This window comes from Myotis daubentonii, chromosome 3 (genome assembly GCF_963259705.1).
Source record: "Myotis daubentonii chromosome 3, mMyoDau2.1, whole genome shotgun sequence".
NCBI lineage: Eukaryota > Metazoa > Chordata > Mammalia > Chiroptera > Vespertilionidae > Myotis > Myotis daubentonii.
The window spans coordinates 84,064,780-84,136,868 of record NC_081842.1 but is presented as its reverse complement, the minus strand read 5'-3'; the positions used below and the strand labels follow the sequence as shown (position 1 = coordinate 84,136,868).

At 38.2% G+C, this 72,089-nt stretch overlaps 1 protein-coding gene across 1 annotated transcript; it reads left to right on the top strand.

Moving 5' to 3' along the window:
* The first annotated feature begins 48,378 nt into the window (after positions 1-48,378).
* On the top strand, positions 48,379-60,017 carry LOC132229647 (protein FAM170A-like). Its single transcript, XM_059686191.1, has 4 exons — positions 48,379-48,448; positions 53,945-54,088; positions 57,722-57,871; positions 59,359-60,017. The coding sequence occupies exons 1-4, from the start codon at positions 48,379-48,381 to the stop codon at positions 60,015-60,017; spliced, it is 1,023 nt and encodes a 340-aa protein (XP_059542174.1).
* The last annotated feature ends 12,072 nt before the right edge of the window (positions 60,018-72,089 follow it).

The window sequence follows — 72,089 nt, the reverse complement described above, 5'->3', positions numbered from 1 at the left end:
GTTTTTTTGCAGTACTTAAGCTAACATATTAAATAGAAAAACTAACATCTCTGTAGTTATTATGATATAGTGAGTGTGAAGCTTTAAAATGTTAGGCAAGTATTATAATTTATTTATTTCTATGTATATAGATACACCTTAAATCTTGGGGGTTTTTTTTGCAATGTTATTTTTTTATGTTCAATAAATAAGCATAATGATTATTAAAATTAATAATAATAATAATAGTTAAAAACTACTGTTACACTGTCTGTCTAGCTAAACAAAGTCTTCCAAATTTAAAGAAATTAATTCATACAAAAACATGACAATACGATGCCATCAAATATAGTTTTGTTGATTCATTAAGTGTTCTTATCAATTAAACTAATCATTTATTGTCTAATCTGTCATTGTTGAATGGCAGAAATCACCATTTAATTTTAATTGATGTTTAAGTCAAGAAGGTCATACTCACTTTAAATGAATTTGAAACACATCCACTGTCCAAATAATAGAAAATCTACATGATTATAATTATACATAAAATGTTTGAATGAATACTGTAATGTATTTATGTATTTTCTAGCCCTATAAATACATAACTATAAAATATATTTTTAAACAAATTAGAAATGTTAAAGTAACATCTGAGACTCAAAGAAAAATGTTACCAAAATCTGTGCTACATGTCTTCCCAAGATAGCATCAAAATCCAAAGACTTTTTTTCCCCCATAGCCCCTAAACACCATTATTCTACATATTTATTTTATTTACACTTATATAAAAATATAAATATCCCTTGACCTTGTCAACACAGTATGTCCATTCTGGACCAAATTCATTTTTAAACTGTAATTCAAAAACAAAAAAAAAACTGAAACAAAAACATCAACAACAAAACACAGTGAATGTAAGTATCAACTTCCAAAATCTAGAATGCATTCATTATATTATAGGGGTAGGGGAATAAAAATTTGTTTCTAGCCGAAACCAGTTTGGCTCAGTGGATAGAGCGTCGGCCTGCGGACTCAGGGGTCCCAGGTTCAATTCCGGTCAAGGGCATGTACCTGGGTTGCGGGCACATCCCCAATGGGAGGTGTGCAGGAGGCAGCTGATCGATGTTTCTCTCTCATCGATGTTTCTAACTCTCTCTCTCTCTCTCCCTTCCTCTCTGTAAAAAATCAATAAAATATATTTTTAAAAAAATTTGTTTCTAATTGTTCTACGTATTTAATATTTTGTTTTGCTAAGTAGTTTTTATTGGCTCAATATAAATTAATTCAAGCCAAATTATAAGCATTTAATTTTGACTTCTAAATAAAAAATGCAAATCAGTGTTATTAAAATTTTCTGTAAATCAATAAAAATGTCCAAACATGCAAAAAAATTAGCAATATGAAAACATATTTGACCATTCTTATTTATTAAAATGAAAATAATCCATATATACAATGCTAATGTCTGTAATATATGTATACATGTACATATATACACACAGACATAAAGAACACATAATTGTACATACATTATTAACTCATAGCATTTATGCAAATTATTTTTATATTTCATAATTTAAATTATAAAGCAAAATACTGGTAATTTAACTATTTAGTTCTTATTGTGATTTTCTTTTTTAACAGTTTTCTTCCCCTCAAATCTTAAATGCTTGACTATTTCTGCAACTATATCTAACAACACAGCAATAGGCTCTTAAGTGTTGTCTTCTTTAAAATTAATAAAGAAAAATTAAGTGAAAAATGTTCATGGTGTTAAAGTGTAAAGCAGTAAGAAACACTTCTTATTCATAGTATCCATTTTAATAAAAGCATAATATGCAAATTGTCCCCTGGATGGGGAGTTCGTCCAGGAGTTTGACCAGGCAGTGGGCCCAGCCAGGGGGAGGGAGAGAGGCCCAGGCTGGCAGCTGGCAGCCACTAGAGACCCTACCACTGCTGGAATTTCATGCACGGAGCCTGCAGTCATTGATATTTGTTAAACTCCACGCCAAAGTTGAGGCACATGTAAAGTTTGAGTCTTCCTTTTGGCTAAGCAAAAACATACTGATTGCAAAAAGACTACTGTTCCTCACAGTAATTTTTAACAATAGTATCTATCTTTTGGATGGTAAGATATACAGATCTGAGAAGATTTCCATCAGAAATGTTTTTCACATTTAATGCCCATAGTCTGACAATTTAATTAACTGTTAAAGACTTTTTGGTTAAAACCTGAATAAAATATAAGATAAAACATACCCAATTATGCTCCTTTTGAAATCATTTAAATTCCCATGTCATGAATTAAAAGTTCCTTTTAACCTCATGAATATATGTCGGCTTCTCAGAGAAAATTTCAGAATACTTATGATTTAATTCACACTACAATCTAGTGGTATATTGAAGTTAAAATTCTGACATGATATATTTCTTGTCACATGTTTCTTTTGGTTTGGAAGAGCATTTGTCTTATCAGAAAGGTAGGGAAAAGAACATGAGAAAATTCCATTTTTTCTAAACATGCCATTTCATGTTATGTTTAAAGTACTTAAAGACTATATTTAGCAAAATAAACAAGAAACAATTTGCTATTTATATAGAAGTCAAACTTAAAATTTAGGAAAATATCCTATATTAGAATGTATAGGAATGCCAGATCTCATGCTAGTCTATTGTGTCAAAAAGGACACATTATTTGTTTTATTGAGAAATGTATTTACTATTCAAAGTATATTTATTAGGTTGCTATATATGGTTAGTAAAAATGTTTGTCAATATTCAAAATTAGTATTTCCATAAATTTTCTCTTTGATCTTAAAATATGTACTTTTCAAGGAATGGTTTTAATTCAGTGTTGATCAGACATAAATATTAAGACAACTCAAATATGTGCACTCATCATTTGAGGTATAGATGTCTTTCCTTTTAAATAGTAATAAGAATACCATTTTATTATTTCACACTTTCTTTGTTGCTTAGGTTTTATAGACTTGTTTGTGAAATGATGAACATAAACACATGCTCATATATTTCATCTCATTCTCTAATGAAGACACAGAAAGAGCTGCAATGTCTTGTATTGACATTTATGTACAGATCTCTGGATAATTACTAACAAGATACTATGGCATCATCATAATTGTAAATTTCTGAAATATCTCAAATTATTTTGAATACAGTTAAGTAAAATCTTTGGTAATTAGCATAGCCTCATATAGAACTATATGGGGAGTGGTGGGTACTAGTGGGTTCCAAGATATGAAGTCTTATTAAATTAAGAATTCTTGCAAATAAAATATCACTAAATGTTCTTCTGATTATAGCCCATGGTGTACATTGCAGCAGAACACTAGAGAACAGAATCTATCTTTGAGACAAAACAAGTGCCCTTCCATAGGGATGGAGAGAATACAGTAGGACTAAAAGTCCTTTTGCAGACATGATGTCTCCATCATTTGGTCTTTTCCTCTAGGTGCAGAATAGCATGTTTGAATTATCAGTCTGCTCCTTTCAGCGTGTCAATGTGGTCACTGTGAAAGCTCTGTATAAAGAGACTAGAGGTCCAGTGCATGAAAATTCATTCACTGGAGTGGGGTCCCTCAGCCTGGCCTGCCCCCTCTCACAGTCCAGGAGCCCTCAGGGTGGGAGGCAACCCAGAGATCAGGAGAAGGTGATGCCCCATCACACCTCAGCTGCTGCAACTGCTGGCAGCACAAGCCTCGGCTGGCCCTGGTTACCTGAGCCTCAGGTGGCCCTGGGTGGCTAGGCAGCTGCCATCCAAGGCTTGCCTGCATCTCGGGCTGGCCCTGGGTGGCTGGTGGACTGGGGGATTCTGAAGGCAGGCACGTGGCAAGGCTGAAGGGACTGGGCGCTGCCATCTTGTGGCTGTGGGCACTGCCATCTTTGAGGGTGGGGCAGTCAATTAGCATATTCTGTCCTTATTGGCTGTGGGCAGCACCATCTTTGTGATGGCATGAGGGTCAATTAGCACATTCCCTCTTTATTAGATAGGATACCTATCAAAAAGATCCCCAACAATATCTGTTAATAAAGAAAAAATGTGTATTAATGATTTTTTAGCCCATTTCCTTAAGATAATTTTAGAAGCATAATTGAAATGAGCATTATCAAAGCAATATTCATCTATCTATCATCTATCTATCTATCTATCTATCTATCTGTCTATCTATCTATCATCTATCTATCTATCTATTTACCTGGATAAATATATAACCAGCTTTATTTGATACTAGAGACCCAGTGCACAAAATTCGTGCATGGGGGTGGGGGTTGTTCCTCATCCCAGCCTGCACCCTCTCCAATCTGGGACCCCTCAAGAGATGTCTGACTGCTCATTTAGGTCCGCTAAACACAATCCAGGACTGCTGGCTCCCAATTGCTCTCCTGCCTGACTGCCTGATTACCCCTAATCACTTCTGCCTGCCAGCCTGATCACCCCCTAACCCTTCCCCTGCCAACCTGATCGACACCTAACTGCTCCCCTGCTGGCCCGATTGCCCCTAACTGCCCTCCCCTGCTGGCCTGGTCACCCCTATCTTCCCTCCTTTACCAGACTGGTCACCCCTAACTGCCCTCCCCTTCAGGCCTGGTCCCCCCAACTGCCTTCCCCTCCAGGCCTGGTCCCGCTCAACTGCCCTCCTCTGCTGGCCATCTTGTGTCCACATGGGGGTGGCTATCTTGTGTGTTGGAGTGATGGTCAATTTGTATATTACCTCTTTATTATATAGGATTCTTCATTGATTTTAAATGAAAACATTTATTTAGAGCCACACATTTGCCCCTGAAATTTTACTAGCTTGGTTAAGTACTGGATAATTTTAATGGTCAAACTTTTTGAAAAGTTGATTTTTATTTTCAGGGGATAGGGAAAGGATCCTAAAATTTTCAACACATGTCATCAGACAGCTTTTTGTGATATGACCTTTATGGAAGCATTATTTGAAAATAAGGACCAGACTAAAAAACTTCTATATAAGAAAAGAAACAGTCAAAAATGAAAAGGCAACCTACAGAATGGGAGAACACATTTGTCACACATATATTGGGTAAGGGTTTAGTATCCACAGTATATGAATAATGCATAAAACTATGTAAAAAATATATATAATGAAAATTAGACAAAGGGACTAAATAAACATGTTTCCAAAGAAGACATCCTAATGGCCAACAGGTACATGAAAAGATATTCAGTATCACTAATCATCAACAAAGTACCAAACAAAACCACTATCAGATGTTACCTCACACCCGTTAGAATGGCTGCACTAAGAAGACAAGAAATAACAAGTATTGACAAGAATGTGGAGGTAAGGGGATCTTTGTACACTGTTGGTGAGAATGTAAATCGATTCAGCTACAATGGAAAACAGTATGGAAGTTCCTCAAAAAATTAAAAATACAACTAATAACCATATAATCCAGCAATTCTCATTGCTCTTTATCCTCAAATGCTATGTCAGAAAAGCCCTAAAGTAATACCAACTTCTGGCACTCATTCCTTTTCGGCTCTTCCCCTTGGATGTGGGTGGAATCTGTGGTTATTTCTAACTAGGTGATATGGCAACGATGATGGAAGGGCAATCCCATGATGATGCTAAATATGTACATTTTAATATTGGTAGTAGATTAACTTCTATTATAGACTTTCTCCCTTGCCAGTTTTGTAGAAACAATATGCTTTGCCATGAGAGTGCCTAGGGAGAGGCTATGAGGCAAAACGCATACATACACACACACACACACACACACACACACACACACAACAAAACACACACACACACAACAAAACACACACACACAAAACACACACACACAGAACAAAACAAAAAACAACAACAACAACCTGGCGGTTTCTGATTGCTGAAGATGCTTTCTAGGTCCAGAGAGCAGTGTGCAACCAAAATTCAGCAGGAACTAGTACCCTCAGGCATGTAGCTACAATTAACGTAATTCTCTCAGCAATTCAAGTGAGCTTGGAGGTAGATCCTATGCTAGTCAAGCATCTAAAGTCTGACATCTTGGTTGCAGGCTTATGAGATGCTAAACAGAAGACTGAAGCAAATCATGCCCAGACTCCTCACTCACAGAAACTGTGAGATCATAGCTATGTCTTAAGGCACCATTTGTAGTCATTTGTAGGACGGATATAGAAAACTAATACAAATACTGTTTCTCACACATTTGTATTATTCAATATCTCTCCTAGTATTTTTATTCTGTGTATTTTACTTTTTTTCTACCTGCTTGTCTAAGCAAATTTACATTTTCTTGGATTTGAATCAATTATTTCAATGAAATATTTTCTTTGCATTAAATTTATTTCCTAAAGATATTGATGAATGATTTTTAAACTTTTACTTCTCAAATAATTTTACCAACATGGTAACACAGCATGACTTCTCATTTCAATGCAGCATCCAGTCGCCTATATATGTAGCTTACTTTCTGCTCTGCTGATCAGACTTCTAGAGTAATCTAATTTTCTGCTTTGGTGAAAAAGCGAACTAAACAAAATCTCTCCTTCCCAGACAAGCTTTAAAAAAGCACCATTCCTTATGGAATGCAATCAAAAGTTCAACTATTACCCAAGGGGGTGGGAAAGTAACTACATTTTTAGATTTATTCATTCTACGTATGTCACCTTACATAACAATTTATTACAAAAAGTGACAATGGAAGTAATGGTGCTTGAACATATGCCTTCTTTATAACTTGTATTAAAATCTACCTGAAATAATTGGGACCACAAAAGTCTGTCACTTTTTAAGCCAAACACTGATTATAGTCAAAGTTTTCTCTTTAATTTTGTGATCTAAAAAATATAGCACAAAATACAAATATGAATTCATTATGTGAGTACATGAAATGATCTAGAAAACATATAGGACATAGTAATCACCCTAAGCAAGTTTACAGATTAAGAGAAAAACCATGACACAATGATGGCAAAATATACAGCAAAAGTGGAAGCCTCAAAGAAGCTATGAACAAAATTTTCCAAGAAAAAAAAATCTAATTTATAGATAAAACCATACTATAAAAACATAATAGCAATAAAAATTGTTAGAGAAACAGGAATACACTCTAAGTAAATTTAAAAATTTTTTCAGTCTAAGAACCATCTTATCTTTGTGCAAAAATAATGTTAAGATCTATATGGTAATGGCACTGTGTGTATCATAAAACTTTAATTGTGGGTGTGTGTGCATGTTTTAATTTCAGGTTTTAATATACAACTCTTTATTTCAAAAATAATCAAATTTTGGTTGAAAATAACAATTTAAATTATTTTTAGTAAATTGCCAAAATATGATTTAAAACATTATATTCAGGTCATAAAGAGGCATACATAGTTGATGTACAGTAATTATCAGTAATATCTACCACTATTATCTATCAATATCCAAGGTCTATTTTAACTGATAAAATTGTCCCTATTACTAATTAACAAGTATTTCATCCAACTTTATATATGCTTATTAATTAAAATTAAGTTGTTTGCTGGTGATATTTATTTATTTTCTAAAAGGTTTATTAGAATCATGGTTTGTTTTTATTTTAAATAACATTACACAGACTATTTTAAAAGTTATTTAAAACTAGAGGCCTGGTGCATGGAATTCATGCATGAGGGGGGTGGTCCTTCAGCCCTGCTTGCACCCTCTCACAAACCAGGACCTCTGGTTCCTAACCGCTTGCCTGCTGGCCGGCTTGATTACCCCTAACCACTCAACTTCCCTGCCTGCCTCATCGCCCCTAACCACTCTGCCTGCCTGCCTGATCACCCCTAACTGCTTGCCTACCATATCGCCCCTAAATGCCTCTGCCTGCCTGTCTGATTGCCCCTCATATTACACTTTTTTTATTATAGACTAGAAGCTGGTGCACAAAAATTTGTGCACTGGCAGTGGGGGGAGTCTCTCAGCCCAACCTGTGCCCTCTCACAGTCTGGGACTCCTCAGGAGATAACCACCTGCTGGCTTAGGCCCACTCCCCTGGTGGCAGATGGCACCCCCAATCCCTCGGTGCCTGCCCTGTGGCCCCTGGGCCGGACACAGCAGGCCTGGATCCCACGCTGGGGCAGGCGGCGGCTGGGGATTGCACTGCCACCTGTGCAGGGCAGCACAGCGGGATCTGCCTGCAGTATGCAAATTTAACGGCCATCTTTGTTGGGTTAATTTGCACACTCTTCTGATTGGCTGATGAGTGTAGTGAAGGTACAGTCAATTAGCATCTTTGTCTTTTATTAGTGTAGATAGTTGCCTTTTTTCCAATCTGTAAGGACCTGCTTGTCATAGAGATAGAAAAGATTTAATTTTTACTCTTGATTATGGCAATTAACTAACACAGATGGCCACCGAAAAGGTGACTTACCAAAGGGCGTATAGCAAATGGTGCTGTTAAACCTCTTTTGTGAAAACATGCATGTTGTGCATTGCATCTGTCTGGATACATGAAAGAGTGAAGTTTCTGTCTGTCTTTTCAATCATATGAACAAATTGTGTGAGACTCCAGCCCAATCTGGTTTGGTGCTCACAGAATAATAGAGCTTTTTTTTTTTTTTTTTCTTTGCTCCATTGGTGGAGATTTCCTAGAAGTTGCAGGATATCTTCCTTTTAATTTTTCCTCGACACTCTGACTTTACCTACGTCTCTCACCTTTGCTTTCCTTCCATCCCCCACCGGCAACAGTAACTTGCTCCAGGCCCACTTTGCTCTAGTGTCTAGGAGATCCCGTAACGCATCCGCCTCCAGAACCATGATTCCCAGCATTCTTGGTGCTCCCCGCACTCTCGGCTTCCACTTCCGGTCCAGGGGCTGCAGAAACTGAAAGGGCTCAGGATTCCAGCTGCCCCCCTCTCCCCCTAGCTGACAGGACCAGGGACTCTGGTGGGGCTGAGGGGACTGGGCACTGCCATCTTGTGGCTGTGGGTGCCACCATCTTTGTGATGGAGTGATGGCTAATTTGCATATTACCCTTTTATTAGATAGGATCATTTGTATGTGAGGAAAGATTTCTATCCCTTTAGGCTTTCCAAGTTTTAGGACCATAATACAGTTGTTATTAAATTGGGAAAGCTTCCTTAATTCAAAATTATTGTATTATATAGTACTTATGTTCTGAAATAGAGTTGTCTTCCACCCCTTTCCAACACACATGCATATACTGCACATATGCCTTTTAATATTGATGGTTTTTTCAACTTATTTTTCAAGTACCTGGATGCTTGTGTTTGTGTGCAGGTAGACAATGAAATTTGGATCATGAGACGTTAACATATTCAAATCAAAACCTAAATGTTTTTATCCCTATTACTTTTAATACCAATGAGAGGGACTATTTTTTTTGGCAGGTTCATAAAACATTTATTCTTTAATAATTATCATATATACTAGTAGTAAGTGAAAACAAGGAAATTCAAAATAATCCATATTTTTAAACTCTATTTAAATAAAACATATATGTGCATGTTTCAATAAAACATACACAGGGAAAATTTTTGGCTAGTTGAACATCAAAATATTATTAGTGGTTACCTATTAGTGAGTGATAAAATTTTAGATTTTTTTATTGTTTACACTATTACAGATGTTCCCCATTCCTCCCCCCCCCACCCCCCGCTTCCCCCTGTCCCTTGCCCATCTCCACTCAGTCTTTGCCCCACTCCCTTGGGCTTAACCACACTATTGTCTGTGTCCCTGGGCTATGCATATATGTTCTTTGGCTAATCTCTTCACCTTTTTTTTACCCAGTCCCTACACTCCACTCTCCTCTGAGATCTGTCAGTCTGTTCCCTGTACTTCTGCCTCTGGTTCTATTTTGTTTGTCAGTTTATTTTGTTCTTGATTCCACATATAAGTGAGATATACAGTATTTGTCTTTCTCTGACTGACTTATTTCACTTAGCTGGGGATGCTAGTTTTTAACCTATGTGTTGTTGTTACTGTTTTTTATTACAGCCATTCCAGTGGGTATTAAATAGTATCTCACTGTTATGATTTGTATTTCTCTTATATTGACACTCTTCTATCAAAAGAGGTTATGCAGGTGCCCTCACCTTGAACTTTGATGGACTTTTGCAATGCCCTTGAGATATAAAATGTGGCAGGTAAGACACTGAGTGATTTACAAATATAGGTCACTTGATTATCTCTCCACTTGATTTTCTCTCTTGGGACACATGTCGTGGGTGCTCTGAAATGACGTATAAGAAATATCAGTATTTAGAAGATACCATGCTGGAGATAACACTTTGAGACACCACATAGTGATTGAAAGAGTTGCCTAAGGAGCAACAGCTGTGTCAGGCCTCAGATTTTTTTTCAACTTTTTTACATCAATGTCAGATATGTGAGGCAAGTAGTCTTCAAGTATTTCAACCCCGCACTTTGAGACGTCCAATTGAGTCACTAGGCATTAAAAGTAGGGTGGAGCCATCCTTACTGTGTCCAGTAAAAATTTCTAATTCATAAATTCATGATATAATGTGTTGTATTATATAATTACAATTTGGACTAAGATGTTACACAGAATACAAACTATTTTCATCATAAATCTAAAATAAATATAGCAAAACTATTTGTTCAATTTAAATCAAATATGGGGGGGGAATATTGGTACTAAATTAGCAATTAACTATAACACACTAGTAGTTAGAATGTGGTTACGATCACTGAGTAACTTGTGAACTTGTACAAATCATTTAATTTGGAAGAATAGCTATATTCTCTGTAAAAGGGAAAAAATAAACTAAACAATAGTACAGCTAATTCCTAGAACCCTTTGTATAATGAAACATTCAAAAGCTTTTCCAAGGTTAACATTGTACATAGCCAAATATGGAACAGGACACTGCAAAACATGAATATTATTTGATAGGAACATGTGATTGCCAAAAGGAGAAGTAATTGATTTATAATTATGGCAACTGGCAGCTGTATTAAAAAACCCTACTTAGGTTAATTGATTTTAAATGAAGTCATAATTATATAACTAAAGAATGTGTTTCAGTTACAGAGAACCCAAAGACCATGCCTATGTCCATATCACTAGTGAGAAGAGGTATTTTAATACTAAGAGTCTTCAGAAGATCCAGATTAATGCTAGATTACATCCTTTATATAATTCGTGCAAAGAAGGAAGATCAGGGTTGGCCTCGATGGAGGTGTTTGTGTAAAATGGTAGAAAAGAATCAGGGGTGGGCTGGAGGAACCAAGATGGCGGCATAGGTTAACGCCAGAGTTTGCTGCTTTGAACAACTACTTCAAAAGTAAAACTAAAAGACGGAACGGACATCACGCAGAACCACAGGAACGCTGGCTGAGTGGAAGTCCTACAACTAGGAGGAAGGAGAAACGCATACGGACACTCAGAGGAGGCGCAGTGCTGAAGTGAAATACTCAGGTGCGGAGTGTGCGGAGCGGGCTGGCGGCAGAGGGCGCGGTTGGCATTTTCAATCGGGAGGGAGTCGCAGACTCTGAGCTCCAGATACAGGCGAGTCTTTAGGGACCCAGACTCAAACGGGAGAAGCGGGACTGTCTGGCTTCGGTAAGAGCGAGTGCAGCTTTCTCTCCGAGCTTTGCAGCGGGTGCTGGAACTCAGAGAGGCAGAGCCCCTGGGGACAGGACTGAGAGCCGCCATAACTGCTCTCTCTGGCCCACGCTGTTGATCCTGTTTGACCCGCCCTGCCCAAGCCCTGCACAGAGGCATTTGCCGGATAGCTTCAGGCAAAGGCTAGATTAGCACCTCCCTAGAGGACAGAAGTTCTCTCACTGCTGACACAGCTGATTCTCATAGCCACTTGGCCTGGAGGTCAAACCCTCCCTGGTATTAGCTACATCAATCAAGGTTTAACTATAAGACTGCGAACAAAGACCACTAGGGGGTGCACCAAGGAAGCATAACAAAATGCGGAGACAAAGAAACAGGACAAAATTGTCAATGGAAGAAATAGAGTTCAGAACCACACTTTTAAGGTCTCTCAAGAACTGTTTAGAAGCTGCCGATAAACTTAATGAGATCTACAAGAAAACTAATGAGACCCTCGATGTTATGTTGGGGAACCAACTAGAAATTAAGCATACACGGACTGAAATAACAAATATTATACAGACTCCCGACAGCAGACCAGAGGAGCGCAAGAATCAAGTCAATGATTTGAAATGCGAGGAAGCAAAAAACACCCAACCAGAAAAGCAAAATGAAAAAAGAATCCAAAAATGCGAGGATAGTGTAAGGAGCCTCCGGGACAGCTTCAAGCGTACCAACATCAGAATTATAGGGGTGCCAGAAGATGAGAGAGAGCAAGATATTGAAAACCTATTCAAAGAAATAATGACAGAAAACTTCCCCCACCTGGTGAAAGAAATGGACTTACAGGTCCAAGAAGCGCGGAGAACCCCAAACAAAAGGAATCCAAAGAGGACCACACCAAGACACATCATAATTAAAATGCCAAGAGCAAAAGATAAAGAGAGAATCTTAAAAACAGCAAGAGAAAGAAACTCAGTTACCTACAAGGGAATACCCATACGACTGTCAGCTGATTTCTCAACAGAAACTTTGCAGGCCAGAAGGGAGTGGCAAGAAATATTCAAAGTGATGAATACCAAGAACCTACAACCAAGATTACTTTATCCAGCAAAGCTATCATTCAGAATTGAAGGTCAGATAAAGAGCTTCACAGATAAGGAAAAGCTAAAGGAGTTCATCACCACCAAACCAGGATTATATGAAATGCTGAAAGGTATCCTTTAAGAAGAGGAAGAGGAAGAAAAAGGTAAAGATACAAATTATGAACAACAAATATGCATCTATCAACAAGTGAATCTAAGAATCAAGTGAATAAATAATCTGATGAACAGAATGAACTGTTGATTATAATAGAATCAGGGACATAGAAAGGGAATGGACTGACTATTCTTGGGGGGGAAAGGGGTGTGGGAGATGTGGGAAGAGACTGGACAAAAATGGTGGACCTATGTATGAGGACAGTGGGTGGGGAGTGAGGGCGGAGGGTGGGGCGGGAACTGGGAGGAGGGGAGATATGGGGAGGAAAAAAGAGGAACAAATGTAATAATCTGAACAATAAAGATTTAATTTAAAAAATGGTAGAAAAAAACACTCCAGAAAATAATTTATTCTACAGAACAAGTCTAGGTGGTTCTATTAGTGGCAGAAAAATGGCATGAGGTGTTAACCTTGGTTTGGCAGCCTCAGTTCTTGAGTTCTGGCTAAGGGAAGAATTCAGAGCCAAGACTCCAATGATAAGAGAACATTTATTTAGAAAGTCACAGTGATAGAAATGAGTCATAGTAAAAATGGGCTTAGGAAACAAGTTATAGCAAAATAGGGTCTTTGGAACTTAGGAGGGAGAGGAGAGACAGAAGGAGGGATGGAGGGAGGAAGGGATGGAGGGAGTGAGGGAGGGAGGGAGAGAGAGAGAGACCTTGAAAGATGAAAGAGGGAGGGGAGGTTTGGGCATGCTTCAGGAGAGATTGTGAGACAGAGACAAAGGGATGGAGAGCCCTTGGAAAAGAAGGAAAGGGGGGTGGAGAAAGGGTCAGGCATGAGAGAGAGAGAGAGAGAGAGAGAGAGAGAGAGAGAGAGAGAGAGTGTCAGGCTGGGTCTTTCATACTGAGGCTTTTATCTGAGCTTTCAGGAGAGGATTTCAAAAGAATATTCATCAATTTCCCCCATGTGTCTCCTCAGGGTAGTGGTCTCCATTGATTGGTCAGCACCAAAGGAGAGGGTCATTAGTCATTAGCAGCTGGTCCTGATGTCAGTCATGGTGTGGCTCCTTTGGTTTTGCTGCTATTCTGGGCCTGGATGTCATCTCCAGGGACTAAAGCTTAAGGGAGTGGCCATGCAAGGGCTTATAGTTTTGCTAGTAGTTCTGCCCTCATGACCCTCTGCACCTGGTCCCTGGTCCCTGCACTGCTCATGCCTATCTAACTCCCTGCTACAGTTCAAACTGAGTGTCCCATTGTTAGGAAAAGGATTTTCAATGCAACTTACAGTATTTTACTTAAACATCTACAAATTTAGCCTTCCTGGGATAGTAGCACCTCTCACTTATGGGACTTCAAACCTTGCCACGTAGTAGTGAAAGGGATGCAATTATTCAATTATTGATAGGAGTTCCTTTATAGAATCTTTTGGGGAAAGCACATAGGGATCAACAAAAAGAGGAGTACAAAATGTTGGGGGGAAGAAGGAATAAAGCCAAGAAAGTTCATTTAATTTTCAACATAATCTTTTGTTTTCAGTTCAAAATTGTTCTCTTGGGAAATTTTTTCTAGATAGGCTTGATTACATGTGATTATTAGAAGCATTTGCAACTGACATCAAGTAATTTATTATTAAATTCAACTCATGATTATTGAATCCCATATAGATAAACATTCTCTGATCCTCAAGTCAAAGCTTGTGATTTAACAAATATAATGTATGCATGTGTAGGAAATTGAATATAACATTTGAAATTAGTACTTTACTGTCATTATGACAGTATTTTTTTCCCCTTGTCCATGAGATAGGAGCCATTTTATCCTTGAGATATCTATAATCAACATACATTTTATAAAACTATTCTAAGTACTTGACATGATATTTTATTTAAAACACTTCCGTTATCCTAGAACTAATGCATGCCTGTTCACATTTATGCTCAGAGCTCTAGAGAGTAGATTGATTAAACTGCCTATTTCAGATGTCTACTATAGTTTTGCTTATCTGAAGCATACTAATCAGTCATGGCAACCTTCTCAACACACCACCCTGGGCAATTGCCATCAACCTGTCCAACTAATACTGGAAATGAAATGTATTTCTCCATCCCTAGGCTAGAGCTACAAAATCTCAGTAATAGCTAATCTCCTGATTTAACAATACAGATGCAGGATATGTCCCAAAAAGGCATTAAGTAGCTAATTTGGTAGCCCGTTTACTTCCTAACATGAATGATTCAATACACCGATTGTTCAAATTTGGGGAATGTAATTCCATTATCTTTTGTTATAAGTTCTCTTTTTCTCAGGGTCACATGGTAGTATTGCAAAGTCCTGTCTCTGTGGAATCTGGTCATACACATATGATTTGATTTGCCAATGAAATGTAAGCATACGTAGTATGTATCTCTGAGCAAGTAATCCCCCAGCCACACACACACACACACACACACACACACACCCTGGTCAGTCTTCAATTACTTGTTGCGATGAAGCTTCCATCAGCTTGAGTCTAGGTGATTACCATGAGAACTCTTCCTGTCATCATCCTTTGGGAGGAGTAGAAGAGAAACAAAACTTACTGTTTTATGCCATTGAGACTGGAGAACATTTGTCGAGGATAATAAGTTAACAAGAAGTCTATCATAACTACCTCAGGAACTGGTGACTGGAAATTCGTTGCTGCCATTAAAAACAATAACATTTATAACTAAGGCATGACATAGGTGGCTTGTAAGAGAACGGAAAGATGGCAATTCAGAGCACCCAGTGGAAAAATGCTTCAAGTGTCACCCACAGTAACGTTGGAAGTAGAATGTATGATTAATGAATTAACATTTTTAGGGAAAGAGATTAGAAAACAGAATTTTTAAGCATATTTCTTGTTTATGTCAACTATATTTGCAATCTATTAGAAAAGAGATTACCAAAGTAGGGTGAGTGTTTCATAAGTTAAAGTGATGCTATCTGTGAATTCACTCTCTTGCATAAAAAATAAGATACAAATACTGCCAAATTATGATTATCAAACACTTTAAAACTTTTGAAATTAACAAAAGGCACAAAATAAAACTGAAAAGCATATATTTAAGAAAAAAAAAACGACTAAAACCTGGGAAGAGCAGTGTGCATTTGGCATTTTTCAAGGAGTTATTCCCATCTCCCATCCCCAACTCCATGAGGGCTGGCTGACTTACAGACAACAGAAGGAACTTGCCTTTTTTGGAGCTTGGTTAAAAGCCCCATCCTCAGAAACAGGTAATACTTTGATCTTTGAAAAGTCCCACTCCCAACCTTGATGCTATTTGATCTTATTCCAAGCTCAACTCTCAGGAAAAAAATCCCAGGGGCTTATTGAAAACAACTCTGATGAGCTAGAATAGTTAACATCACAGCTGAAAACTCTTTGTTAACCTTTACTGTAATTGGTTATTACAGTGAGGGTTTCCAGGTGGCAGAGATTGGTGAAAGGTGTTTTTCTCATATCATTTTAGGAAGATGACAAGTTTCCTTTATGATTGTCAGAGGCATTTACAAGAAAAAAAAAAACCACATAGGTTAAGCTTCATTTACATTCATGAAATAACCTAAATTTAGTTTTACTTACATATCTTAAATGGTTTTTGTCTGCCTAGGAAATTCTCAAGTCCAGTGTTTATTTGCTATTTCATTTTAACAGTGCTTATAAAAAATTATTTCCTAAATGTTAGTTTATGTAGTAATTTTATCTTCACTTGATGCTTGTTTTGGTAAGTTGTATTTCTCAAGAAATTTGTTCATATCAAATATCCAATCACTGCCCTGGTCCAGTGGCTCAGTTGATTGAAGAGTCTATCAGAGGTAATGGCTTTGATTCCCAGTCAGGTACATACCCAGGTTTTGATCTCTAATTGGCATATGTGGGGGAGGCAACCTGTAAATCTCTCTCTCTCTCTCTCTCTCTCTCTCTCTCTCTCTCTCTCTCTCTCTCTCTCTCTCCTTCTTCTCTCTAAAATTAAAAAAAATATTTAGTCTTTTTAAAAATACATTTTTATTGATTTCAGAAAGATGAAGGGAGAGGGAGAGAAAGATAGAACATCAATGATGAGAGAGAATCATTGATCAGCTGCCCTCTACATCCCTCCAACTGGGGATCAAGCCTACAACCCAGGCATGTGCCCTGACCAGGAATCAAACTATGACCTCCTGGTTCATGGATTGATGCTCAATCACTGAGCCACACCAGCCAGGCTATTTAGACAGTCTTGATCCAAAGGTGGATTCTATTTAGAAAAAACGGAAATAATGACTAATTTGTGATTTTTGATAACCAAGTCATTTGGTTAAATGTGTAAATGTGGACTATGTAGTGCTCATTTACGTTACACACCAAAGTTGAAAGAAAGGTAATTTATAGTCAAGAGCATAATTTATTTATCAACAGCATTTTAACTCCATTAAGCTAAATTTAAAAGAACTCACTCTTTAAAAAGATTTTATAATTTAAAAACTTGTTGTAAACAATCATATAACAATGAGGAAGGACTTTCTTGGAAAATGTCCAAAGAATTTGTTCTCATAGCTTGTTGACATAAACACCAATGAGAGGAATATCCTATACTGAATAAGTACATTCCAGTGGATACCTGATTGTCATAGATGACAAACATTCCTGCCAAGTTTCAATATTTCAGGCTTCAAGGATGCTAATTATTTGTATTTGTTATTTTTGTATAATAGAAGCTATAATTTTATATTCAGTTGAATAGCTAGGAAATAAGAAGACTCATACCAACCTCCATAATTATGATTCACACACACAAAATCTTTTATCCAAAAGTACTAATGATATCTTTTTGAGGACAGACTCACAACTTAAAATGTCGTTTTGAATTTTTAGAACTACTTATTTGTTATAAATTATCAAAACTGAGGCTTTAGCTGATTTAATATTGCAGAAGTGATGCCAGGAAAAGAGTATAGGCCTTTAAAATGGCATTTCCCAAGAGTGTGCTAAAAATATAACAGGTATAGTAGATAAAGCTAATGATCCATCCAATGCAGTATTCTCTATTTTATAGTCACTAAAGGTATTTTAATTGTTTTATGAGCTCTAAGCTAAATGCTCTTCCATGAGTATCTGCAATGGTAACAATCTCTCATCTCAAAAGGCAGGACTAATGTGCATTAATGACAATCATATGTCCAGAAGAGATGACAAATTCATTTAATCAACCTGAATCTTCTAGTTCAGAGTCTTTCTCTGCCTAATAAGATTTAATTTTGTAAGTACTCATTTCTAGCCAGCAACATTATGTTTAAAATAATGGGTTTTCTTTAAATATTTCCTTCAAGTTACTACTATTTATTAGACATGTATAACTTTCATTGTTTTTAATTTTATTTACAATAATTATATTTGTTAAAGACTCCTACCTTAGTTTATTGAATGTCTCTTTTAGAAGGGCTTCATAACAATTTTTTTCTGGCAGTTTCATTCCAATGAAATGTACAATTTCCTCTACTGTGAACATGATTGACTGTAAAATGAACTATTACTCAAACTTTAAAACAATGCATTTTTTGAGAAGTAAGTTTAAAGTAACAAGGTCCAAAAACATAGGAATGGTTAGATAAATAGATGCTTTGATGATAGATAGATGGTAGATGATAGATAGATGATAGATAGATAGATAGATGATAGATAGATAGATGATAGATTAGATTAGATAGATAATAGATAGACGATAGAAAAAAAGGGGAAAAGGAGGGAGGAAAGAAGGAAGGAGGAAGGGAGGGAGGGAGGGAGGGAAAATAAATGAAGGAAGCAAGGATGAAAGGAAGGAAAGAAAGCAATAAAATTGACCATGAAATAAATTTTAATTGTGTTCAGGTAATAGGTAATAAAATATCATAATTCTGCTTTTATTTTTACCTTGATATGTTCTCAAATTGGATATCATCAGCATTTTTATAATTTGTAATTTAAAATTAATGCTACAAAAAGCACTTTTAGATATTAGTGCAAAAATTTAACAGTACATGGCATATAAGTATGATTCATATAGTTAAATTTTATTTAAAATGACTTTAAAAATAACTAATGTTCAACATTGGAAGGTTAAAAGTAAACTGAAACACCTTTATGTTGGAGTGTAGAATTAAATAAGCTAAAACCATTAACTTATCTTACAAAAACAATTACTGTTCATATTAGGTTCTATTTCTGTAAAGGGAATAACCAAAGAAATTTTTAGAGATTCTTAAAAAGAAATCTGATGAATCTAGGGTTCAGACATCCGGATGCTAAGATAAATCCATTAGGAAGTATTATTTGACCATAACTACAAATAAACTCCTCCTACCCTCAGCTTTCTAATTTAAAAAATGAAGAAATTGGAGCATATGACTAATGTTCTTATCAGAACCACTGTCTCATCAGCAGCCACTCTATGCTTTTAGTCTGGTGGTGATGGGCCAATATCATCGTGAAAATATCTCAAAGTAAAATTTTATAAAGAATAAAAAAGTCTACTCAGTACTGTGAAAACCGATCTACTCTAAAGACAACTTCTATATTCAACCTTGAAGAAACTGTGTATTTTGACTAAAACAAACCTTAAACTTAATGAGAGAATGTCAGTATTCATGCTGTGGTAAAACCTGATGATGCTACACCAGCTGGGAGAATGATGGACAGTACACATTATTATAATATTTGTTTTGATGTTAAATATTCAATTTAACTCTTTAAATTAGGTCAGAGACAACAATTTATGCACACCCACGTTTCTCTGTTCCGTCACTCATTATCTCTCCATTTTAATGTTTGGCATCCAGCATTTAACTGAATTTCTAAAAGGGACTAATTAATCATGAGATAGACTTTAACCAGGTTTTCAGGTTTAAACTCATTTATGCCATATCTACTTGAAAGTAAAAGATTATACCTGACTGGAAAATGAGCTATGCTATTATCTCATTAGAGTATTATGCAGTTAAGTGTCATTCTCTTGAAACAGCAGGGATTCCTTCAAACATATGTTCATGCTTAATATAAAGTTCTGTTTAGCATGGAAACTGTGAATAACACATTAGTACTCCTTTCCTCATAAAATGTTTCAATTTTAATATTTAGGATTAAAGAATATTTTATTTCAGGAGATTGTATTTTTATTAAAGTACATTGTTTGATATAATTAAGAATTTTTAGTGGAAGGGAGAGGAACTTTTGCCCTGGTTTCTAAATATAGAGATAAAAGTATAAATAGAATTGATTGGGCCGATTCTAATCTAGCTGTATTTACCTAGCATGTGGGTATGTGGAGCATGGAGGGAAGGTTTAGCTGCCCTTATGCCTTTTCAAATTAACTGTGGAGAGGAGTGAACCCCAAGGTGATGAAATTACATATAAATTATATACAAAATGTTAAATTTTGAAACATATTCTATCCCTCTTCTTACGCTTACTTATCAAAAAGAAGCACAGAGGGAATTTTGTTTGAATGTGAAAAGTTTAAAATTGCAATTTTTGCTTCAGACTTTTTTCTAATTAATGATTCATATCCAATATAGTAAACTTAGCAAATACACAAAATAAAAATAGGGAGCCCGTCCAGCATGGCTCAGTAATTATGTGTCGACCTAAGAACTGGGAGGTCACAGTTCAATTCCTGGTCAAGGCCATGCCCAGGTTGTGGGCTTGATCCCCAGTGTGGGGTGTGCAGGAGGCAGCTGATCCATGATTCTCTCTCATCATTGATGTTTCCCTCTGTAATCAGTAAAAAAACATATATTTTTTTAAAATTGAGGAAAAAAGTAACAATATGACCAATAGCCAAACTTGGTTATTAACATTTTGTTAAATGCCTGATCACTATATTTTATGACTTACCTTGGAAATTTATTTTTTCATTTATAAAAATATTGTTATTTAATTGATGACATTTTACAGTTTGTTATAATTTACCATAAACATGCTCACTTCTTAAAACATTTTCTGTAAGAGGTCTGCAAAATATCCCATGAAAGTGATATTAAAAATTTTACTTAAAGATTTATGACATATTTTTAAATATTTAGAAATTTCTATTTACTCACTACTAAAAATGACATATCTTTAATATCTCTGATTAATACTCTAGATTAATTTGTAAGTAGTATGACTGTGTCAAAGAACAAACAGATACATGATGATTTTAATATGCATTTGCATTAAATTTTAGAACATACTTTAGTCTCAGATTGACACTTGATTTTATGCTTTCAATTGGTAGGAGACATCTATGTAATGGCCTGTGTAAGAGCTTCAATCTCTCCTGCCTGCCAATCAAATGAATGTCCAGAGGCCACATATTCTCAAGAATTAACTTAAATTTAATCAATCAGATCTGATATAAATCATAATCACCAGTTCTCATTTTAGCGTTAGCTCTGAAAGAAAATAGCTAATTAAAATGATTTCATTAGACAGATTCTGGAACAGTTAAAAAGTCTGAACAAAGTAGTTATTCCATGGCCAGGGAAATAAATTCATGAGCATGTCCTGGGTACAATCACTGTTCAAAAAGCTACTGTACTAATTTAGTATGATTGTCCAAAGAAAAATGTGCAAGATGAAAGAAAAAAATTTTAGATGATTAAATGAGTAAATTTATATTAAAATGTAATGAAGCATTAATAATTAGGTGGGGGTTTTTTGAAGGTAGGGGCAATGTGGAACTAAAAGACAAAACAATAATAGAGGTAAAGTACTCTGCAAACATTTCCCCAAGTAGGATAGTGGTATTGGCTGAATTTGGAGATTGTTAAGTGAACATTTAAAATTTGTTTCAGCTACTGAAAAATAGCAGGAATAGAATATAGTGCTTGCTTCCCTCAGGCCTTAACATGACTCTTCTCTCTCTTTCAGGAAGTTTTCCTTGAAGTATTCCCTCACCGCCTTAACATTAAATTTTCACCACTTTCCATATGGTCTTCTTTCGCTACTTTATTTCTTTTCATAGCACTTGCAACCACCTGAACATCTATCTCATATTCAATGATTTTCTCCACCACGAGGATGCTCTTGATTTTTCACGTTGACCCTTATTTTCACTACTTACAATGCTTCAGGGCAAACAAAATGCTCAGCGTTAGTTTGCTGATTGAGGCAAAGGATGCATGCATGATTAAACAATCAATTTTCTCTTTAATACTATTAATTATTTGCTTTTTATCTCTGGTTTCTGGATTCTTCCCCTCAAATGTGCATTTTATAATTCAGAATCAGGATTCGGCAGTGTTAATTTGGTTGAAGTCCTTTTTTTCTTTTATTTGCAATATCAAGATTTATTTTTCTTGCTTTGTATTATAAAGTCTCTCAGCTGACTATTTTAAATCTAACTTTGATTTTTAACCATATCCAGTATCACAACATTAATTATCTCTATTAAATACTAGGAATAAATCTTGCAAATACTTCATTTCCACATATTTTGAATTATTTCTTAATACTTTAAACTTAGATTTTCATAAAATCAATAATGTTTGGTGGGCTGATTTTTTTGTTTCTTTTTTGGGGGAGGGGGAGCTGATGTTTTGTTTAATAATTTTTCCCCTTTCGAAAAGTAATGCACAAATAATTTATACATTAAAGATTAAAAAATTATCAACATCACTAATTATCACAGAGTTGCTAATTAAAACCACAATGGGATATCACATACACCTATCAAAATGGCTATCCTATCTAATAAGAGAAACATGGTAATTAGCCATACGTCCGCTACCCTTCCAATTGGCTAATCAAGGCAATATGCAAATTAACTGCCAGCCAAGATGGCGGCCGGCAGCCAGGCAGCTTGAAGCTAACATGAGGCTTGCTTGCTTCAGTGACGGAGGATTCCAATGTTCCCCGCCTGCTGCTGGTGGCCTCTGAGCTTGCAGTTTGAAACATTGTTACAAATATAGAAGCTAAACAAAACCCCAGAAACCTGCTTTCAGCCAGCCAGGATCTCAGAGTTGGAGTTGATACAGTGTTTCAATTATAGAACCGAAACAAACCAGATACCTTCTTTCAGCAGCAGAGGCCTCAGAGCTGGAGCCAGAGCTAAAGCTGGCCCAGAATAAAAAAAAATGGGAAAAAAAGGAGCAGTTGGGAGCTTCAGTCACCCGTCAGCCTAAAAACAGCCCTCAGCCCCTCACCCAGACTGGCCAGGCACCCCAGTGGGGACTCCCACCCTGACGGGTGTGTGACCAGCTGCAAACCTGCAAACAGCCATCATCTCCTCACCCAGGCTGGCCAGGAACCCCAGTGGGGACCCCCACCCTCATCCAGGACACCCTTTAGGGCAAACCAGCTGGCCCCCACCCATGCACCAGGACTCTATCCTATATATTAAAAGGGTAATATGCCTCCCAGCACCGGGATCAGAGGAGCCACAAGGCCTCCAAGCACCGGGATCAGTGTGACAGGGGGCAGCGCCCAAACCCCCTGATCGCCCTGCAGCTCTGTGTGTGACAGGGGGCGGGGCCACAACCTCCCTATCAGCCCTGCTCTGTTCGTGACAGCGGAAGGCGTCCCAACCCCCTGATCAGCCCTGCTCAGTGCCTGATAGAGGGGAGCTCCCTAACCCCCTGATCGCCCTGCGGCTCTGTGTGTGACAGGGTGAGGCTACCCAACACCCCCCCCCCACGGGCCCTGCTCTGTGTGTGACGGGGTAGAGCCATAACCTCCCCATCGGCCCTGCCCTTAGTGTGACAGTGGCAGTGCCCCAACCCCCTGATTGGCCCTGCTCTGTGAGTGACAGGGGGGAGCTCCTCAACCCCGATCGGCCCTGCTCTGTGCATGACAGGGGGCAGCTCCCCAACCCCCTGATTGACCCTGCTCTGTGCCTGACAGGGTTCGGAGCCCCAAACCCCCTGATGGGCCCTGCTCTGTGTGTGACAGGGAGCAGCATCCCAACCCCCTGATTGGCCCTGCTCTGTGCGTGACAGGGGGCGACGCTGCAACCTCCCCATCGACCCTGCCTTGAGTGTGACAGGGGGTGGTGCCCCAACCCCCCAATCGGCCCTACCCTGAGCGTGACTGAGGGTGGCATCGCAACCTCCCAATCCGCCCTGCTCTGTGCATGACAGGGGGTGGTGCCCCAACCCCCCAATCGGCCCTACCCTGAGCATGACTGAGGGTGGCATATCAACCTCCCGATCCGCCCTGCTCTGTGCATGACAGGGGGCGGCACCCCAACTCCCCAATCAGCCCTGCTCTGAGCCCGACCAGGGGCTGCACCTTGGGATTGGGCCTGCCCTTTGCCACCCAGGAGCAGGCCTAAGCCAGTAGGTCGTTATCTCCTGAGGGGTCCAAGACTGTGAGAGGGCACAGGCCGGGCTGAGGGACCCCCCCCTCCCCCGAGTGCACAAATTTTTGTGCACCGGGCCTCTAGTCTATATATAAAAGGCCAATATGCTAGGTGTCTGTCCAACCAGTAGCTATGATGCACACTGACCTCCAGGGAACAGATGCTCAACACAGGAGCTGTTGAGCTGCAGTGACTTGGCAGCAGTGGTTCTTGGGTGACACACCCCGAAACCAGAGAGGAGCTAACCCAATTTCTCGCAGGGCCACACAATTCCACCTTCAAGCCATTGGTTATGTTGTTGCTGGGGCACTGTCGGCCGCCCTGAATCTGGTTTACTGAAAAATTGCATTTGTGTTCCACACCCTGTACGACAGCAACTTTGCAGAATGCCCTCTCACACTCCAGGACCCCTCAGGGGATATCGTAGAGCCAGTTTTGGCCTGATCCCCACAGGCCAGGCCGAGGGACCCCACCTGCTGGAAGGACCCCACTCACTCTGCAGATGCCCTTTGAGCCACAGCGCCATCCCAGGTGCCGGTCGGGAAGGGACTGGCTCCAAGGTATGTCTGGCCCATTTCACCCAGTCCTGCCCTGGCAGTCACCTTCTAATTAATTTCCTTTCAATGTGCACAAATTTGTGCACCAGGTCACTAGTCATAAATATATCAATAAACAACAAGTGTTGGGGAGGACTTAGAGAAAGGGAACCCTCATGCACTGTTGGTGGAATTGGAGACTGGTGCAGCCACTGTGGAAAACAGTTTAGAGTTTCCTCAAAAAATTAAAAATGAAACTGCCTTTTGACCCAGTGATCCCACTTAAGAGAATATATCCTAAGAACCCTGAAGCACTAATTCAAAAAAATATATGCACCTGTGGTGTCATAGGTCCTTCTCTCCCAGGAACTGGACCTTCTTGGACGCTGGGTATTCGAGAAGATATGAGAAGTCATAGGCATAGAAGAGTCTTTATTGTAAGAGCCAGTGGCCATGTAGCCAGTGCTCCTAAGGAGCCATTAGACAAAACAGTTCTTTAAAGTAGCCTCACGAAGGCAGGCACTGCTAACGTAGCAGCCCTTGCTAATATCGTAGCAAACACAGGAGTCATACCAAGCCGCCACGCACCGGCTGGTCAGTAACATACTGTATACCCACTTAGCCAAAAGAGACTTCTGGCCAAATGTGACATCAGTGTTTTGGTTACAGAAAAGTACTCCTGCGTAATGTATACAGTGCTATCACTGTGTCCTTATTTTAGCACCTGCATATAACAAATTGGTGTTGAGCATCTGGCATACTCTGGACAGGGCCCCAACACTCAAATTGGCCTCAAACATCCGGTGTACTCTGATTAGGGTTCCCACAGCACCCCTATGTTCAAAGCAGCCTTATTTTTTTTCAAAGCAGCCTTATTTACAATAGTCAAGATCTGGAAAGAGCCCAAGTGCCCATCAGTAGATAAAAAACCTTTGGTGCATTTACACAGTGAAATACTACTTGACTGTTAAAGAAAGGAAATTATGCTAAGCGAAATAAGCCAGCCAGAAAAAGACAAATCCTACTTTATCTCACTTAAATGTGGAATCTAATGAACAAAATAATCTAATATCAAGCTATATTACAAAGCCACTGTTCTCAAAACTGCCTGGTACTGGCACAAAAACATACATATAGACCAATGGGACAGAACAGAGAACTGAGAAATTGACCCAAGACATTATGCTCAATTAATATTTGACAAAGGAAGCAAAAAGCATACAATAGAGTCAAGACAGTCTCTTCAATAAATGGTGTTGGGAAAACTGGATAGATACATGCAAAAAAAATGCAACTAGATCACCAACTTACACCATACATAGAGATAAACTTAAAATGGATAAAGGACTTAAAATTAAGACAGGAACCCATAAAAATCTTAGAAGAAGCCAAAGGCAGCAAAATATCAGACACATATTGGAGAAGTATGTTTACTGGTACATCTCCTAGGACAATGGAAACTAAGGAGAAAATAAACAAATGGAACTACATCAAAATAAAAAACTTATACACAGCAAAAGAAACCATCAATAAAACAACAAAAGCCTACTGCATGGGAGAACATATTTGCCAATGTTATTTCTGATAAGTATTTAATCTCCAACATTTATAGGGAACTCATACAACTTAACAAAAGGAAGATACACAATCTAATCAGAAAATGGGCAAAGGACCTAAATACACACTTTCCAAAGAGGATATACAGAAGACCAAGAGACATTTGAAAACATGCTCAGAGTCACTAATCATCAGAGAGATGTAAATCAAAACAAGAATGAAGTAACGTCTCATACATGTCAGAATGGCTATCATCAAGAGATCAACAAATGACAAGTGCTGGAGAGGATGTGGAGAAAAAGGAACCCTCATGCACTGCTGGTGGGAATACAGACTGGTGCAGCCACTGTGGAGAACAGTATGGAGTGTCCTCAAAAAACTAAAAATGGAACTCCCATTTGACCCAGTGATCCCACTGTCAGGAATATATCTCAAGAAATCAGAAATCTCAATCAGAAAGGATAAATGCACCCCTATGTCTATAGCAGCACAATTCACCATAGCTAAGATTTGGAAACAGCCTAAGTGCTCATCAGCAGTTGAATGGATTAAAAAACAGTTGTACAGCCCTAGCTGATTTGGCTCAGTGGCTAGAGCATCAGGCTATGGACTGAAGGGCCCCAGGTTTGATTCCAGTCAAGGGCAGATCCCCAGGTAGTGGGCTCAGTCCCCAGTAGGGGGCATGCAGGAAGCAGCCAATCAATATTCTCTCTCATCACTGATGTTTTGATCTCTCTCCCCCTCTCCCTTTCTCGCTGAAATTAATAAAAATATATTTTTAAAAAGGTGGTACATCTACACGATGGAATACTGTGCTGCTGTAAAAAAGAGGGAACACACCATTTGCAAAAGCATGGATGGACCTGGAGAGCATTATGCTAAGTGAAGTAAGCCAGTCAGAGAAAGATAAATATCACAGGATCTCACTTATTTGTGGAATATAATGAACAACATAAACTAATTATAAAAAATAAATCCAGAGACATAGAACCATGGAACACACTGTTTAACCTCAGAGGGAAGGTGGGGGGAGGTAAGAAAGAAATCAAAGGACTTGTATGCATGCAGATAAGCATAAACCATAGACAAAGACAGTAGTGGGGGTGAGGGCATGTTCTGGAGGGTGGGAATGGCTGGGGAGAGGTTAATGAGGGAAAAAGGAGACATATGTAATACTTTAAACAATAAAAATTTAAAAATAAATAAAACAGAAACAGAGGCATGGATACAGGGAACAGACTGGTAGCTATCAGAGGGGAGGAGAGTTGAGGAAATGGATGAAAGAAGGTGAAGGGATTAAGCAAAAAATAAAAATAAATATATATATAGACACAGACACAGACAACAGTGTGGTGATAGCCAAAGGTAGTGTCTAGGTCAGTGATGGCGAACCTTTTGAGCTCGGCATGTCAGCATTTTGAAAAACCCTAACTTAACTCTGGTGCCACGTCACATATAGAAATTTTTTGATATTTGCAACCATAGTAAAACAAAGACATATTTCTGATATTTATTTTATATATTTAACTGCCATTTAACAAAGAAAAATCAACCAAAAAAATGAGTTCGCGTGTCACCTCTGACACGCATGTCATAGGTTCGCCATCACTGGTAGGTGGAGGTGGGCAAAAGGGGGTAAAAATGGGAACAGAAAAAAACTTTGCTTGATGCAATGGCACATGATGGATTGTGCAGTTGATGTTTTATTGCGTTTTACACTAGAAACCTATATGGTTTTGTGAACAATGTCACCTCAATAAACTCAATAAAAAGATAACTATAACATATCAGTAATTAAAAATATTTCAATTATCTTAATTTCTTAATTGCATAGTTGTATCTAAAATTGTCTTTTGATATGAAATAAACACACTATTATCCTACTTTAGGGCAGGAAAAGTTTATTGATATTAATAGACTTATTCACACTTAGAAAACACTGAATAGTACTTTTATTTCATATCATTTAAACAAAATTTCACCTATTGTAAAATTAACAACGCATTATACATTTTGAGAGGTAGTCATAATTGATAACAAAAAGTACCATTGAATATTACAGATTTTATTTTTTAAATATTGTCCAGTAATATTTTATAAATGGTTTTAGAGGATAAATTTGATTATTTTAATTTAAACAAAATCAAATAATATCATAATAGACCAATTTTCTAGCTATTCTGCAACCTTTGAACACTCTAGTCATACATGTAAATTTTAAGTTTTATAAATCTTCACTCTAAAGATAGAAACCAGAATTTTAAAAAAATCATATTTCCTACTGTTTTCTATTAGAATGCTATGTATTATGTAGGCTCCACTAATATGATGCATTCATGAAAGGCATCCATGAGAAACAAAGGCTGACATTAAACTAATTTTCCTTATAAAGTTGACAACAAAGTTATCTGATGTTAGGGAGATGCTGTTTTTGCAAAATCATGTTCTCACTGTAAGAGTGCAAATAGTGAACAGCAAATTATTATTTCTGATGTTTGCTGAGCCTGAAGCAGTAATTTAAATTTCCTAAGGTCATTATTGTGTAAGATTTTGGACATTTTTCTAAGAAATTGAACCTTGATCTTGGTTCTATTGCCTTCATAATTCTCTGAAATACACAATGAGATGTTTCTCCTTAATTAGTGTTATCTTCTTTTACTTGTATCTATAAACAAAATCCTAAAAAAATATGTTCCCTCATTTTTCATATACTTCTCTATTTTGGAATATGTTTTCTGACACTTATGTCTGATGAGTACCTAATTTTATTAATGATTACTATTATTATTTCAAAAATACTGGTGGGGATATGAAATTCAGAGTTTTTTTTACTTTATTTTTATTACTAGGGGCCTGGTGCACGAAATTCGTGCACTGGGTGTGTGTGTGTGTGTGTGTGTGAGGGGAGTGTCCCTCAGCCCAGCCTGCCCCCTCTCACATACTGGGAGCCCTCAGGCATTGACCCCCATCACCCTCCAATCGCAGGATCGGCCCCTTGCCCAGGCCTGATGCCTCTGACAGAGGCGTCAGGCCTGGGCAGGGGACCCTCATTTCCCCCCATCAATGGTTCTGCCCCCAGCCCAGGTCTGATGCCTCGGCCAGAGGTGTAGACCCCCATCACCCTCTGATCACCTGATCGGCCCCTTGCCCAGGCCTGATGCCTCAGCCAGAGGTGTCAGGCTTGGACAGGGGACCCCCATCTCCCCCTGATCACTGGCTCTGGCCCCCGCCAAGGCCTGAGGTCTCTGGCCCAGGAATCATGCCTGGGCAGGGGACCCCCATCTCCCTCTGATCGCTTGCTCCACCCCCCGCCCAAGCCTGACGCCTCTGACCCAGGCTTCAGGCCTGGGCAAGGGGACCATCATATCCCCCCAATCCCCGGCTCAGCCCCCCACCCAGGCCTGATGCCTCAGCCAGAGGAGTTGACCCTCCTCACCCTCTGATCACCAATCACTGGATCGGCCCCTTGACCAGGCCTGAGGCCTCCGGCAGAGGTGTCAGGCCTGGGCAGGGGACCCCCAGCTCCCCACGTTGCAGGCTCCGCCCCTGCTCAGGCCTAATGCCTCTGGCTGAGGCGTCTGGCCCGGGCAGCGGGGACCCGCAGCTGCAGCGGCCCCGCGATCGTGGGTTTCGCTTTAGGCCCAGGCAAGGGACCCCAAGCTCCCGGGACTGCCAGCTTCGACTGTGCCCAGCTCCCATCGCTGGCTCCACCCCTACTTCCTGCTATCACTGGCCAGGGCAGCAAAGGCACCTGATTCTCTGATCATGGCTGGGGGGCAGGGCCAAGGCGGCCCCAGGGCCGCCTTGGCCCTGCCCCCCAGCTCTTAGCTCCCCCCTGGGTTTCCGATCACTGTCAGTGGCAGGGGGCTTCTTCCTGCTTTCCCTTTCGCCTCCCTGCATTGTGCCTACATATGCAAATTAGCCGCCATCTTGTTGGCAGTTAATTGCCAATCTTAGTTGGCAGTTAATTTGCATATAGCCCTGATTAGCCAATGAAAAGGGTATCGTCGTACGCCAATTACCATTTTTCTCTTTTATTAGATAGGATTGCCACTATTACAAATGGCCTCATTTCCCCCCACCCTCTTTGCCCAGCCCCCACCACCCCTTTACACTCTGGATTGCTTGTGGTATTACTCAACAGTGACAAAGTGAAAGTATCATAACTATGCTCCTAATTAAAAATGACAATGGAGATTAATGTGAATATAATTATTGGAAAATATTTTCAGGAGTATCATCTATAAATGGCTAATCAGAGAGAAAATGGAGGACATAGCAAGTTGGAAGAGTTGCTCAGAGTCATTATTAATATCACGTTTCTGTTTATATGTTCCTCTGTTACCAAGTCAAATATAAATCCATGAAGACATTATATATGTATACACACACACACATGAACTTTGTATCACATTAGTATAGCATTATGCTGGGTACATTGCAATCACTTCAATGTTTGTTACATGAATGAAAACAAATATGTTCTAGACTCTTATCCAGAGTGCTTAATTGTAGGCACTTCTGTAGTCCCAAATGAATAACTTATTTAATGTGCCAGGTGTTTCCATATCTGAAACCTTTGGTATACAACAGTTTACAGCAGAATAGACAGATAAATGCTTTCAAGGCCAGCTCTGAGCAACTGTTAGCCACAGTCATTGCTTTGTGAAATAGTTCAGAACCAGTTTATTCTAGATGTGCATCGGACAGCACTTTACTCTTCTCCTGGAGTCTTGCAAGATAACAAAGAGATTTTTGAAGACCTGAGAAAAATAAAAAATAACAGCAATACAACAGAGCGGGAAAACATTTTTAAAGAAACTTTTCAAATAAAATAAAAAAGGTGGTCAAAACATTTTCCTATTATAACCAGATCAAATTAAGCAAAGTTACATTAATAAAGAAAAACATGAAATATTTATACTTATTTGTAAAGTACAAATTGATATCTAATGCATGAGCAGTGGAATTCAGTCCCATAGACAGAGAGCACTGGAATGTTATTCCCTGATTCTGAGCAAGAACAACAACTTTTTTTTTATTGCAGTACAATTGACATACAATATAATATTAGTTTAGTTTTGTGGTTTTAACTTTTAAATCAACCACATGAGTGGGCAGGAAGTTTAGATGACTAGGAAATAAAATGAAAAACATTACCTGTGTTGCCCAAAGGTTGTTTTTGTCTGTTTATTTTTAATGTTATTATTAATCTAATCAAAGAAATTTCCTTGCAAAATGATACAAGTTTTTGTATGTTATATATGATGAGAAGGAATAATCAATATATTATGTTTCATATTTAATATAAACACTATTTCTTGCATACATAAAGTCACAAGGTAGGCTAATTTTGGTGAAATAATTACAAAAGTAAAATAATTAATTACTTAAATGTATGTTTATTTTGCTCAATTTCATGACTTATTGGTTCTAAATTAGTTGTCTTTAATCCAGAATTACAAGACCCTAATGTTGGTTGAATTTTAAAATTTATGTACAATTTTCTTTTACATGAGACACCCTAGCATTAACCAAATCTGTTATGGACTGATTATCATAGTGGGACAAAATTCATGAGTGATTTGTATGTATACTATTATGACAAGAAAGAAAATGTTCTTTGCCTGGACGGTACCTCAGTGGTTACAGCACTGGCCTCAGACTGAAGGGTCATGGGTTGATCCTGGTCAAGGGCAAGTACCTTGGTTACAGGCTCCATCCCTGGGCCCCTGGCGGAGCATGTGTGGGACATAACCAATCCATGTCTCTCTCTTGTCTAACATCGATGTTTCTCTCTCTGTCTCTCCCCCTGCCTTCCACTCTCTAAAAATCAATGGAAAAAATATCCTTGGGTGAGAATTCACACAAAAAAAGAAAAGAAAATGCACTTTAATAAGATTGCTAATAATTTTGACTAATTATGAACTTTTGTAAGAGGTATATTTTAGATTATTATTTAAGAGCTAAAACCAATTTAGTTACCAAGGTGTGCTGTTATGGCCTGCCCTATTATTTAATGTATCGTGTTGCCTGAGACAATGAGTCCTGCTGTATTTTACATGGACAAGGGTTTGCATGTTGTCTGCATATTTCACAGGAAACTCATGCAATTGTATTCCTAGGCTTCATTTATGCACTAGGAGACTGGGACAGTGAGGGGCGCTGGTTGATAGAACTCAAGGGCTTCAAAATCTATTAAGTTTATGTGCAAATTTAAAGTGACAATTTTGAAGACTAGGTAAGACAGACCATTTCACAACAGGAGTGCAAAGTGCATCTTTGGCTTCTGGCCATCCACAGTATGAGCTCAGTCCCACATGTGTGCCTCGACTCTTTGTTCTTGTGCAGACACAGGAACCCCTCCGCTGTGTCCTCCCAACTCTGCTTTCCCTGCTGCTCCAACCCAACCACCGGCCAATGTGTGTCAGCCAAGGCTCTTGTAATCCAACAGGCCATGTCTGCATACGGCGTGCATACTTACTGTCTACAGGGATGTAAGTGATTTCCTGAACAACCCAGACTTCACTTCTTTTTGCAATTTTTTTATCTATAAATTATGATTTACCATGTATAACTCATATGATTGTCATAAAGCACAAGGTTCTTGCCATTGTACTTTTTCTATAGTTTAGATATAGCTACTGGAATTATTAGAGATAACAATTTTTAAAAATATTTATACAATAAATATAATATATTTACTCTATTATAATATACTAGAGGCCCAGTGCACAAAAATTTGTGCACTCGTGGGGGAGGGAGGGTCCCTCAGCCCGGCCTGTGCCCATCCGCAGTCTGGGACCCCTCAGGGGATGACCACTTGCTGGCTTAGGCCTGCTCCCCTGGGGATTGGGCCTAAGATGGCAATCAGACATCCCTCTGGCAGCCTGTCAGCTCTCAGGGGACGCCCACTTGCCAGCAGGGAGCAGACCTAAGCTTCAGTCAGACATCCTTAGCGCTGCTGAGGAGGCAGGAGAGGCTCCCACCTCCACTGCTGTACTGGCAGCCATCAGCCTGGCTTGTGGCTGAACAGAGCTCTTCCCATGTGAGAGCACCCTGACCACCAAGGGGCAGCTCCTGCATTGAGTGTCTGCCCCCTGGTGGTCAGTGTGTGTCATAGTGACCAATCATTCCCAGTCCTGCTGTTAGGGTCAGTTTGCATATTACCCTTTTACTATATAGGATAGAGGCCTGATGCACGGGTGGGGGCCGGCTGGTTTACCCTGAATGGTGGCCCGGATCAGGATGGGGTCCCGCTTGGGTGCCTGGCCAGCCTGGATGAGGGGATGATGGCTGTTTGCAGCTGGTCACACCCCCTTCAGGGTGGGGGTCCCCACTGGGGTGCCTGGCCAGTCTGGGTGGGGGGCTGAGGGCCGTTTTCAGGCTGGCGGGTGACTGAAGCTCCCAACCTCTTCTTTTTTTCTTTCTTTTTTTTTTTATTCTGGGATTTATTTACCTTCTATGGCTGTCACTGAAACTGAGGGCCAGCTTTAGCTCTGAGGCTCGGCTCCAGCTCTGAGACCTCGGCTGCTAAAAGCAGGTATCTGGATTTGTTTGGGATCTATAATTGTAACACTGTTGTGGTCCTGCTGGCTCCAGCTCTGATGGCTGAAAGCAGGTTTCTGGGGTTTATTTACCTTCTATAATTGCAACATTGTTTCTTAGACTGCAGCTCAGAGGCCGGCAGCAGCAGGTGGGGAACCTTGGCTTCCTCCATCACTGGAGAAAGCAAGCCTCCTGTTTGCTTCAGCTGCCTGGCTGCCGGCCGCCATCTTGGTTGACAGTTAATTTGCATATTTCGCTGATTAGCCAATGGGAAGGGTAGCAAAGTTATGGTTAATTACCATGCTTCTCTATTATTAGATAGGATTATACAATACTAGAGGCCCAGTGCACAATATTCTTGCATGGGGGGTATCCCCTCAGTCCAGCCTGCACCGTCTCCAATCTGGGACCCCTCAGGGGATGTCTGACTGCCCGTCCCAGGGATTGGGCCTAAACTGGCGGTTGACATCCCTCTCACAATTCGGGACCGCTGGCTCCTAATTTCTTACCTCATTAACAGATGGTGTATGGCAGTGGTTCTCAACCTTCCTAATGCCACGACCCTTTAATACAGTTCCTCATGCTATGGTAACCCCCAGCCATAAAATTATTTTTGTTGCTACATCATAACTGTAATTTTGCTAGTTATGAATCATAATGTAAATATCTTATATGCAGGATGTATTTTCATTGTTACAAATTGAACATAATTAAAGCATAGTGATTAATCACAAAAACAATATGTAATTATATATGTGTTTTCCGATGGTCTTAGGTGACCCCTGTGAAAGGGTCATTCGACCCCCAAAGGGGTCGCGACCTATAGGTTGAGAACTGCTGGAGTATGGGAAGTATACATAGTTTTCTGATCTTACAGATGAAGTTGGATTTTGGTTCAGATGGTAATTATAGTAAGTTAGAATACCCTATCAATTTATAAGTGGATTTAATGAAACAAAATATTTCATGCTGTTGCTTTTTATGAAAGGCATTAATGAGATTCGGGCTTTTTTCTTAAATCATATATAAAGTAAAAAAAAAAAATGTTTTATGTAGTTGTCTCCTTATTTTGTGTCTTTATCATTTGGTACAATGCTTTTAGTTTGAAATAAGTCAGAGGTTCATTAAAATAATCATTACCAGTAAAAACAAATTTTAAGGTATGGGCATCCTTCCCCATATGCTCCAAAGTTGTAGCCAGCTTAGTACTTAGATTGTTATTCAACAAAATAGTATAATCATATTTAAATGTACTTTTATATTATTATAGATTCTTATTACACAGAAATGGATGAAATTACAGGTAAAGTAATGTGGTAACTTTCCCTTATCCAACACTCTTAAGAGTATGAGGAGAAACAGCTTGTAAGCCTGGGTGTTGTGACAATGATCTCCAAACATGACAACCCATGGTGGCTTTGCACAGTTGTTTTTAGCAGTTATTCTTCTACAAAATTTACTTGTAAGCAGTTTTTCATATAAAAGTGAAGCTTTTAAAAAATCATCACCTGCATAGTTTTTCTTTCTCTCTCTCAGCAAATGGAATGGCAAGGGCATTTTTTCCAAATAAATTAAACTATTTTTTTCTTTTCCAAAGTTTGTGTATCACTCACCCATATTATATCTGTGAATAAAATGTACTGTTTTCTTAACTATTTTCATACTTTAATTTTTCCATTTGGCTAATATATAAAAAAATTGCTTTTTATTTAGACTTATCCCAGTACCCCAATCATATTTCATTGCTTTTTAAATTTTTTACTTTTATATTTTTTGATCTAATCAGTTTAGTTATAAACTCTACCTTTCAAAATGCCTATAGTAGTAGTAAAGTCTAAAGTTATCCCATTTAATAAAGATGAAGTAACCCAAAATCAGAATCTCATTTGGTAACCCAAAATCAGAATTCATAATACAGTGCCAATCCCCTAAAATTTCAAACTGAAGATAGCTTGTTTGGGGGACTTTATCTACTTTATTGTCACACTGGGTGACACACTTACTAACTCTGTGGTATCAGGAGGTTACTTGCCCTCCCTAAACTTCAGTTTGCACTTTGGTGAAATGAGTATCACAGTATCATTATGAGAATAAAAGGAGTTAATATACACAAAACATATTAGTTCACAGAAAATAATAAATACAAGAAGATTAGGATATTTATAACATATATGAGAGTATAATGACTACTAATAAAGGAAACACACCTGTGTCTGCTACACAGCTTAAGAAATTGATCATAACCAATATCCTAGAAGACTCCCATGTTCTTGCCCCAAATCCCACCCTCTCCATTTCTTTTAAGAGCTAGTAACTCTGCATACTGTGTTTACCATTTGCATGCTTTTCTTTATACTTGACCCACACACACGTGTATCAGTCATGTGGTATATGTAGATAAAATATTGTTTAATTGATCACATGATTGATCACGGACTCATAGTGAATGTGCCAGGGAAGTGCAACTGGATTGGGTAAGCTCTATGTTTATCTCCAGGAACCCCTGAAAGTCTGACTTTCACTTTTGGTGACCAAAAGGGGGCGTGGTTGCTGGGACTGGCCAACAGACCCTGAGTGACGGATGAATGGGTTACTCTGACACACGTTTCTGTGAAAGAGAGGGCTAAGGGACTGCCTAGATAAAGGAACTGGATAGCCCCATTGGCCTGCATCCTTGGGCTTTTACTGTAGCAACAGCTTGAACTAAAATTAACCTCTAGATACAATCAGCAGGGTGAGTATCCTTGAGATAGCACATGCTTCTACAAGGTCGGGTGTAAAGACTAAACAGAGATTCAAGTAAAACACGTGGGGCTCAGACTTGTTTGGAAAAGTCAAGGCAGGGGCTGCCACCTTTGGCAAGGTCCCCCTAGGCCCCCAGCCTTTGGAGAATCCTCTTTACAGACTTTCCAACCACGTTCTCACAGTGGGTTAACTAACTGAGTGATGGTTTATAATGTTCTGCTTAAAATATAAAAGTCCCCTGGCAGCACTCAAGCTCAGTGCTTAGTTATTGATGATTTTATAAATCTATCTTCTCTGGAGAAACAGAAAAACAAGAAATTGTATGTAAATGTGAATGGTTTAAACATACTAACATATGGGAATTTTCTTTTCTATAGAAACCCATTTTAAATATAAAGACTTTAATAGAGTCAGAGTAAAGACTATGGAATATTTAACAGTACTTAAGAGCAAGTGGAGTAACTACAGTAATTTCAGACAAGATTTCAGAACACGGTATAAAAGTGGCATTAAGTAATCAATTCTCCAAGAAAACAGAAATACTAAATGTCTATGAACCTAACCACAGTGTCACATTTCTTAGATGCTGGGACTAATTCTTTCAGAAATATCAGCTTTAACATATATTAAATGTGACTTGAAGATGTTATATGGAATGGGTTCTAATACTCAAAATTATACACAATTCCTCCAAAATTTAACAAATTGATAACTCTAATAAAAAATAAAATATTGACATTATAAATACATCTAGACAAATTCATCCTCTGCTTAAGTCATTTGTATCCAAACCACTAATTTTGTAAAAACAAAACAACCACAAAAAAACATGGCTTTTCCTGATATCCTGCCTAGATTCTGCAGTTGTATTGCATTTATAAGCCAAAGGTATATAGATAATTCATAGATGTATTCTTACTGCTATACTTAGGAAAAAGGCATTTGAGATACTTATTTTTTAACCTTGTTTCTCTCTTCAGGATAATTTTATTAAACATTGCAATCAAAAAAGACAATAAGTTCTTATTCTGTATCGCCCTAGAGCAATGACAATCAGCTGGTGAAGTTTGCTTAATGAGGCAGTTATGACACTCCAAAGATTCTCTGAAAGCAAAGTTACTTGGGATTCACAGAAGCACATCACAGTCTTTTTTTCATGCACCATGGTACGGGGCCACAGATTATTACATCAACTTAACATAATTTATTCTGTTCTTAAAATCAAATATATAATTACTATTTTAAGATTTGAGATGCAAACATTTTTCTAACGTACAAAAGAGAAAGAATGTGCTGTCTACTTTAAAATCAATTATCTTTGCATTCACTTTGACATGAGAAGTGCTGCTTTGATTAGTTTTCAAATTACACTCTGGACAATTATTCCATCAAAGCGTTTATTTTATTTAGATCTCTCATACTGGAAATAATCATTATAGTGCATGCACACATCATAGTGATCACCTAGAGAGTTTTTCTTAATATTATCTGCTGGGTCTCTTACAAAACACACTCACCTAGATTCTTTTCAATAAGTGTAGGATGGGAGTTCATTCTGATGTATAGTGTAAAATAAAATAATGTGTCTATTTTTACCCAATAGTAATATAAGTAAAATAATTTTGGAGAGATATATGTACCAAGATTATGTAAATTATATAAATACAAAATGGTTGATACATAGTAGTTGGTAAATAAATATAACCAAGTATATTTACAGGAGGTCAAAAAATGACAGCAATAATGAGTAGATTCCAAAGATCAATTTATATAAAAAAAGGACAATTACATGCAGCATGTACAAAATAACAGGCAAGGAAACTGACTGAAAGGTCATACTATTTCAGGACAAGAGCATACAGAGAAATTCTTTCTACTATCAACATTCTCTAAAATTTTAGATGGAAAATAAAAAGGCTAGCTGAAATATCCCAATCAATCTTTTTATAGCAAGTCTAAATGTGATATTCACTAAGACCTTCCTTTTCCTAATAAGTACTTTCATAAATTTAGACAGATAGATTTAGGGTGTCACAATCAACTTTGTTTTCTTCCTTTTCTTCGCTCAGCAGTTACTAAGGATACCTTCTAATTTCTTGCCATCATTCATCTCATCTGTATCCAGTGAGTCAGTTACTATGTACTAGTATAGTAACTTGTGTCTGCATCCCATGCTATGTCAATAAGCTTGCCTTCTCTTCCACATGTTTACCAGCGATATTCCCTATCGACAATGCAAGGCTTTTCGGGTTACCTTCCTTTAATATATTGTACTTATTCTAATCTTTCTGAAACTTGGGGAAGGTAATAATATTTGGGCTTTGCTCCCATTTGGCACCCACATTGTAGAGAGCATGGTACATTGTACAGACTGAAAAATTCATTGAATGAAAAAGAATCAAATAAAATATGCCTTATCAAATATACAAAAATAAATAACTATCTTCAAATATTTACACATGACAGTGACCATTAGAATATAATTATTTTACACCAATTATTTCATAGCTAAAGAGGAATTTGATTTATTTTTCTGATATCTATATATAGTTATTTAATTTAATGTATTACACTATAAATTGAAAACAACATGGTTTATGAACATACAGTATTTCAGCAGAATAATAATTTGAAATTCCTTTGATGGACTAATCTAATCACACTTATAACATTGCTTTCTGCAGAAAAAAAATAATACAAAGAGTTAAAACTGAGGCAAAACCAAAAAGGTCTTCCCATTTTTCTTCTATCTTCATTATTTTTGTGGTGAATATCTAGCTCATGAGGAATAGTTTCTATTGCCTAACAAAAGCCAACCCTTTCTTCTACACTTTTCCTCAAGTGAGAAACCAGAGTCTCTATGGGAAATCATTTATGCACATGAAAAGGTATATAATGTTTACGAATCAATAATAAAATTCATTTATAAATAAATATATGTGAATATCTGATTATATCTAAACATTTTTCAAAATAATTATGACTCACTTTAAATACTAATTTCAGGTGATGACATTTTTACAAACATATTTTCAAGTTACATTTCAGACATATACTACCATTATTGTTAGGTAGGACAAGGGTCTTAAAGTCTGGGCCATTCTTATTAAATGCTAATCTTGCTAAATATTAAAACTTAGCACAGTATTTTGCAGACCAGCTGTAAATAGGATGAGCTTCACAGAAACTTAGGTGAATAAATGTAGCCAACTACACAGAAGACTAAATGTGTAATTGACCCAATAGTGTCTCTAAGCAATGCCAAGCCTCCCTTCAGGGAGACAGTTCTGGGGATGAATCTCCTGTCTCCTTTACTTGCTGCAAGTAAATAAAACTACTGTGTGACAACCATGTCTTGTTTTTGAATGAAGCACTGCAAGGGATAAAACCCTTTGAGTTTGATAACATTATGTCTCCAAAAATTATTTTTAAAAAATTTTATTGAAGTCTATTGCTAGAAATGAACTAAATTCATACATGTACTTATGAATAAAAATTAGCTTTATTCTTTACAGTAAGGCTACTTCTTATTGCGGATAAATGTTTTTCCCAAAATATACTAATCTGAAGTAATTTTAACCAATACTGTAAGATAATGCATGGAAAATTATAAATAAAATCTTAATTGCCAACAATAAAAGAACTTCATTATTCTGGTTTTATTTTTATCATACTGTTGAGTATATGAGCATGTCTAATTAAAAAGATATTTTAAATTAAAGATAAAGTCTTATCTAAAAGTTTTAGCAATAGTTAAGTGGGCTTTTAGAAAGTTTCTTTCTGTTAGAAGAATCAATGTGTGCCACAAAAGACACAAAATGTATACACAAGGGTACATACTTGTTTTCAAGTTTGTGAATAACTTTATTTTAAAGTTCTCATGGAGATGTTTTGATATTCCATGTAAATCTTTCAGAATCCCAGCTTCTTGGGGTCATTGTGGAAATATAGAAATATCTAGTACAAAGTATAAATTTATTTTTCTATTTCTTGGTTAAAGTTTATGGCACAATTAAAACAAACTTTAAACAAAAATGTCAAGAAGCCCTAATAATATAAAGAGACTGAAATTGCTTTATTTCCATTTTTCCTATTTATTTCAAATCTGTGAAATACATTTTAAAGTTAAAAGGAAAGATACATATATTATTAACTTGGGGTTACATGCACAATAAATTCAAAACTGTTGCATTGAGCAAAAAAAATTTGTAATTTTTATGGCAAATTGTTATTTGAAATTTTGACAATTTTTACAAAAGTGCACATTTTGAAATCCTTGTACATGGCTTGCAAGATCATGAAAAATAACTTTGTTTAAATAAGTTTTGCTTCTGACTCATTCTCTTTTAAATTGTTGTAAAATATTAGATGTTATAATAGGTTTTGACTAACTAGATAATGATTTTCCAATAATAAATTATTATTACTACATCAGAAAAATTATTGTATGTCATCTTTATTTCTTCTCTCTGGATAATAATTTAACATCTTTTTTAAAAATTTTTTTTCAAATTTATTTTTTCAAATAAATATAGTACAAATTTAAAGGGTAAATATTATCTATACCAAGACTCACATAACAAATTTTAAAAGTTTTGTTTGTTTTATGCATCTAAAAGCTTTTCTCATTCTGCATTTTCTATGGTCTTTTTGACTCAGTTGGAAAGGCACTTTGAATGTTATACCTGGAAATTTCTCAGTTTCTACTACTGTGTTTCTGTACTGAATTATTTGGGCTTCCAAAGAGAAAAAATATATATCACAATTGATACTGGGTTTCCTTTAGAGAATTAATCTAAGAAGCAGATATTTTAGCTCACTCTTGGGGACAAATTAATTCAATCTATACAGCTTAACCTTTAATGCAAAGAAAATTACAGTGACTGGTGGCATAATAGCAGAGGCCTATTTCAATTATCCAGCCTCACTATTTCGTTGTCTTTTCCTCATAATTGCTTACATTAGTCTTTGTAGAGTGTGCCTTTAAATAGACTCAGGGCATGTTAAGAGAGGCAAAAGTTTTTATTCATTTCTAGACTGAGGACCCTATCAAAATTATAAAATTTTAAGATAGCTTAAGCCTGTTATATTCTCAACTAGTAGTCCTGCACATGAATCTGTGTGCGAATAGCTTGCTGTCGTTTGCCTCAGCTAGCCAACCCGCCCTACACCACTGGTAGCTCTCCACTGCTCTCCACCCACTACCCCGCCCTCCTGTAGCTCTCCTCCCACTGACATGTCCTCCTGTAGCTCTCTTCCTGCTGACCCATATTCCTGTAGCTCTCCCCACTCTTAGCTCACTGCCCTGACCTGCTGTAGCTCTCCTTCTGCTTGTAGATCAGTCATGACATTACGATGTCCCAGCTAATTTGCATATTCCTCTATTATTATATTAGATATTATTATTCTCAATTGGGATAGTTTTTTGTTTGTACTAAAATAAATATAATGAAGCTTCCTTTTTTAGCTCCAACATTTAAAGAACATGACTGTCTCCATAGTTTAAATAGGAAAAAGCACTACAAACTGAAAACCAGTGATTTTTCTTGACCTATGAGGGAACTTAAGAGACAAACAAATCCAGAGGCATAGCTGAGAGGAATTTAATGGATCATAAACTGCTGGGAATGGTTAAATGGTAATTCCTAAGCTCATGTCTGAGTGTGGACTAGAATGAAAGTAAGAAAGTGCGGGGGCCCAGTCTTAGGAGGGTCCCCGCACTTTGATGGGTTTCCTGCAGAAATCATACCATATTCACACGGTGAAGAGTTGAGAATGATACCACCACCCTGGCTCTGGAGGATGGGAGGAAGAGTAACCATTTTGAAATACGCCCAGATGATTCTAAACAGTCAGCTCCCACTCCTCAAGGAATAAGACTTTGCCAAAACTTTATCCAACCTAGGGAAAGGAAACTCCCGCCCACCCCCCCACAAGTGCCCCTAGCCTTCCTGCCTCAATACAGATTGAGGGGAAACAAGTAACACTTGTGACAGTCACAGCACAGGTACACATGCCCACTGAAAGACTGAGATTTAATTAGGATTGCAGACTGGTTTCTGTTCTTCACATCACACCACACTACCAGCACTCCACTAAATAACAGTGAGTTACAGCCAAGTTAGGTAAAATACAGTGTCTACTGAAGTAGGCGTTCTTAAGGAGATCCAAAGACAACAGAGGTAGCAAAATAAGGATACCAGAGGAATTCAGGCATCTGGCTCTTACAACTCCAAGAAACTTTAAACACCCATGCAGAATAACATAAAACTATATACTAAAATGATAAACAAAAAATATAAACCATATTTCTATATAGAGGAAAAGCAAATTCTATAGAGAGAAAAGACAAGCATCAGAAACAGACTCAGATATGGTACATATGTTGACTTATTAGACAGGGGATTTGATAACCTATGCCTGATATATTATGGTTTCTAAAGGAAAAAAAGAACAATACATACAACAGATGATGTAAATAGGAAGATATAAATTATAAGAAATAAAAAGAGGAAATAAAAATCAAAAGCACAGTAACAGAAAAAAAATGCTTTTGATGGGTTCATAAGCAGACTTGACAGGGAAAAAAGTTAATGGACTTGAATATCGGTCACTAGAAACCTCCCAAAATGAAGTAAAACATATTTTCATTCACAGAAAATTTAAGAATCATGTGACAGTTTCACGAGGTGTAATATTCAAAATAAAGAAGTATATGAGCAAAACATCTACATTTAATCATATCAAATCAAACTTAAGAACACCAAGACAAACATAAAATCTTGAAGGAAGATGGAGAATTAAAATATGCTATCTATTGATGATAGCCATTCTGACAGGTGTGAGATGGTACCACATGGTCATTTTGATTTGCATCTCTAGGATGATTGGTGACTTTGAACATGTTTTCATATGTCTTTTGTCATTTCTTCTGTCTTCTTTTGAAATGATCTATTTAGGTCCATTGCCCATTTTTTGATTGGGTTGTTTATCTTCCTTTGGTTAAGTTGTATGAGTTCCCTATAAATGTTGGAGATTAAACCCTTATTGGTGATAACATTGTCAAATATGTTCTCCCATGCAGTGGGGTTTCTTGTTGTTTCTTTGATAGTTTCCTTTGCGGTGCAGAAGCTTTTTATTTTGATGCTAAATCAGCTAACAGCCTTATGGGAGATCCTTTGTAGGTAACAAATTACTTTTCTCCTGGTGCCATTAAGATTCTCTCTTTGTCTTTAATTTTTGGCATTTTTATTATGATGTATCTGGGCATGGGCCTATTTGTTTTTTTCTTTCTTGGGACTCCAGAGTCTCCTCAACTTTTGTGACTTTTTCCTTCACCGAGTTAGGGATGTTTTCTGCCACTATTTCTTCAGAAAAGTTCTCTATCCCTTGTTCACTTTCTTCACCTTCTCGAAATCTTAAGATGCAAATATTGTTACATTTCATGTTATCCCATAGCTCCCTTAAGCTGTCCTCCTGTTTTTAAATTGGTTTACCTTTTGGGTTCTCTTATTGAGTGGTTTTTTATTCTCTGTATTCTAATTCATTGAGCCGATCCTCAGCTTCCCTAAATCTGCTGTGTATTTCTTCCAATGTGTTTTCTTTTTTAAAATTTTTTTACTGCTAAGTATTACAAAGAGTATTACATATGTCTCCTTTTTTTCCTGCCCTTGACAATCCCCTGGCCTCCCCTACCCCCCAGTGTCTTATGTCCATTGGTTATGCTTATATGCATGCATACAAGTCCTTCAGTATATCTCTTACCCCCCCCCTCCTACCCCCCAACCCTCCCCGGCCTTCCTGCTATAGTTTGACAGTCTGTTCGAGGCTGCTCTGCCTCTGTATGTATTTTGTTCATAAGTTTATAATGGTCTTTATTACCCATAAATGAGTGAGATCATGTGGTATTTTTCCTTCATTGTCTGGCTTATTTCACTTAGCATAATACTCTCCAGTTCCATCCATGCTGTTGCAAATGGTAAGAATTCCTTCTTTTTTACAGAAGCATAGTATTCCATCGTGTAGATGTACCACAATTTTCTAATCCATTCATCTACTGATGGGCACTTAGGCTGTTTCCAGATCTTAGCTATGGTGAATTGTGCTGCTGTGAACATAGGAGTGCATATATCCTTTCTAACTGCTGTTTCTAGTTTCTTGGGATATATTCCTAGAAGTGGGATCACTGGGTCAAATGACAAATGAGTCATGAACATACAATGGAGTCAAGACAGTCTTTTCAAAAATGGTGTTAAGAAAATTGGACAGATACATGCAAAAAATTGAAACTAGACCACCAACTTAGACCATACACAAAAATAAACTCAAGATGGATAAATAACTTAAAAATAAGATGGGAAACCATAAAAATACTAAAGGAATCCACAGGCAGCAAAATCTCAGACATATGCCGAAGCAATTTCTTCACTGATACTGCTCTGAGGCCAATGGAAACTAAAGAGAAAATAAACAAATGGGACTATATCAAAATAAAAAGCTTTTGCACAGCAAAAGAAACCATCAACAAAACAACAAGAAACCCCACTGCATGGGAGAACATATTTGCAAATGTTATCACCAATAAGGGTTTAATCTCCAACATTGACAGGGAACTCATACAACTTAACAAAAGGAAGATAAACAACCCAATAAAAAAATGGGCATAGGACCTAAATAGGTACTTTTCTTAAGAAGACAGAAGGAAGGCCAAGAAACATATGAAAACATGTTCAAAGTCAAAAATCATATGAGAAATGCAAATCACAAAAACAATGAGGTACCATCTCACACCTGTCAGAATGGTTATCATCAACAAATCAACAAACAACAAGTGGAGAGGATGTGGAGAAAAAGAAACCCTTCTGCACTGCTGGTGGGAATGCAGACTGGTGCAGCCACTGTGGAGAACAGTATGGAGTTTCTTCAAAAAACTAAAAACGGAGTTCCCATTTGACCCAGTGATCCAACTTATTTTATTTTTAGAGAGAGAGTGGAGTGGGAGAGAGAAAGATTGATGTGAGAGCGAAAGATTGATTAGTTGCCTCCCGCACACATGCCTACCAGTGCCCAAATTCGAGCCTGTAACCGAGGTACATGCCCTACACCTGGAATCCAACCATGACCTTTTGGTCCCAAGACTGATGTTCCAACCACTGAGACAAATCTGCCAGGGCTTGATAATTTCTTTTAATGCTGGAAAAGAAGTCATTTTATGCATTGGTTGTACCATTAAGCTAAATAGTCTTTTAAAATATAAACCTCAATATATACCCTGGCCAGTGTGGCTCAGTTGGTTGGGCATCATCCAATGTACCCAAACCTTTCTTGTTCGATTCCTAACCAAGGCAAGTGATCAGATTGCAGGCTTGGTCCCCAATGTGGGGCATGCATGAGGCAGCTAATTGATGTTTCTCTCTCCCTTAAGTCAATAAAACATATTTTTAAAAACAATACAATAAATTAACCTCTATAATATGAAATTGTTCTAAGAGCTTACGTGTATCTCGAATATGTGTAATATTCTCTACCAGTGTCATTTGGGAGGTTAGAATTTGACCCAGGTTTAGATGTCAAATTGGTAAATCCTCTTACATTGTGTTTTACAAGAAAACAAAGCTTCTAGCATTTTTTATGTAAATCAAACATCTCATGATTTCCTCACATTTCACAGTAAATCTTGAGACTCCACAACTTGCCAAAAGCACAGTTTTCATTTCTTCATTATTATATGCCGGGTGCCGGTCCATGCTTGCTGTTTCAAGGGACCTGGCATATATGGCATACTGTTCTTAATATGTTTGCTCACCTTCTTGGCACTATGTGTTTTAACCAAGGTCTCTGAGAAAGGTTGTTTCCCCAGGTAGGGATTGTCCCCTGAAGTTAGGGAGGGAATAAAACCCCTTAACTAAGTGCCAGGTGGGTAATTAATCACTTTAACTACAAACAGTCATGCTTAAGCTGCATAATCTTTACTCCCTGGAATGGAGATAAGAAACGCCCTAACCTTTGTAATAGAGATTGATAGGATTGAATCAACTGGTATAAATACAGATGTAACAAGACAGAGAGAGACAGAACTTAGAACACAGAACCTTGGCACAGAACCTACACAGAACCTAGACACAGAAGAACTTCTCTGGAAAGAACATGGCAAAAGATCCTGTACAGAAACTGGCAGAACTTCGCTGGAGAATCTGGAGAACCTAGCAAGAGAACATGGACACAGAGCCTGGCTGGAGATCCTAGCCAGAACTTCGCTGGAGATCCTAAGCAGAACCTCTCTGGAGATCCAGACCAGAACTTGGCTGGAGATCCTGGCTGGAGATCCTGGCTAGGCTGCTGATCAACTGAACACTGTCTCCGTGTCCTTCCTTCTTCGCCGACTCCGTCCACACCTTTGGGGTCCCCTGGACCTGCTGGGGTTGGACCCGGCAATTATATTTGACCCCTAGTTTGAAAATTATTGTAATTTTATTGGTTACTTACTATAGAGAAATATGCAGTCTTAATCTTAGTCTATTAAAAATTAATGGCGCTGAGGACAATAGCATTGATTATCCAATAATGTGTATATAACATACTGGCCACCGAAGTGATTTTTTTCTTGTGTAAATTTTTTATTTTAAATTCAGTTTTAGCCAGGGATGTGAAACCAAGAATACAGATGGAATCCTATTTTAGGGTCAAAGGCTTTCTATTTTTCATTCTCCAAGATTCATGGTTGGAAGCAGTAAGGCAAAGTTCCCTATTGGTCAAGAACAGCAGTGGCATTAGGGACCCAGAAATATTGACACCATTATTATGAGCATTTGTAAGCACACAATTGACCTTATGCATTTGTCTAATAGTGTGTTGGAGTGTTTACAAGCTCTGAAAAATACTGCCCTAGGTTAGGTGGGGTAAGACCCAGACGCAGGGCCTATTAGGGGTAAAGAAGATGGAAGAAGGCTAAGTCATGGCCTGGCTCTAATGTAACATATGGTTTCGGAATAAACACATATTGCTTGTAAGGGAGGAGGCATGTTCTGTGGTGGGTGAGACGTAGAATGGAGCAACTGCGTAGAGTTCAAACCCTGTATAAAGCCCACCTGTTTCTAGAAGATATAGCCTGGGGCCTAGAACAGAAGCCTGAAAAATAAGACCTTTGGGCTTGACAGGAACAGGATTCTTGACAAGGGCCAGAGGCTTCCTCTTTTCCCAAGCCTCTGGGGAAATAATAAGGAAAAGAGTAGCAAAAGGCACAATGGCTTGTTGTAAAAATATATGAGACTATTAATAATAGTGGGGGATATTCGATAACTGTTAGGATTGTAAGGAATTATGAGATGTTTTCAAATCCACATATATACACCTCACATATAATTATGTTTGTACAATAGTTAAATAGTTAAATAGGATATAAAGAACACTATTTTCTGTGAGACAAGCATGATTCTAAGCCTAGTTTTCTTGGGTACTGCTTAGCCTCACCATTGGGAAAATTTAGTAATGTGATTGCCCTAGACACATAAAAGAATTGCCTTTGTTTAGTTCAAGTCATCTATCCTCTAGTTTTGATATGGAGTAAAGGATTAAAAGGCTTTCAAGTTCATGGCAGAGTTTCCATTGGGTAAAAGGGATCACTGTGGTCTGTGGATGTGGCAGTCCTGCAGTGCTATGAATACTAGCTGGAGCCTGGAGTGCACTGATGTCATGCACAGGTCATAGAACACTGCTGAAACCATAGCGATGATTTTCATCGTAACTGTCCTGTTAGTGTCCTAGGCACTGGTCAGAATAGTGATTGGTGAGAGAGAAGTCTCTCAAGTGACTTGTTATTAATTGTATTTTGTTTATATTAATTGTACTTGTTTTAATTTGATTCTTTGTCATCATCAACTTACACTCTGAGAGTAGACTTTGTGGAGAAAGGTACTTGATTTGAGTGACTCTTTACAGAGTTGAACCATGAAACATAAAGAAAAAAAGAAACATCTGGAAAGTAAGTATTTCATCAAAACTGCAAGGATGTCAAGAGGTATGTGTGAAGCACATTCACAAGGCATAGGTAATCAGGTAATGTTTTCTAAAGAAATGGGGAGAGAGAATTCCTAGTTGTGATGAGGAAGGGAAGGAGAGAGGGAGAGATGGATAGATGGGGAGAGAGCTATAGAGGGAGAAGAAGGAAGGGAAAAGATGAGAGAAGAAGGCAGGGAGGGGAAGTAGGAGAGAAAGTCTGAGAGAGAGAGAGGGAGACAGAAAGAGAGAGGAAATGAGAAAAGGGGAAACAGAGAGAGAGGAGGGAAAGGGAGAAGCAGGAAATAACTTTGAACACTTAAAACTGGTTGTGTAACAAGAGAATAATTTCAGAAATGTAGACTATTAAGATGTAAATGTGGGACTCCTATGTGAAATGTAAGAAAAAATGGGATGCAGAAACACACAAAAACACAAACAAAATACTCTTTAACAATAATGGTTAAAGAAAGAAATAATTTGGCTCTTTCTGGGAAAAATGGAAAATTGAAATAATTTGGTTGCTATGGAGATAAAAGTAAACAAGTAACCACTGGGCAGAAGAACCATTGTTCAGTGGTGGGAGGTGCCAGCTTGGAGCCAACCCCAAAGTTCCAATGGTCGCTCACATCTAGAGAGGACTGGCATTTCTAACTTGTTTGGGATTTCGGCATCCTCAGTGGACCTTCAGAAAAGGCTGTCTTCATTCCACTTTCAAAAACTGTTAGTGCATGTTCAGAGAGGTTATTACACATAAACTATGAGACATTCAAACTTACTCACACATACACACATATACTAGCAGAACATAAATAAGTCAGAGAAAAATAGAAATTAATCTAACATAATTGCTCATAAGTTATGTGCCCGTTCCAATTTTTTCTCTCTCAAAAACATATAATATCTCTACTTCATTAGAGTAGATCAGCCTTTAGTGCAGTGGTTCTCAACCTGTGGGTCGCGACCCCTTAGGGGGTCGAACGGCCCTTTCACAGGGGTCGCCTAAGACCATTGGAAAACATATATAATTACATATTGTTTTTGTGATTAATCACTATGCTTTAATTATGTTCAATTTGTAACAATGAAATTGGGGGTCACCACAACATAAGGGACTGTATTAAAGGGTCGCGGCATTAGGAAGGTTGAGAAACACTGCTTTAGTGACTCATATACAAATGGATCTATTTCTTGCTTATATGACAAATCAGTACATATGTGCAGGCCTCAAGGCAAGTATCTTCCATGAGATAATTTATGGGCCTGAGCTGAGGTAAACTTTGTTATCATTAACAACATGCAGCTTTCAAATAGACCCCAGGATATCAACATCCCATCAGCTAGGAAAGGGAGGACCATGGAAGTGCACATAGGAGGTGTGTGAGACAGTGTGTGGAAGGGGCACATGTCATTCCCTTTGTACAAACATAATCACATGGTCAAAACTACCTGCAAGAAAAGCTGATAAGTAGAATATAGTTGTATGTCCAGATAGAAAGGAGACAGAAGACTCTGTTCCATTTAAAAAGCCTTCTTTGTGCAAACCCATGTATTTATTGTCACAGTAAATTTGACTGCACATACAATGCTTTTCATAGAAGCCACGTTACCCTGTCCAGGAAGGTTGAGCCCATTTGTGTTCACTGAACTTTTCACATAGCAGACCCTTTTAATTAGTATTATTGTTATATAATTTTATAGTTTTATGTCATTTTTTTACTTTATATTTATTGTTTACACTATTACAGATGTTCCCATTCTCCCTCCCCCCTTCACCTTTAGCACCTCCGCCTACACTGATGTCCTTTCTTCTGGCCATCACAACACTGCTGTCTGCTTCTATGGGTCATGCATATATGTTCTTTGGCTAATCTTTTGACCTTCTTTCATCCCATCTCCCCCCTCCTCCCCTCTGATATCTTTTAGTCTGTTCTGTGTATCCATGCCTCTGTTTCTATTTTGTTTGTCAGTTTATTTTGTTCAATAGATGCCACCTGTGAGATCATATGGTGTTTGCCTTTCTCTGACTGGTTTATTTCACTTAGCACAATAATCTCAAGGTCTATCCATGCTGTTGCAAAAGGTATGATTTCCTTCTTTTTTATGACTGCATAGTATTTCATTGATTAAATATACCACAGATTTTTTTAAAACTTATCTCCTGATGCACACTTTGGATCTTTCCATATCTTGGCTATTATAAATAATGCTGCAATGAACATAAGGGTGCATATATTCTCTCAAATTGGGGGTTCAATTTTCTTAGGATAAATTCCCAGAAGTGAAATTGTTGGGTCAAAAGGCAGTTGCATTTTAAATTTTTTGATGAAACTCCATACTGTTTTCCACAGTGGCTGCACCAGTCTGTATTCCCACCAGCAGTGCACTAGGGTGCCTTTTTTTTTTTCCCATATCCTCACTGACACTTGTTGTTTATTGATTTTATTGATGGTAGTTATTCTGGCAGGTATGAGGTCATATCTCATTTTTTTGTGATTTAAAAAATGATAATTTTTTTAGATAACAGAAGAGAGAGAGAGAGAGAGAGAGAGAGAGAGAGAGAGAGAGAGAGAGAGATTGTTGTGAGAAACTTCTATAGGCTTCCACCTGCACACTCCCCAAATTGGTATCAAACCCCCAACCTGGGGATGTGCCCTGACTGGAATAAAATGCAACCAACTGAACCACACCAACCAGGACTCATTGTGGTTTCTCTGTGCATTTATCTGATGATTAGTGATTTTGAGCAGTTTTTCATATGTTATGGGACATCTGTATGTCCTGTTTGGAAATGTGTCTATTCAGGTTTTTGCCATTTTTAAATTGAGGTTTATTCTTCCTGTTTTTAGTTTTATAATTTATTTATATATTTTGGAAAATATCCCTTTATGTGATGTAACATTGGTAAATATATTCTTCAATACAATGGGTTCTCTCTTCATTTTGTTGAATTTTTGCTGTGCAGAAGCTTTTTGTTTGATTAAAGGACAGATAAATACACAAATCACAAACATGGACCACATCTCCATATGTCTAATTTCTCAGCAAATTTGCAGCACAGACACAAGGCAGTGGCCCTAACTCCAGGCTGGAAAGCATGGGCAGCTTCTTCTTCAGATGACTTATCCTGCATCTCTTTTAAAGACAAGCTAACTGTCCTAACAAGTTTGGCTCAGTGGATAGACCTTCGGCCTGTGGACTTAAGGGTCACAAGTTCAATTCTGGTCAAGGGCATCTATCTTGGTTGTGGGTATATCCCCAGTACGGGGTGTGCAGGAGGTAGCTGATCAATGTTTCTCTCATCGATGTTTCTAACTCTCTATCCCTCTCCCTTCCTCTCTATAAAAAAATTTAATAAAATATATTTTAAAAATAAAATAAAAAGACTTTAAAAAATAAAAAAAAAATAAAGACAAGGTAACTGGTGCTGGTAAGGATGGACAATTGAATAGGATGCAAAGTGAGGTAGGGATCTAGACAGAACCCAGAGCTGAGCTGCATGTTTCTGCCCATTAGTTGACACAAGGAGTGGGATGGGGTGGACTACGGGGGGAAAGTGGGACATATGTAATACTTTCGACAATAAAGAATTGTTTTGAAAAAAAACTTAGCATTACATAAAAATCTCAAATGCAGCTGCATCATCTTTAATGTGATCAGCAATGGAAACATTCTAAGAGAAAAGCACTTACAAGGACTGGAGCAAACCTAAAGAGATCAGTGGAAAACAGTATTCTGTTTGAGGAAATAATAGGAGAGGGACTAAGTGAATTAGAGTTTTTCCAGAGAAACATGAAAGAATATGTCCTGTGACCTGGAAAATGGCATGTTATATTACCAGGAACGTGTGAAAGCACTAATAATTTAAAATAGAACAAAAGTGGTAGGATACTCAAGAACTGACTTGAGATAGAGTACAGACATACACAAGTTGAAGACCCCATCACATTCATATATGTTCATAACCAATATTTTACATTCACAGTCATCCCTTATCAGACCCATTTGCACTCACTCGCCTATAATTCATTTCCTTATAGTCTTCCACAAGGCATCTAAATTCTCCATGCTCCATTTTGTCTGTACCACAGAAAGATGAAATTTCTCTGACTCCTAACACACTAGATGAGAATCCTTGTTTTTAAATTTTATGGAAACTGAAGGGCACAATATATGCTTTGTGTCTGGTTTCTTTCTCTCATCATTGTATTTGTATAATTTATTCATGCTGCATGTGACTTCAGTTTGTTCACTCAATGTATACCATTGCGGGAATGTAATTTCTTTATTCATCATACTTTTCTGAGCAGTTGGGTGCTTTGTGTCTGAATTACTTGAAAAGGTAATGTTTTGGGCATTATTTCACACGTACTTTTCAATATAGACATTTCTGTCTGGTGAATACTTAACATTTAGACTGCTAGGCCTTAGCTTGCTTATTCTATATTAGCCCTTTCAGAACTCAGTTTTTCACCATTTGCTTTCTAATGCAATCTCGTGTTACTGCACACCTAATTTACACACTCTTCTCTGCACTCTCTGCCATTTTTTCACAGCCCAGGATTCTTTCTCTTATATAACTTGGTTTTCACATCCTCAAATTCTTTAATTATTTCCTCACATTTTTGCAAGTACACTAATTCCACTAGCTTCAAAGATAATATTCTCAGTAATAACACTCCATATCTAAACAACATGATATGTAAAGCACACACAAAAATCCATCAGTAGAGGAAAAGTAATGTACACACATATATGTGCTTAACTAACATACAGATACAAAGCACACATACCATCCACGTCACACAAAACTTATCCCATATTCATATTTGCAAACAACAAATCACAGTATAAAATCTTAACCCAGTTTTAACCAACATATTATGAACTAAACACCAATCACATTATGTTCACTGTACCATACTGCTAAAAATGTGAAAAATGCATTTACCGGAAACCTTCATGAGAGATGATGATAATCTTAAACAGTTAAATAATGAGCACTGAGCTTTGTGAACAATGAAACAGAAACAGTGACATGAGAACAGTGAATGGTTAATTCATTCAAAAATTATCTTTTCACATCTCTCTAGATATGTAGCTCAATATAGATATCAATATAAATAGATATACATGCAGAATGCTTCATAAAACTCCCACCGCATATTCCTTAATTGTGCAATTTTTTATGAGAAAATTGAGTTTATATCCACATTTTAGTTCATGCATACTGTTTTCCAGGCTCACTTCTGAGTATATGATAATCCATACACATCAACAGAAATATCACATACAAGATACCCAATCCCAGTGGCATCCACCAAACACAGTTTTAATAAGTGTTTATTTAGACTTTAGAGTAAATGACATTTTATATGGGAAAGCCATCTTAATTTTTATGAAAACAATAATCATGTGTGGTAATAATGTCTGACATGTAATGTCCACCCAATATGTAGTTTTTGAAATGGCACAGACCCCACAAAACGCCACATCTCAATGTTCTTTTTTATTCCAGGCCCCTGCAAAGCCCAACAGGATGCGCCTCAGTCATTTGTGGAGGCCCCAGGCTGTAGTCAGGCAGCAGGAGAAAATACATCCTCCTCTGAATATTTCACCTGTGTGTCTTCACCGTACAAGCTTGCCCATCATGAGGAGGATGGTAAGGAATGCACAAAGGTGGGATCTGAGCTTGGTCAAAAGATGCAGCTGAGCTGCTCAGCCCACTCTCTACTAATTTCACTTTCCCAGCAAAAACAGGAAAGGGATTCAGGGCACACAGACTAGTACTAAGGCTTCTGCAGAGGGACAAGTAGGCAGTGTGCCTTTAAGGACAGGGCAAGGCCGCTCAGCACACATTTCCAGCGTAACAGCACTGGGACCGCTGTGGCTGAGGTAGTGGACAGTGCTGATATGTGTATGCAGTTTTACTCAGAACCTGCCCCTCAGGTGAGCACAAACTGATATTCTCCTCACACACTCACACATCTGTACTCCTACATACCAGGTAAGTCCCTATTTCTTCTTTTAACTTTTCCTCTTAAATACACAGGACTTCATTCCACACTTGTCTTCCCATTCTCTAGTGGCATTACCTAGGTACACTCTTACCTTGATTCCTTCACCCATTCCACACTAAATCTAAAAATAGTTTACATGCAATAACACAGATAATCTGTTTTAAATACCTCATTCTAGGTCAAACACTTGAGAATTCATGTGTCTTAAAGGAAATGAACCTTGATCTGCTCTCTTTCTAATCCACAAGCCACTTCAGCCACCAAGACTTTTACCATTCCCTTTTACAACATCAAAAACACTCATGGGATATATCCCAGAACATCCATACAACTCACACAAACATACATACAATACTATATCCTCATAATTATGCCACGTAAATACCTCAAATAAAGCATACCGCACACATAGTTACACCATGTAAATACCTCAGGTGAGGCATACCGCACACAGAATTCTGAAATATCACACACAGAGGTACTCTCACTGTACATGCTCACAGTGGGCATGGCCATCTTACCTCCCACAGCCCCCCCCCCCCCCGCCGTACCCCCCCCCCCACACACACACATTCTAGTTTTCTTATGTTTGCAACTTTCTTTCCTAGGATTCCATCAATTACAACAAAATGTTTCCTATCTTGGAGCCCTTAATATGCCCTTGTCCCAGTCAGGGCGGAAACGGAAGATCATGGAGGGACACATAGGAGGTTTGTATGCAATGTCTGTTAGTGGCACACGTAATTTGTATCCATTTTTCATTGTACAAATGTAATTTCATGGTGAGAACTTCCTGCAAGGGAAATTGATAACTATAACATAGTTGTATGTCCAGGTAGAAAGGAGACAGCAGTCTCTGTTCCATTTAAAAATAACCTTCTTTGGACAAACCCAGTCACCCATGACACATATTGACCCAATGTGTATTTCTGTACATTTAATATTTTCATGGGAACCATTTTACACATTCCATGAAGAGGGGGCTGTGTGTGTTCACTGAACATATCACATAGCAGACTCTTATTGTTTGTTTAATAGACAATAAAATACACAGATAACAAGCATGGACCGCATCTCTATTATTTTTATTTAATTTCTCAGCAAAGTTGAGTTTAAAAGAAGATACTTTGCAGCACAGACATAAGACAGTGGCCCTAACTCTTGGCCAGAAAGCATGGAAGGCCTCTTCTTCAGACAATTTATCCTCCATCTCTTGTAAAGACAGGCTAACTGGTGCTGGTAGGGAGGTACTATTGAATAGTACACAAAGGGGGTGGGGATGTAGAGAGAGCCCAGAGTTGAGCTGAGTGGTTCTGCCCATTAGTCAACAAAAGGCCTCTCAGAACAAAAACTCGAACACTTTTGCATCATCTTCAATGTGATCAGCAGTGGAAGTAATGCATTCCACGGGAAAACACTGAAAAGGACTAGAGCGCATGCAAGGAGATAGTGCAGAACAGCATTTGAGGAAATAATAGGAGAGGACCTAAAGGGATGAGAGTTTTATCAGAGAAAAATGGAAGAGTATGTTCATACGAGTCAGACAAGGGCATGTTATATTACAGTGAAAGTGTGAAGCTCTAATAACTTAAAACAGACACAAGTGGTAGATCCTCAAGACTGAACTTGACGTAGAGCACAGAGATACCCAGTTGAAGATCCCTTCACATCCGTATATTTTCATAGGCAAAGTTTTACATTCGCAGTCATCCCTCATCAGTCGTATCTGCAGTCACTCTCCCCATCATTCATTTCCTTATAGTCTTCCTCAGGCATCTGCATTCTCCATGATCTAATTTTGCCTGTACCATAAAAGGAGTTATAATTTCTCTGACTTCTAACACACTAGATGAGTATTTCTGTTTTCAAATTTCATGTAAATAGAAGGGCACAATATATACTTTGTATCTGGTTCCTTTTTCTCATCCTTATATTTGTGTGATTTATTCACATTGCATGTGATGTTAGTCTGTTCATTCTGTATACCATGCATAAATATAATTTCTGTATTGATTACACTTTTCTGAGTATTTGGGTTGCTTTGAATCTGGAATTACTTAAAAAGTTGATGTTCTGAACATTACATTTCTGTTTGCTGAATGCTTAAAGGTTAGAGTCCTAGGCTTTAGCTTGCATATTCAGTCTAATCCCTCCAGAACTCAATGTTTCACAACTTGTTTTCTAAGGTAATCTCGTGTTACTGCACAGTGAACTTACACACTCTTCTCTGCACTCTCCGACATCTTTCTCAAAGCCCAGGATTCTTTCTCTTATACAACTTGCTTTTCACATCCTCACATTCTTTAGTTATTTCCTCATACTTTGCAAATGCATTAATTCCACCAATCTTACAGAGAATATTCTCAGTAATAACATACCATACATAAATTGCATGATGTATTAAACATGCAGACAGATGTGTAACAATAGGAAAGCAATCTACACACAGAAATATGAGTTGAAGTAACACACAGGCACAAAGCATACATACCATCCTCATTCAGACAGAACCTATCCCATATTCAGATTTGCAAACAAATAATCACTCATACATTATTAAATTTTAACCCTCTTTTATTTATTTATTTTTACTTTTATTCTTTTTTTATACTTTTTTAAATCCAGCTTTAACCAACAAATTATGAACTTAAACACCAAGCATATTACATTCACTATATAATACTGCTAAAAATGGGAATACTACATTTATTAGACACAATTATGAGACATGATGATAATTTTAAACATTTAAATAATGAGCATTGGTCTTCGTTAACAATGAAACAAGAACAGTGACATAATAACAATTAGAAATTAATTTCTTCAAAAATAAATATTTATCTCTTTACATATCTCTATTTATATCTCAATATAGATACATATGCATGCAGAATGCTTCTTAAAACTTGTACCATATATCCCCTATTGGTACAATTTTTGATGAGAAAATAGAGTTGATATCCATGTCTAGTTCCTACATACTGTCCTTCAAACATTGTTCTGAGTGTTTGATGATCCATATAGATCACCAGAAAAATCACGTACAAGACACCCACTCCCACTGACATCCACCAAACACACCATTTAATGTGTTTACCTATAGTTTGGAGTAAATGGAATTTAAATGGGAAAGTCTCCTTAATTTTTGTGAGAGTAATTGCCATGTGAAGTGCTGGTGCTCTACATATAATGCCTGCACAACATGTAGTCTTTGAATTGGCACAGACCCCACAAAAATGCCTCATCTCAATGTTCTTTTTTATTCCATTGCCCAGAACCCGGCAACATTCAAGGGGATGTGCCTCAGACTCAGTCATTCATGGAGGCCCCAGGCTATAATCAGGCAGCAGGAGAAAATGCATCCTCCTCTGAATATTTCACCTGTGTTTCCTCACCATCAAAGCTTCCCCGTCTTAATGAAGATGGTAAGGAATAAACAAAGGTGGGACTTGTGTTTGGTCAAGAGATGCATCTCAGCTGCTCTGCCTACTCTCTACTTATTTCACTTCCCCCTCAAAACCAGGAAAGGGCTCAGGGCAGATGACTAGTACTAAGGATTCTGCAGAGGGACCAGTAGGGAGTGTGCCTTCCTAAACAGGGCAAGGCCCCTCAGCACAAATTTTCAATATAACAGCAGTAGGACAGCTGTGGTTGGGGTAATGGGCAGTGCTGACATGTCTATGGGAGTTAACTCAGAGCCTTCCCTTCAATGAGCACAAACTCGAATCCTCAAACACTTATACATCCGTACTCCTTCATATAAGCTACTAGTTGCACAGTGCATGAAATTCCTGCAAATTAAAGGGGAATTATTTAGAGGAAATATTTTTATATTGCTATTTGCTTTTTCTCTATAATAGAAATGTCAGAGATGAAAGAAAGTTAGTTAAATGTATATGAACATCTCCCTCTTGTCAGAGTCTGGGGCATGCTGCGAGACCCAGAGTCAAGTCCCCACATAGCCATGCGAGCCTTGAAATCATGCAAGACCCAGACCTGGCTGGCCCCACCCCCATCAAGCCCCGCACGGCAGGGGTTGCAGCCTCAGGGCCCCCGGAGCAGCCTCAGGTCCACCGACCTGGTACTCAGGCAGGGGGTGTAGCCTCATGTCCCCTGGCCTGTCCTCAGGTACCCCAGCCTGGCTTAGAGGGAGTGAGGGCATGAGGGTCCGAGGGTGTAATGACCATTTGCATATGACTTCTTTATTATATAGAACTGCCCCATTTCTCATTCTTTTCATTTGTTCTCTCAAATACATAGGTCTTTATCCACCATCTCTAATAGCATTACCTAGGTATACTCTTACCTTCATTTCTTCATACAATCATTTTCAAACTCACCCATGTACACACTAATTCCATAAATAATTCACACCCCCATCACACAGATAACACGTTTACATCAAACTCTAGAAGACTTTCATGTCCTGAAGGAATTGAATTTTCGTCTGCTGTGTCTCTAATCACATGGGACTTCAGCCACCAGCCTTTCAGACCTTCATGAGCTGAACATTCTGAGAACTCAAATACATCTTCACTAACATTCTCAGTCTCACAATCTCATAGTGATACCCGGTACCATTCCTGCACTACTCACATGTGCTGTCATAACACATAACAAACATGCACACACTCCTTAGCCATCTCCTTTAAGCAACATCAAAAAACATTCCCAGATATGTCTCAGAATATAATACAACTCCACAAGTACATATATATAATCCTATATCCTCATTCCCACATCGTCATACCATGTAAATACCGCAGGTAAATCACACTGCACACAGAATTCTGAAATATAACAAACAGCTGTTACTTCACCTGCTCACGTAGATCATGGCCATCATAACTCCTACAGCTGTCACACAAACCATTCAAATTTTTTTTTTTATGTTTGAAATTTTCTTTCCTAGGAATCAAGGAGAGACCTGTACCCAAGGACTTGGTGGAAACAAAGAGTTCCTCTGACTATACATATACCTACAGTTCTTCACCTTCAGCTAGTAATAAGGATCCCTTTATGTCCTCAGTACATGGGACAGATCTAAGGCTCATGAAAATTTACTATACGCATGTACAAATGAAAAGGGGTGTGGCTGTCTTGTGCCAGACAGAGGAAGGATGGGAGCCTCCCTCAAAAAAGACCAAAATAGAAGAAATGACCTATATTGAAGAGGTCCATAAAAATGTCCCCCTCTCTCACACGCCTGGGAAGAATCTCCCAATTGACCCTGAGCCCAGCGTAGACAGTCGAGCCCAAGAGATGAGGGAGAAGGCTGACTGTCCCACAAAACCTCCAACTCAGGTGGTGCATCGCAGGGTCTCATTGCGGAAGGCCCTGGAGAGCGGGTTCAGGTGCATGGCTTGCTGCCACGTATTCCCTACCTTGGAGCTCCTTCAGGAGCATGTGGAGAACGGCGTCAGGGAGGGCTTCAGCTGCCATGTGTTTCATCGCGCCATGGCTCATATGAAATACAAAAGGCTTAAGAGGAAGAACAAGAAACTTATGAAAGCAACATTACGTTGCCAGGAGGAAAAACATTTTGACACAAAGACCAACTTGAAGAACTAAACAGACTGTTTTTCAGCCCCTAAAAGAGAGGAAGGGAAGCAGGTTGGACTCCACCGAGGAGGCTTCATTCCCTTCAACAGACACAGTATCCAACCTTTTTTCCATTTCTAGCACCACCATCTCTGCGACCACACCACCCATCTGCGCAGACAGCCCTTTTAATGCTAAGACCGAGGGACCAGAAGGCAGAACACACCATCCCAAATACTGCCTTACCCTCTCTCCTAGCTCTTTTATTATACTCACACACATACCATCCATAAACATGCTTGATGCAAGAGTGTCGACACTACAGGATTTAATAGTACAGATTCTAGTACCCCTCCCTGCAGTGACTCCTGCATTTCCATGAAATTGGTCTTTTTAAACAATTTTATATACTTTTCTAAATCCTTCTTTAAATGAAGATAGACCTCTTTCCAACATCTCCCTATCATATATTCACTTGCATGATTATTTGCCTGGAAGATAGATATTATTGAGGGAAAATAAGGTATTGCAGGAATGGAATCAAAAGCAACTATAACCCACCCCTTACTTTCTATGTACTGTGGGCACACAGGTGCATATACACTTCTTATGCATACATATCTATGGGGAAGGACGGAGCACAAAATGAGCACTTTCAAAATATTCTGATATGAATATATATATATATATATATATATATATATATATATATATCCAAAATGTCGTAGTGAGTATTTATGCTTAATAACTTTAGAGGGTTAAAAGCTACCAACTTGTGAAAAACACAATTTGCATGTTTAATTATTTGTAGGTTTTTATGCTTGTTTAACTTTACACATTTTCAAAGATATTTTTAATTTTTGTGTTTCTACAGAGGCTCAGAAACAAACAAAAAGAAAATTAAATGAGTTATTTAACATTCCCAAAACTATACAGGAGACGGGAAATTCAAATAGTTCCCATTTTACATGATGATCTTTATAATTTGTAGCATTTATCCTTCCGAAATTATTAAAGCTTAAAACTGCACTGTGGCATTTTGCACAACTGTATATACATGTATTATCTTGAAACTGTTCAGTTTGTGCTCCATCTTTCTCTCTGCAAATGCATGTATAAGAACTGCATATGCACCTGTCTTTCTACAAGTTCAAAGAAGCTAAGATATAGATTATAGTTGCTGTTGGTTTCATCTTACTAGTATATTTTTTTCTTCTTCCTTTGAAAAGAGGCTCTATTTTCTCTCAAAATATGTTGGCTTGTCAGCCAGACTAGCCAAGTCATTACTTGTCTACCTGCCTTGCATCAATGGACCTAGGGGTAAACACCCATCCATGCTTGACCAATCTGTACCGATAACTTGGAAAATTAAATCAGAAGAGACGGAGATTGAGGGGTGATGGTGATGGTGGTGGTGAGTTATCCTTTGTCTGCAACTCCAGTTAAGGTATTCCCACCACTAGACTTGCTTCAATTCCTCTCTTTTGAAAGACCAGGCTGTTTTAAAATTTCTCTATTTTGAAAGACCAGTCTGTTTTAAAAATTCCTTTATTTTGAAAGACCAGTCTGTTTTAACCTGCCACTAAGCCTTCACACTAACTTTTCAATAAGTTCTTGACTTTTTTCCTCAATTAGCCTAAGCCCTTTACTATTGTTTGTGGCCTAATGCTCCTTAATTGATGCAAATTAGCTTCAATATGATCATCCTTCCATTGTAATAGTTGAAATTATATAACTGAGAAAGGGTAACGCATTATATTTTACTGATTTATATTGAATAAATAAGAGATATGCATATAGTCAGTATGTATACTTGACTAATTAGAAAGTACATTAAGTAGACATAGTACCCAATCTTGCATGCATTTTTACCACCGTCATCTCTAAACCATACCAGCATATTAGCAGATAATTCCTTTTAATACCATTTTCCACTTTTCTGCAGGAGAAGAAAGCAGACAAGACCATCCCAGATACTGCCTTACACACTATCCAACGTTATTACACCTCCCTCATAGACCAGCCATAAATTCAGGCTTAATGCAAAGAGTTTTGCATTGAGAATTCTGCGTGCAGAATTCAACATACAGAATTCTAATAATACAGATTGTAATACCCCTCCCTTGCATTCACTCCTCACATTTCTATGAAAGTGGTCTTTGTTAAGATAGACTGTATTAGAGCATAGCATGCAATTGCAAAGTAATATGTATTTATCTGTTTCACTAAGAATATTGTTAAATGGGAAAAGGGAATAAAATTTCTTACATGGTACCAATTCCTTTTTTTGGAATTTACTATTTATTCTTATTATCTATCTGATAGCAAATCCTATCTAGTAATAGACAAACATGGTAATTAACCATTCCTCCAACACGCTTCCCATTGGCTAATCAGGGCGATATGCAAATGAACTGCCAACCAAGATGGCGGCCAGCAGCCAGGCAGCTGAAGCGAACAGAGGGTTTGCTTGCTCCAGTGATGGAGGAAGCCAAGGTTCCCCGCCTGCCGCCGCCCAGCTCTGAGCTGCACTCTTAGCAACCATGTTGCAACTATAGAAGCTAAACAATCCCCAGAAACCTTTCAGACAGCCGGGCCTCAGAGCTGGAGTTGCAACAGTGTTTCAATTATAGAACCTAAACAAAGTCCAGATACCTGCTTTCAGCAGCTGAGGTCTCAGAGCTCGAGCCGAGCCTCAGAGTTAAAGCCAGCTCTCAGCTCCAGTGACAGCCATAGAAGGTAAATAAATCCCAGAATAAAAAAAGAAAAAAAGAAAAAAAGGAGAGGTTGGGAGTTTCAGTCACCCGCTAGCCTGAAAACGGCCCTCAGCCCCTCACCCAGACTGGCCAGGCACCCCAGTGGGGACCCCCATGCTGAAGGGGTTGTGACCAGCTGAAAACAGCCATCATCCCCTCATCCAGGCTGGCCAGGCACACCAGTGGGGAACCCCACCCTGAAATGGATGTGACCAGCTGCAAACAGCCATCATACCCTCATTCAGGCTGGGCAGGCACCTAAGCGGGATCCCTACCCTAATCCGGGACACACTTTTGGGCAAACTATCTGGCCCCCGCCCGTTCACCAGGACTCTATCCTATATAGTAAAAGGGTAATACACAAACTGACCCTAACAGGAGAAGGAATGGGAATGACTGGTCACTATGACGCACACTGACCACCAGGCAGACGCTCAAGGCAGGAGCTGCCCCTTGGTGGTCCAGGTGCTCTCACATGGAAGGAGCTCTGCTCAACCACAAGCCAGGCTGATGGCTGCCAGTACAGCGGTGGTGGTAGGAGCCTCTCCTGCCTCCTCAGCAGCACTAAGGATGTCTGACTGCAGTTTAGGCCTGCTCCCTGCTGGCAAGTGGACATCCCCCGAGGGTTGCCGAGCTGCCATAGGGATGTCTTATTGCCATCTTACGCCCAATCCCCAAGGGAGCAGGCTGAAGCCAGCAGGTGGTCATTACCTGAGGGGACCCTCCCCCCCCCCCCGAGTGCACAAATTTTTGTGCACCAGGCCTCTAGTACTTATAAATCTGTATAAAGTTTTTTATTTGTGTAAAAAATGCATATATATATATATATATGAGATTCAAAATCCTTCATAAGCTTGTCTTCATTTTCTTCCTCATTGAAGTATACATAACATTAATTATACTCCAAAATACTTTTTTTTAAAGTCTAGTATTTTCTACAGCAGCTACCAGAGAGTGATTAAAGTATCTAAAATTATGTTTTATGTAGTAAGGGTAGTTTGAATTTTCTACAAGTAGAAAATTGAGCCCCTTCAAACCATTCTCCCATATTACTATGTTGTGCCTTTCTTTTAAATTCATAGTAATTTTTATATTGTATTATTATTATTTATTCTTAGCATAGCAGTGTTTTGGAGGTGTTCTCTTACAGAGAGAATGACTTAGAGTTTGCTATTTTTCATTCCTAAAAGTCAAAGGATTCATCAATGATAAAAAGAAATGAGTTATTTTTTAGTAATTTTTATTATTTTTTTTGGATTTATTGAGGTGACATCTATTTATATAGAAGCCTAAGTGACTGGCTGACTGACCGGACAGTAGCCATGAAGTTCAATGACCACTAGGGGGCAGACACTCAACACACAGGCATGGAAACATGGAACAGACTGATGAATCTCAGAGGAAATTGGGGAGGATGGGAAGAAATTAACCAAAGATCTTATATGCATACTAGAGGCCCGGTGCACACCGGTAGGGTCCCTCAACCTGGCCTGTAGAGATCAGGCTGAAACTGGCTCTCAGACATCCCCCAAGGGGTCCCAGATTGTGAGAGGGTGCAGGTCAGGTTGAGAGACCCCACCAGTGCACGAATCCATGCACTGGGCCTGTAGTTGGTTAATAAAATTATACAAGTTTAAAGTGTAAAGCACAGTGAAACAACATCTACACAGTGCAGTATGCACTCATTGCCCAAAGTACCATACTATTGTCTGTGTCTATACACTAGATCCGTGTTTGGCAAATTACGGCTTGCGAGCCACATGTGGCTCTTTGGCCCCTTGAGTGTGGCTCTTCCACAAAATACCATGTGTGGGCATGCATGTACAGTGCGATTGAAGCTTGGTGGCCCATGTGCAGAAGTTGGTATTTTGTGGAAGATTCACACTTAAGGGGCCAAAGAGCCACACATGGTTCACGAGCCGTGGTTTGCCGAGCCACAGTTTGCCGACCTCTGCACTAGGTGTACCGGTTAATAAGGGTGTATTTTGTAATCAAGAAAGACATGCTAACTTCAAGTGAAACATCAAAAGTGCTTTATTCAAAGTAATGTCCATCGCTAGCTACACATCGCCCCCATATTTCAGGTAATTTGTAGATACCCTCACGATAGAACTCTTCTTGTTTTGAAGCAAACCATTCAGAGACTCAATTTTCCACTTCTTCATATGTTTTGAAGTGCTGCTCAAAAAGTGTGTGTGACATCGATCAGAACAAGTGGTAATCTGAAGGAGCAAGGTTTGATGAATACAGGGGGTGGGTTAATACTTCCCAGGCAAGATCTTTTAATATGTCTTTAACTGGTTTTGAAGTGTGTGATGGTGCATTATCATGAAGCAAAATTACTTTGCTCTGTCTTCTGGCCCATTCTGGTCATTTCATGATCAAAATGTGGTTCAAATTGATTATTTGTTGTCCGTAGCGATCAGTGTTAATGGTTTCACCTGGTTTTAGAAGCTCATAATACACCACACCTTCCTGATCTCACCAAACGCAGAGCATTGTCTTCTTTCCTTTCCGAAGCAATTTGGCCTTGTGGTCGATGTTGATGGTTGACCTCGATCAACCCATGATTTTGTGCATTTGGGATTCTCAAAATTAATCCACTTTTCATCGCCAGTCACAATTCGATGCAAAAAAGACTTTCTTTAGTGCCATTGAAGCAACATTTTACTGATGACATTTCAGTTTCTCATTTGTCTTTGGTTCAGTTGATGTGGCACCCGTTTTCCTTTCTTTAAAATCTTTCCTATTGCTTGTAAATGATTGGAAATTGTTTGCTGAGTAATGTTTAATCTTTCTGCAAGTTGTTTTTGAGTTTGACACTCAGCTTTATCCAATAATACTTGTAATTGTTGGTCTTAACACTTTTTCGGTTGACCTAGAAGTTCTTTGTCTTTTACATAGAAATCGTCACTGTTAAAGTATTTAAACCAGCATTTACCATAAGCTTCCTGAAGTATATGATAACTTTTTTTTTTCAAAATAAATGAATTAAAACTTCCTGCAAATGCTCTTTTTTGGCACAAAATTCAACATTTTTAAACATACAAATATCTATAATGTTAACACCATCAGCAAATTTGACATATGACGTTTTGAAGCTTGCTGTCAATACAACAAAATAGCATGCATATCAAATCACATATATATCAACATATGTGTAACTACATCTATTGAAAAAAATCTGCATTATTTACTGGCACACCTAGTATATATTTGCTTAATCAGTTCACCTCCTTTTTTACACAATCCCCTTACCGCCCTCCCCACTGACAGCTGTCTGTCTTTTCTATGTTATGTATTCTTCTGTTCTTTTTTGTTTGTTAAATTATTTTGTAGATTAGATTCCACATATAAGGGAGATCATATAGCACTTTTTCTGATGGACTTCTTTCACTTAGCATAATGTCCAGATCCATCCATATTGTCACAAAAGATTTTCTTCGTTTATATGACTGAGTGGTATTTCATTATGTAAATGTAAAACATATTTTAAAATTTATTTTTTATTTTTAAAAATCTTTATTGTTGAAAGTTATTGAATAAGTCCCCTTTTCTTCCCATTGACCCCTTCTAGCCTGCTCACGCCCCCTACCTGAGGCTTTCACCACACTACTGTCTGTGTCCATGGGTTATGCATATGTGCATACAAGTTCTTTGGTTGATTTCTTCCCACAGACACACCCACCCCTGCCTTCCCTCTAAAATCCCACAGTCTGTTCCATGCTTCTGTGTCTCTGGATCTCTTTTATTCACCAGTTTATTTTGTTCATTAGATTCCACATATGAGATCATGCAATACTTTTCTTTCTCTGACTGGCTTATTTTGCTTAGCAAAATATTCTCCTGATCCCTCCACGCTTTCTCAAAGGCTAACAGATGCTTCATTTTTACTGGTGTCTAGTATTCCATGGTATAAATGTACAACAGCTTTTTTATGCACTTACCTATTCATGGGCACTTTGGCTATTTCCAGATTTTAGCTATTGTAAATTGTGCTTCTATGAACATAGGGGTGCAGATATTCTTCATGATTGGTGTTTCAGATTTCTTGGTATATATTTTTAGAAGTGGGATCATTGGACCAAATGGCAGTTTCATTTTAAATTTTTTGAGAAAATTTCATAAATTCTTAACATAGTGGCTACACCAGTCTGCATTCCCACCAGCAGTGTACTAGGGTCCCCTTTTCTCCACATCCTCACCAAGACTTGTCATTTGTTGATTTGTTGATGGTAGCCATTCTAACACCTGTGAGTTGATAACTCATTGTCATTTAAATTTGTATGTCTCTGATGATTATTGACTTTGAGCATTTTTTTCATGTGTCCCTTGTCCATTTGTATGTCCTCTGGAGAAGTGTCTATTTAAGTCCTTTGAACATTATTTTTAAATTGGATTGTTTTCCTTTTGTTAAGTTGTATGAGTTCCTTATATATTTTGTATATTAACCTTTTATTTTATGTATTATTGTCAAATATGTTCTCCCATAGAATGGGCTTTCTTTTCTTTTTGTAGATGGTTTCTTTTGCTGTGCAGAAGGTTTTATTTTTATGTGATGCATTTGTTTGTTTTCTCCTTGGTTTTCTTCCCCCCAAGAGTTGTATCTGTAAAGATATTGCTGAAAGAGATGTCTAAGCTTTTGCTACCTATGATTTCTTCTAGGATTTTTATAGTTTCAGAACTTACATTTAAGTATTTTATCCATTTTGAGTTTATTCTGTGTGTGGTGTAAGTTGGGGTTTTAGTTTGATTTCTTTTTCATGTATCTCTTCAATTTTCCAAGCACCATTTATTTATTAGCTAGAGGCCTGGTGCACAAAATTCATGCATGGGAGGGGGGTGGTTTCCCCAGCCCGGCCTGGGTCCTCTTACAATCCGTGTCCCCAGGGAGGATGTCAGGCATACACTGGCAGTCGGACATCCCTCTCGCAATCTGGGATGCTGCATACACCAGTGACCATACTTTTCATACAGGTGAAAGGCAATTTGTTGTTGTATGGGCAGATACATATTTTTGCCCTGATTATAAAAAGTAGTACATAACATGATGATCTTTCTGATGCAGTAGTACCATTTTTCCCATCTTATGTGTGGAAAAACTGAAGCAGAGAGAAGTTCATTGGCTTATCACACAGTTGTGTCAGAATCAGGGCTGACCACAAAATGTGCAAGCCAGAGTCCATGCCTGTCATTGCTGCATCATCCTGTTTTTTCAGTGTTAGAGTAGCCTTGCCAGGTATTAAATTTTAAATCTAAGAGACGGTTCCAATATATAAGGTAGGGTCTCTAGGCCTGGCTTGTGATCAGGGCCATCTTTGAGGTGACTGGCAGGCAGGATGATCGGTGAGGCCCCGCTGGCACCTGCCTTGTCTGGCAGCTTGGTGCTGCCCACTGGCCGGCCCAATCTCCTGATCACTGCTGTCAGTCGCCTGCCTCTCGGGGACAGCTCCTGTGTTGAACATCTGCCCCCTGATAGTCATAGCAACCGGTCATTCTGTCATTTGGATGATTTGCATATAGGGTTTTATTATATAGAATTTATTTTTGTTTATTGTTTCAAGTATTACATGTCTCCTTTTTCCTTTGATTACCCCTCCAGCCACTCCCACCCCTGAGGACAAGTCCCAATACCACAGTATCTGTGTCCATAGGTCATGCTAATATGCATGCACACAAGTTCTTTGGTTGATCTCTAACTCTCCCCTCCCCTGCCATCTCCCAGGGTTGAATGGTCTGCCCAGTGCCACCTTGTCTCTTGATTCATTTTTGTTCATCAGTTTATGTTGATCATTATATCCTGCATATGAGTGAGATCATGTGATATTTATCTTTCTCTGATTGGCTTATTTCGCTTAGCATAATGCTCTTCAGTTCCATCTATGCTATTGCAAATGGTAAAATTTCTTTCTTTTTTATAGCAGCACTAGAGGCCTGGTGCACAAAATTTGTGCACTGGGGAGGGGTGTCCCTAAGCCCAGCCTGCACCGTCTCCAAACTGGGACATCCCACTCACAATCCGGGACTGCTGGCTCCTAAGTGCTTGCCTGCCTTCCTGCCTGATTGCCCCTAACCAATTCTGCCTGCCAGCCTGATAACTCCCTAACCTCTCCCCTGCTGGCCTGATTAACACCTAACTGCTCCCCTGCCAGCCTGATCTCACCTCAAACTGCCCTCCCTTGCCAGCCTTATCCCCCTCCAACTTCCCTCCCCTGCTGGCGTGATCTCGCCCCCAACTGCCCTCCCCTGTAAGCCTGGTCCCTCCCAACTGCCCTCCTCTGCTGGCCAATTTGATTCTGATTGGTCAGTTTCTATACCAGTCAGCATCTCTGGGCCTATCAATAGGTCCTGATCAGATAGGCAACCTGATCAGCAGTCCTGGTGGAGTCCTGGAGAGAAATGGAGTCGCAGCTGCTGACCAAGCCAGGAGCGAAAGAGAGAGGCAAGTGCTGATTAACAGCTGTCACAGAGGCTACAGATCAGACCCTGCTTCTCTCTTTAGGCCTCTCTCTGGGCCTGATGCACAGCCCCCTCAGCAGTCTTCCAGGTCACCATGTTTGCAGCCAGAGCAGTCAGCGCTGGGTCGCCATGTTAATTCAGCACTAACTGCAGGACTGACTTCTGGTTGGTCTAGCCTCCTGGTAGTTATGGAAATGATGGACCCAGGGTTTTTATATATTAGGATAGCATTCCATTATGTAGATGCACCACAGGTACAGCCCAATCAATCTTTTTATAGCAAGTCTAAATGTGATATTCACTAAGACCTTCCTTTTCCTAATAAGTACTTTCATAAATTTAGACAGATAGATTTAGGGTGTCACAATAACCTTTGTTTTCTTCCTTTCTTTGCTCAGCAGTTACTAAGGATACCTTCTAATTTCTTGCCATCATTCATCTTATCTGTATCCAGTGAGTCAGTTACTATGTACTAGTATAGTAACTTGTGTCTGCATCTCATGCTATGTCAATAAGCTTGCCTTCTCTTCCACATGTTTACCAGGAATATTCCCTATCGACAATGCAAGGCTTTTCGGGTTACCTTCCTTTAATATATTGTACTTATTCTAATCTTTCTGAAACTTGGGGAAGTTAAGTAATATTTGGGCTTTGCTCCATTTGGCACCCACATTGTAGAGAGCATGGTACATTGTACAGACTGAAAAATTCATTGAATGAAAAAAGATCAAATAAAATATACCTTATCAAATATACAAAAATGTATGAATAACTATCTTCAAATATTTACACATGACAGTGATCATTGGAATATAATTATTTTACACCATTTATTTCATAGCTAAAGAGGAATTAGATTTATTTTTCTGATATCTAAATATAGTTATTTAATTTAATGTATTACACTACAAATTGAAAACAACATGGTTTATGAACATACAGTATTTCAGCAGAATAATAATTTCTTTGATGGACTAATCTAATCACACTTATAACATTGCTTTCTGCAGAAAAAATAATACAAAGAGTTAAAACTGAGGCAAAACCAAAAAGGTCTTCCCATTTTTCTTCTATCTTCATTATTTTTGTGGTGAATATCTAGCTCATGGGGAATAGTTTCTATTGCCTAACAAAAGCCAACCCTTTCTTCTACACTTTTCCTCAAGTGAGAAACCAGAGCCTCTATGGGAAATCATTTATGCACATGAAAAGGTATATAATGTTTACGAATCTATAATAAAATTCATATTAATGTATAAATAAATATATGTGAATATCTGATTATACATAAACATTTTTCAAAATAATTATGACTCAATTTAAATACTAATTTCAGGTGATGACATTTTTACAAAGATATTGTTAAGTTACATTTCAGACATATACTACCATTATTGTTAGGTAGGACAAGGGTCTTAAAATCTGGGCCATTCGTATTAAATGCTAATCTTGCTAAATATTAAAACTTAGCACAGTATTTTGCAGACCAGCTGTAAATAGGATGAGCTTCACAGCAACTTAGGTGAATAAATGTAGCCAACTACACAGAAGACTAAATGTGTAATTGACCCAATAGTGTCTCTAAGCAATGCCAAGCCTCCCTTCAGGAAGACAGTTCTGGGGATGAATCTCCTGTCTCCTTTACTTGCTGCAAGTAAATAAAACTACTGCGTGACAACTATGTCTTGTTTTTGAATGAAGCATGGCAAGGGATAAAACCCTTTGAGTTCGACAACAGTATGTCTCCAAAAATTATTTTTTAAAAATGTTATTGCAGTCTATTGCTAGAAATGAACTAAATTCATACATGTACTTATGAATAAAAATTAACTTTATTGTTAAATAAAGTCTACTTCTTATTAGGTATAAATGTCTTACCCAAAATATACTAATCTGAAGTAATTTTGAACCAATACTGTAAGATAATGCATGGAAAATTATAAATAAAATCTTAATTGCCAAAAATAAAAGAACTTCATTATTCTGGTTTTACTTTTATCATACTGTTGAGTATATAAGCATGTCTTATTAAAAAGATATTTTAAATTAAAGATAAAGTCTTATCTAAAAGTTTTAGCAACAGTTAAGTGGGATTTATTAAGTTTCTTTTTGTTACAAGAAGCAATTTGTGCCACAAAAGATACAAAATGTATACACAGGGGTATGTACTTGTTTTCAAGTTTGTGAATAACTTTATTTTAAAGTTCTCATGGAGATGTTTTGATATTCCATGTAAATCTTTCAGAATCCCAGCTTCTTGGGGTCATTGTGGAAATATAGAAATATATAGTACAAAGTATAAATTAATTTTTCTATTTCTTGGTTAAAGTTTATGGCACAATTAAAAAAAACCTTAAACAAAAATGTCAAGAAGCCCTAATAATGTAAATAAACTGAAAATGCTTTATTTACATTTTTCCTGTTTATTTCAAATCTGTGAAATTCATTTTTAAAGTTAAAAGGAAAGATATATATATTATTAACTTGGGGTTACATGCACAATAATTTTAAGGCTGTTGCATTGACCAATAAAAAAATTGTAACTTTTTATTTCTTTCTTTCTTTATTTTATTTTATTTTTTATTGCTTAATGTATTACAAAGGGTATTACATATGTGTCTTTTTTTCCCCCCAGCCCTTGACAATCCCCTGGCCTCCCCTACCCCCCAGTGTCTTATGTCAATTGGTTATGCTTATATGCATGCATACAAGTCATTTGATTGATCTCTTACCCCCCTCCCTCTTGCCCCCCAACCCTCCCCGGCCTTCCCGCTACAGTTTGACAATCTGTTTGAGGCAGCTCTGCCTCTGTATCTATTATTGTTCAAAAGTTTATTATGGTCACTATTAAACATGAATGAGTGAGGTTATGTGGTATTTTTCCTTC

Coding starts and splice junctions, on each gene's coding strand:
- LOC132229647 (XM_059686191.1), top strand. CDS start 48,379: ATGAAACATAAAGAAAAAAAGAAACATCTGGAAAGTAAGTATTTCATC. Junction 48,449..53,944: donor AACTGCAAGGATGTCAAGAG/GTATGTGTGAAG, acceptor TTTTTATTCCAG/GCCCCTGCAAAGCCCAACAG. Junction 57,872..59,358: donor TCCCCGTCTTAATGAAGATG/GTAAGGAATAAA, acceptor TTTCTTTCCTAG/GAATCAAGGAGAGACCTGTA.